The 70,478-nt window shown below is 47.4% G+C and overlaps 1 protein-coding gene and 1 pseudogene across 2 annotated transcripts; one reads left to right on the top strand and one right to left on the bottom strand.

Annotated features, from left to right (window-relative positions):
• Positions 1 to 17,290: 17,290 nt before the first annotated feature.
• On the bottom strand, positions 17,291 to 26,226 carry LOC136304227 (tissue-type plasminogen activator-like). 2 transcript variants are annotated; one of them, XM_066207846.1, is made up of 7 exons: positions 26,132 to 26,226; positions 24,290 to 24,503; positions 20,045 to 20,146; positions 18,976 to 19,015; positions 18,442 to 18,573; positions 17,947 to 18,060; positions 17,291 to 17,575 (listed from the first exon to the last, which is right to left on the bottom strand). In XM_066207846.1, the coding sequence occupies exons 3-7, from the start codon at positions 20,105 to 20,107 to the stop codon at positions 17,412 to 17,414; spliced, it is 513 nt and encodes a 170-aa protein (XP_066063943.1). In that variant the 5' UTR covers positions 20,108 to 20,146; positions 24,290 to 24,503; positions 26,132 to 26,226; the 3' UTR covers positions 17,291 to 17,411. The 2 variants fall into 2 exon arrangements, with proteins under 2 accessions (XP_066063943.1, XP_066063944.1); XM_066207847.1 differs by lacking the exon at positions 24,290 to 24,503.
• LOC136304221 (inhibitor of nuclear factor kappa-B kinase subunit beta-like) lies at positions 26,013 to 35,046 on the top strand (annotated as a pseudogene).
• The last annotated feature ends 35,432 nt before the right edge of the window (positions 35,047 to 70,478 follow it).

Raw genomic sequence — 70,478 nt, 5'->3', positions numbered from 1 at the left:
GACAGTTTAAGCATACTATATCATCTAGTACCTCTATGCCTAATTTTCTTTACTAATAGCAGAACTAAAAAAAACTTATATCATTACACAGTATTCTTAACCATATAGAACACATCTTGCAAAAAGCCAAGTTTATAATATGCATTTATAACACCGGTCAGTCCCAGTATGAGCCCAGTGACTCCCAGTACCCGTAAGTGGGGAGACAGAAGAGGGGGGAGCTTTTTGGGTTCTTGGGACTCCCAGCAGCCCGGGGAGGGTGGGGACTGAATAGATGAGGGACCCCAATAAAAGTGTGACCCCCCCAACAGCTGGGACAGGGGGGAACCAATTTGGGCCTTGGAGCTGCAGGTGGACACAGGCAGCTGCTTCTGCTCCCTCTGTGTCCCCGTGTTCAGCAGTGCTGCTCCATCAGTCTGTGCCCAGCAACGGGGAAAAGCCTCAGCCCTGCAGGGCCAGCGGGAAGGGAGCTGCTCCATACAGGAACAGGGAACAAAGGAAACACATTCTTTAGGATGTGTTTTCTGTTAAAAAAAAAAAAAAAAAAGAAAGAAAAAAAAAAAAGAAAAGAGAAAACCGGAAAAATTACAAAAGATAAAAACTGCCCAAAAACCGTGTAGTTAAAAGTCTTCCATAAGTGTGGATTAAAAAGGTGTAAGTGATGTTTTGAAATGAGAACTCAGTTGCTTTGTAAATGTGCTCGTGGCAAGGATTCATCAGCTGCATTCTTTTGCAGATTTTGGAATTATTTTCTAATATGAAGTAAATTTAAACTTAAAGCAATAGGAAATTGAAAGATGGATTGTGTACGACTGCATCTTGAGTGTAAAAATTTGGCAGTTTGAAACTTGGAGCAAAAGTGTTGCAAATGAAAGTTTTAAATCCCATTGGATTGTGTGACAGCAGTTTTTCCTATACTATGTGTAGCAGCCCAAGGATTTCATCAGTGGGGTGGTGGGTGCTTTTAGCTTTGTCCTGTGCCACTCTGGGATGTCATGAAACAGGACTTCACCTGCCACCAGCCCGCGTTTCCCTCTGCCACCCCAGCTCCGTGGACCTTGTGTCCCCCAAAGCAGACACAAAGTTTTCCTGCTGCTCTCCCTTTGCACAAATCCACAGAGAGCTGGGATTGTTCCAAGTCTTGTCTCTCCATTGTGCCATATTCCTAAAGAACCAGCAGCCCATCCCGATGAATACAGCGAGTTACACTGATGGTTGTCAGCTCCATTTCCTGCCTAGAAATCCTGAAACTGCTTCTAAATGCTGCTCTCCTCAGCTCTTAGACACCTACTCACACAAAGCTGGGAAAAAATCCCCTGGCTTCCGGCTTACAGGTGAGCCAAAGTTAGAGCTCTGTGGAAAATCTCTATCCATCCCTATCCTTTTAATACATCTGTATGTGAGGTGTGCATGGATGTGTCTTGTATAGAAAGGAAGGAGTGCACAAGCACCGTGCCTGACACTTTCCCTCTCTGTGTTCATTCCATACCCATGGGTACAAAGACATTATGGAAACCCTGGCGCAGACAGAGCCTTCTGTGCATGGATACAGAGACATCCAAGAGCCCCTTGGTCATCCTGCTGGAAGGACGACAAAAAGGGAGTGGGAACTCAGCAGTGAGGAGAGCTGAGGGCTGGAGAGCAGCTCTGAATGACACTAAAATGTCTCTGGGCCTCTGAGACATTGCTACTCTTCAGCCAGCGACAGTCCCTAAGCCTGGGACTCAGTCTTCCTCATGCTGAGGGGCACCAAGGAAGGCAACAGTGTGATGGAGACTGGCATGGGCTGGGAACTCACTGGGGAAAAATAGAGAGCATTGTGAAGGAAAAGGCAGGTGGAGGACAGAACTGTTCAGAGAAGAGCTGAGCTACAGCTTGAGCAAGCTTAAAAATGTCATTTGGGGCCATCCCAGATTGATTTCATTTCAGAAGGTATTGAAGAAGTTTATTTTTTGGGCGGTATCATGTTTTCTCTTGGAGATGTACACTCTGCAAACTTGAGCCGCATTGCCAAAATGCTCAAGGCAAGTCTCTGCTGCAGGGCACACCGTTTCTTCTTTGGCTGATTCCGGCCCGGTGCTGAGCCCAGCAGAGCCCTGGCAGAGCCCAGAGCAGCCTCAGCACCCGCAGAGCCCGGCTGCAAGGACAGAAACCAGAAACCGCCCGTCAGCTGAAGGCTCCTGTGCCCTTGTCCCAGCCGCCCGCGGTGCCCAGGCCACGCTGGCCGTGCTCAGGGCTGGGCCCAAAGCTGCCCATCATTGCTGGCAGGACGTGTGCCCAGCCTGCAGCCAGCCACGGCGCATCCAGCCCTCAGCAGCTGCCCAGAGCAAGATGCTCCTGTGCTGGCTGCCATCTCCCAAAAGCTCTTACCCCACCCGTGCCAAGAAGACGGGGACCCACCTCACGCCATCCGCCGCGGGAAGAAAAGCTGCTCCCAAACCACGTCCTCAGCCTTCTCCAAGGGCGCGGCCCATCCACGCCACAGCTGGTCCCAAGCACTTCCCAATCCAAACTGGACACCACCTAGAACACTTCCTTTAGAAAAACAAACAACCAATTAACAGACAATAAGGGGAAACAAGGGAAAAGGTAAAAGATGTGATCTCTGTCAGGGGCTTGAGGAAGGGCCAATTCTGACATGCTTGGGAAAAACCCACCCACCAGTGAGGGAAGCCCATGCTTTCACTCTTCCCCCCTGCACTGCCCCCCAAAATAATGGTGATCCCAAAGCAAACAAGGGCAGTGGAGCAGCCCAAGCCCTTCCTTGCCTGCCAAGCAAAGCAGCCCATGGACAGGCTCTGGAGTCCCACCTCTGCTCCCACCTTGGGGGTTTGTTTGTGTCGGGCTGGCTGCCCCAGCCCCAGCCCAGGGCACGGTGGGTGGTGGGGGCTGTTGGCAGGGCCAGGAGCCAACTCCCATTTTGTAACCACCCCAGCCTGTGCCCCCAGCCCTGCCAAAAAGCAGCTTGGCAGCCCACTGAACAATCAGTTGGACCTGCCCCAGCAAAGGGAGGAACCTGTGGTTCCTGGACAGGCCGTGCAATGCCCAAATCTGGGAGCATCCCCCTGTTCGTGGACTCATCTGCAAATTGGCTGTGGAGCCTGGCTTTGAAGAAGGTGCCAGAATCGAAGTCAATCATCTTCACCTTTGTGGTGGCAAGGTCCCAGAAGAGGTTTTCATCCTTGATGTTGTCCTCGCTGTCTCCAGCAGCAGCAGCCGCACCTTGTCCAGCTTCTCCAGGGGCTCCTTCTCGTTCCCTGGGAGTGAGACCAGGCTCTCAGGGCTCTGCCCAGGGCCCCAGCTGTCAGTGAACCAGGACAAGCAAAACCAGCCTGGATGGCAGCCACCAGTGCTGGGCAGAGCAGCTCGGCTCCAGCACGAGGGCTGCCTGTGCCCATCCCATGAGCCCTGCGCAGTGACACAGGCAGGACAAAAAGTCTGGCTTGCTCTGCTTCTGATCACCAAGGCATGTGTGCAGCTGGAACTTACCAGGGCCCTGCATCAAAGTGTGCCTGTGGCTCTCTCCCTTCTTCTATGGCAGATGAGTATCCTGCATCCAAGGATCACAGAACAGGTCTTCTAATGAGGGCCTGTCCAAGGAGTGCACTGATAAACACCACCTGATGAGATCTTGGCAATCTGGGGAGAGAAACCAGAAGCCGCCAGTCAGTTGGAGAAAGCTCCTGTCCCACTATTCCCATGCCCAGGCCATGCTGCATGTGCTCAGAGCTGGGCCTAAACTTTCCCACCAATTCCCTGTTTTGGAGGAGATCAGGAGAGCAGGACATGTGCCACCTCCTCAGCAGCTGCCAAAGCAGGATGCTCACAAGCCAACTGCTGTTTCCCAGCACCGGTATTCCCCCCGTGCCCAGAGATGAGCATCCACCTTGAGAGAGCCGTTGTGGCAGGGAGAGCTGATGGTCCCAGCTGATCTTCTGACCCCTCCTGAAAGGGTGTCCTCCACAGACCATCTGGTGCAGCAGGATGCCCAGGGACCAGATGGTAGCTGGCTCGCCATAGTACCAGCCACAGTGGGTCCATTCCGGGGGGCTGTAGGATGGTGTTCCTATGGAATACAGATGGAGTTCATCAGGGCGATGCTGCTGCTCCCAGAGCCTGGCCCCAGCATCCCTGGGCATGCGGGGGCTGCACCAGTGGCACGTGGGGTGACCTGCTGCTCTCTCACCAGCACCAGTGACTTGTTTACAAACTCAGGGTTGGAAAAAAAGCTACTAGTGTCAGAAGGGGGCAGCGGAAGCCGTGGCAAGGCCTGGCCATGACATCCAAAGGAAAAACCCACTCGGCGCCAGGGAAAAACCATGCCCTCATCCTCCCTGCCTGCATTGCCCCAAAAAACATTATGAAGCCAGGGCAAATAAGGCAGGCAGAGCAGCCCAAGCCCATTCTTGCCTGCACACCAAACTGGCTGCTGCACTGCTTCTAGCCCCCGCTTCTCTGCTACTCTCACCCACAGGTGTTTTTGTCGAGCTGCCTGCCCCAACCCCAGCGCCAGTCCTGGGCAGAGTGGCTGGCAAAGGCTGCCAGCAGGGCTGGAAGCTGGCCCCCCACGCACCCTTGCTCAAAAGCCACTTGGCTGAAGACTCAGTGCGGTGTCTGGCAGCAAAAGGGAGAGTCCCTGCTGCCACACCCAGGCTGGGCCATGAGATGCTGGGACCGGGAGCACACCCCTGCGTGGGCTCACCTGCAAATTGAGTGTATGCTCTCTCTTGCAGGTAGGTGCCACAGCCAAAGTCAATCAATTTGGCCTGCCCAGTAGCCAGGTCAACCAAGATGTTCTGGGGTTTGATGTCCCTGTGCAGGACCCCGCAGCTGGTGCAGTGCCGCACGGCTTCCAGGACCTGGCGGAACAGCTCCCGCGCCACCTCCTCGGACAGGAACCTCCGTGCCCGAATGAAATGCTGGAGGTCCTGACACCACTCCGGGCGCTCCAGCACCATCACGATGTTGTTGGAGAGCTCCACCCACTCCAGCAGCTGGACCACACCAGGGAAGCCAGTGGAGACCCTGTCCAGCAGCACGATCTCCAGCGGTGCGCTGGTGCCGTTGGGCTGTGGGAGGACCACGATGCCGTCAGTGGGGCTGAGGCCCTGCCAGGGGTGGGGAAGCGCTCACCCTGCCCGGGATGTTCTGCACCCTCCAGTGGCCGCACGCCCGCTCTCCCTCGAGGCGTCCTGGCGGATTCCACCCTGCCGGGCCTCGGCTCGTCCCCGCCCGGCACGCCCCGGCTTCTCCCGCTGGCCCCCGCTCACTCACCAGCTCTCCCCAGTGCCGGACGCGGTTCCGTGGCACCCTTTTGATGGCCACCTGCAAGGCAAGGGGAGCAGCGGGCTGAGCTCACCGCCCGCCCTGCCCAGCCCCATCCTCTTCCTCCTCCTCCTGCACCCCCTCCTCCTGCGCCCGCCGCTCACCGGGGCGCCATCCGAAAGCCGCGTCGCCGCGAAGACAGTTCCGAAGCCGCCGCGCCCCAGCAGCGAACCCAGCCGGTAGTGCTCCTGGAGGCCCCGCTGCGTCTTCCCTGCCGGAGAGACGCGGCTGTCAGCGCTCGGCCTGGGGCCAGGAACGGCCCCTGAGCGCCCCTCAACCACCCCAGGCCGGGCATCCCCAGGCGTTCGCTCCTGGGAAGGCGACACTGGCGGCTCGGGGCCGGCGGCCGCGCTGGCCAGCGGCGGAGCTCGGGCCGGGGAAGGCGCAGCGCAGGCGGCGGGAGCGGCCGCGCCGCGTGTGTCCGCGGGGCCCGGGAGGGGCCGGGGCCGGGCTCGGAACAGGCGGAGGCAAAGCGCGGCGATACTGTCCCTGGCCCAGGCACCGATCCCCGCCCAGCACCGCCATCGCCAGGACAGCCAGAGGCGGGCGGAGGCGAGAGCGCGGTGGGAGGCCCGGGGGCGGGGACGGGGCAGCCCCGCCCGGGGCCGGGGGCGGGCCGGGGGCATGGCCCGGCCCTGCAGGGGAGAGGGACACTGGGAGAGGAGGGGGACACCGGGACAGGGAGACTGGGAGCGGGTGTGGGACTGCAGGAGAGGGAGAGGAGAAGCAGGAGGGAGTCGCAAGAGGAGCTTTTTTTTTTGCTGCTGCTACTGCTGCTGCTGCTGCTGCTGCTGCTGCTGCTGCTGCTGCTGCTGCTGCTGCCACTGCTGCCGCTGCTGCCGCTGCTGCCGCTGCTGCCGCTGCTGCCGCTGCTGCCGCTGCAACTGAAGCCCCGGGGCCGTTTTTCCCCGGGGCCGTTTGTCCGTCGCCCGCTCAGCCCCACGCCGAGCCCCGTGCGCCCCGGGGGCAGCCCCTGAGCCTTCCAAACACGGGAACTTTGCCCCGTTGAGCCAAGACCCAGAGCCTTGACTCCTGCACTGTGGCAGAGCAATCCCCTTGGCTGCTGCTGTGTATTGTCCCTGCTGAGGGTCACACACTGTCAGAGAACATTCCTTGAATGCAGAATTCGTACCTGGCCCAAGCACTGCACTTGCGTCTCCAGCATTGCTTTCCAAGAAAAACGGGGGTAGGCAAATTGTGTGTAGCTCATGGTGTTTTACAGCGTCTAAAACTTGCCAAGTCATGGATCTTAGAGGTGAGATCCATTTGTAGTTAATGGGATGGAGAAGTAGTGCAAAATGGAAAAGGGGAGCATAGAAATAAATAGAGAAAACCATCTTGGATTGGTTCTTTCCATTTTTGTTTCATTTTTTAAAAGCTGTTTCAGCTGTCCCAGAATCTTCTCCACAGTCCTGTCTGCTCTTTCCAAGAACCCTTCCTGGAGAATGAGCTGCAGCTTCTGTCACTAAATGTCCTACCAACGGCAGCAAGTTCGTGAAGGAAAATAAAAAATGGTTTTACAAATATATTAATGGCAAAAGGAAGGCTAAAAACCGACCTTTGTTCTCTGCTGGATGTGGGAGGGAACTTAGGAACTGCAGATGAGGAGATGGCAGAAGTGCTTAACGCCTTCTTTGCCTCAGTCTTTAGTGGGAATATGGCTTGTCCTCAGGACAGCTGCCCTCCTGGGCTGGTAGATGGTGTCAGGGAATAGAATGGTGCCCCTGTTATCCAGGAGGAGGCAGCCAGAGAACTGCTGAGCCAAATGGATGTTCACAGATCTGTGGGCCCAAGTGGGATCCACCACAGGGTGATGAGGGAGCTGGCAGATGAGCTTGTGAAGCCGCTCTCCATCATTTACCAACAGTCCTGGCTCACTGGTGAGGTTCCGGAGGACCGGAAACTGGCCAATGTGACAGCCATTCACACAAAGGGTGGGAAGGAGGAACTGGTAATTAGAGGCCAGTTAGCCTGACCTCAGTACCCGGTAAGGTCACGGAGCAGTTTATATTGAGTGTCATCATGCAGCACCTACAGGACGGCCCGGGGATCAGAGCCAGCCAGCACGGGTTTAGGAGGGGCAGGTGTTGTTTGACCAACCTGCCTCTTCTATGAACAGGTGACCTGCGTGGTGGATGTGGGAGAGGCTTTGGATGTTGTCTGTTTGGACTTCAGCAAGGCCTTTGACACTGTCTCCCACAGCACACTCCTGGGAAAGCTGGCGGCCCACGGCTTGGACAGGAGCACTCTTTGCTGGGGAGGCAAAGGCAGAGGGTGGTGGGGAATGGCGCTGCATCCAGCTGGCAGCCGGTCACCAGTGGTGTTCCTCAGGGGTCTGTTCCTCGGGGCTCCTGGACTCAGCCCCAAATCCACCTGATAAAAAACCACCGAAATCCCTGCGGAGATCTTGGTCTTCCTTCAGTTGTCTTCAAGTCTCCATGGCTTGTGCAGCTGCTTGGAATCAGTTCGGAATTCTCTTAAGGAGGAAGATATCAAAGCGCACCTCGTGATTTTTGGTTTTTTAATTGCAGGAGTATTTTTTTTATTTTTCATTTCATTGAAGAGTTGACTGAAGCGTTCTTTAGGTGATCTTGGTGCTGAATGTCTCCTTAGGAGTTCTGAGCACAGCGAAGAATGAGCCCCTTGCAGGCTGACCCTGTTTGGACAACCTGCTTCTCACCCAACCTCACCACGTGTGACATCACCCACCTTGGACTGCGCTCCCAAAACATCAAAGAAAATTCAGCATTTTTTTATAAAAACAAACTTATGTAAATAATAAAATTAGAAATTTATTTTTCAGTTTTATAATAACATTTTTCTATATTTTATTAGCTAATTTTTATATTGACATTAAAAAATCAATATATTTTTAGCAACGAAGAAAGTTATTGGTCATTGGTTCTAAGTAACACACTTCCCTTCATGAATTGCTTGACCACTACTGGCTATTGAATTCTTCTTCTTCATGCTGATTTGCTCTATTTTTAGTCCTTTTGTCATCTTCTTTAGCATTTTCTCAGACAGGGTAAAAGGGGCAACTTTGGGGTTCATGGAGCCATTTCTGGGGCACATTTGGGGCAGGGAATTTGGAGAGAACTTGAGGGTCTGGAGGACACATTTGGGAAGCGGGTGGACACTTGGAGGGGCACTTAGGGATTCTGTCGGACAATTCGGGGTCCAGGGGGGCACTTGGAGGTCAGGGAGGGGAATCCGGGGCCCTTCGGGGTCCGGGCGGGCACCTGGGGGGCTCTGAGGGGACTCTCTGGGGCGCGGGGGATGATGGGAGTTGTAGGCGCGGGGAGAACAGGGTTGAACGGCGCCGCGGAGCATCACGGGAGGTGGAGGCGCAGCTCCAACGGCTGTCGGCGGGGCGCGGGGCATGATGGGAGATGGAGTCACGGCTGGAGTAGCGCTCCAAGTGCGCCGCGGAGCATGCTGGGAGCTGTAGTCCCGGAAGTGGCTCGAACGGGGCGTCTGGGGCTCCGGGAAGGCGCTTTGGGGACACTTTTGTGTCCGAGCCGCGATTTGAGGTCCTCGGGGGGAACGTGTACGGCTCGGGAGCACTTGCGGGGAGCTTGGGGAGCTGTAACCGAGCTCTCTAGGGCGCGGGGCGGGGCAGGAGTTTTTAGGCGCAGAACCGTGTTCCGAGGGGCTCCGAGGCCAGGGGGGATGATTGGAGATGAATTCCCTGAAGTCGCTCTAAGGGGAATCTGTGGGGTCGGAGCGTTCAAGGGATCCGGGGACGCTTTGGGGGCGGGCGAATGGGCGCTGAGGGAACAGTTGGGGATCCTGGAGGGGCTGGGGGACACTTGTTCACTTCAACGTGTTTATTTACTCATGAAACATACGTATTGTATTTAAAACTTAATATTCCATAGGTATGGGCTCTATAGGCGTAGATATCAATTAGCCTAAGTGCAAAACCTAATATTCCATGTAAGAATGATGTTCTCTACTGTTAAAAGCAAAATGAACCAAAGCAAACAAAAAGGAGAGGGTTAACCATTAATGAGAAAGGAACAGAAAAGGTTGTTATGCCACTGTAAACTTTCACTCTGAGTCTACATTTCAAATAATACAGGTGACCCATCTGAAGGAGGATTTCTCCTCAGGGGAAATGTCTTTCTAAAAGTTTCCTTTGTTGCCAGGAGCTGCCTCTGTGCCAGGAGCCCGGCCCAGCTCAGCAGCACAGAAACAGCACAAGGACTTGAATGACCCTCCCGTGGATTTGGTGTTTCCATTCAACTCTGTCCCTGAAAGAGTGTTCCAAAAACTTCTCAAGAACTCAAAGGTAAATTAAAACACTGAAGTTTTTTGCAGTTTTAATGGGACACACAGAGAGACCCAATGGAGAAAGTGTCCCCAGGTTCCATCACTGCAGGCACTGATGACAGGTGGGGACAGACAAGGCAAAGGTGTCTCTGGTGCTGAGCAAACCTGGATGTGTTCCATGAATCCAAAAGGGCAAGGCCTGAGCCCCGGCCCCTAGCAAGGCAGGGATCTCTGGGGCAGAGATCTGTGGGGCAGGGCTCAGCCGTGGGTCATGGATCTGTGGATCAGAGCTCTGTGGGTCAGGGCTCTGTGGGTCACAGATCTATGGGTCAGGGCTCTGTGGGGCAGGGATCTGTGGGACAGGGATCTGTGGGTCCGGGATCTGTGGGGTAGGGATCTGTGGGACAGGGATCTGTGGGGCAGGGATCTGTGGGGTAGGGGTCTGTGGGGCAGGGATCTGTGGGTCACAGATCCGTGGGTCAGGGCTCGGTGGGTCAGGGCTCTGTGGGTCAGGGCGCAGCGGTGGGTCAGGGCTCTGTGGGTCAGGGCTCAGCCGTGGGTCAGAGATCCGTGGGTCAGGTCTCTGTGGGTCCGGGCTCAGCCGTGGGTCAGAGATCTGTGGGTCAGGGCTCTGTGGGTCCGGGCTCTGTGGGTCAGGGCTCAGCCGTGAGTCACAGATCCGTGGGTCAGGGCTCAGCCGTGGGGCTCACCGTGGCAGGGGTTGCTCAGGAGGTCACTCGGGGGGCGCCGGATCCTGTGGGGCGGCTCCAGCGGCTCCTGTGGGGCAGAGACGGGGGCGGGACAATCTGTGGGGCAGGAGCCATCTGGGGGGCGGGGATGGGATCTGTGGGGCGGGGTTTGGGATTCGGGATCTATGGGGCAGAGGGGGGATCCCTCAAAATTCCCACAAAAATCCCCAAATTTCCCAAAAACTCCAAATTTCCCCCCCAAAAAATTCCAATTTTTTTCCTCGAAAAAATTCCCAAAATTTTCCCCCAGAATTCCCAAAATTTCCCAATTTTTCCCAATTTTTCCCCATTTTCCCCAATTTTTCCCCATTTTTCCCAATTTTTTCCCAGTTTTTCCCCATTTTTCCCCATTTTTCCCAATTTTTTTTAATATTCCGAAAGTTTCCCACAGAATCCTCAAAAAATTCCCCCAAAATTCCCCAAAATTTTCCACAAAAATTCCCAAATCTTTCAAATCCCCCCAAATGTTCCCAATTTTTTTCCCACTTTTCCCAAATTTTGGGGCTTTTCCCCCAAATTTTCCCCAAAAATCCCCCTAAAAACGACCCCAAACCATCAAAAAATCCCAAAATTTTCCCGATTTTCCCGCAAAATCCCCTAAAAATTCCCCCCAAAATCCCCAAATTCCCAATTTTCACCCCAAATCTCCCAAAATTTCCCCAAAATTTTCTCCCAGATTTCCCAAATCCTCCATTTCCCCCCCAGAATTCCCCTAAAAACGACCCCAAAAATCCCAATTTTCCCCCAAATTCTCAAATTTTCACCCCAAATTTCCCCAAATTTCGGGGTTTTTCCCCCAAAACTTTCCGACCTCAAGGGCCACCAATGGGCGCTCTGCAGGGAGAGAATTTGGCAGATTTTGGGAAAATTTGGGGGCATTTTGGGGAGTTTTGAAGGAATTTTGGGAGAATTTTGAGGATTTGGGGTCATTTCGGGGCAAATTTGGGGGAATTTTTGGGGCAATTTGGGAGAGTTTGGGGGAAATTTCGGGTAATTTGGAAAAAATTGGGGGAATTTTGGGGATTTTGGGAAAATTCAGGGGATTTGGGGGGAAATTTTGGGGGATTTTGGGAGGAATTTGGGAAAAAAATTGGGACTTTTTGGGGGAAATTTGGCGGTATTTTTCCGGAAATTTCGGGGTTATTTGGGGGAATTTTGGGAAAATTTGGGAATTTCAGGGGGAAATTCGGGGGATTCGGAGGAATTTGGAGAAGGAATGGTGAAATCCTGGGAATTTTTGGACCATTTTGGGTCATATCGGGAGAAATTTTGGGTGATTTCAGAGGGAAATTTTGGGTGATTTGGGAGGGAAATTTTGAGAAATTTGGGAGGGCAATTTTGAGAAATTTGGGGGGATTTTTGCAATTTTTGTAGAAATTTTGGGATTTTTTTTAGATTTTGGTGAAATTTTGGAGAATTTGGAAGATTTCTGAAAAAATTTTGAAAATTTTGGGGAATTTGGGGGGATTTTTGACAAAATTTTGGGAATTTTTTTTGGATTTTGGTAAAATTTGGGGAATTTTTGAGGAAATTTTGGGAATTTTTGTGGGCTGTTTTTGGGAGAATTTTGGTCGATTTTGGGGGGATTTGGGGACAATTTTGGGAGAGATATTTGAGGAATTTTGAAGAATTTTGGGGGATTTTTGAAGAAATTTTGGGAATTTTGGGGGGGATTTTGGTAAAATTTGGTAATTTTTTGGGACTTTTGAGGAAATTTTGGGAATTTTTTTAGATTTTTTTGGGAAATTTGAGGGGAATTTTGGGGATTTTTGGGGAAATTTGGGGCAGATTTTTTTGGGGGGAAATTCGGGACCATTTTGGGGTCATTTGGGGCCTCGGTGTATCCCGTCATTCCCCGCGGCGCCGCTTTGCGCCTCGGTGTATCCCATCGGGCCCCGCGCTTCTTTGCGCCTCGGTGTATCCCGTCATGCCCTGAGGCGCTTTGCGCCTTGGTGTATCCCGTCATGCCCTGCGGTGCCGCTCTGCGCCTCGGTGTATCCCGTCATTCCCCCGGCGCCGCTTTGCGCCTCGGTGTATCCCATCATGCTCCGCGCCGCTTTGCGCCTCGGTGTATCCCGTCATGCCCCACGGCGCCGCTTTGCGCCTCGGTGTATCCCGTCATGCCCCGTGGTGCCGCTCTGCGCCTCGGTGTATCCCGTCATGGGTTATACTGGTTTGTACTGGTTTGGGGGTTTTCCTTACTGGTTTGTACTGGGACAGGGTTTAGGGGTCACTGGGATGAAGTGGGATGAACTGGGAAGGGATTTGGGGTGACTGGTTTGTACTGGTTTATACTGGTTTGGGGTTTTTCTTTACTGGTTTGTACTGGTTTGTACTGGGAGGGGGTTTGGGGGTTTTTTGGGATTTTTGGGGAGAATTTTGGGGATTTTGGGGCATCAAGAATCCCAATTTTCAGTCGGAATTTTGGGTGAATTTGGGGGATTTTGGGGCTTTAAAAATCCAAATTTTTAGTGGGAATTTTGGGGTGAATTTGGGGGGTTTTGGGACTTCAAAAATTCCAATTTTTGGGTGAATTTTGGGGATTTTGGGGCTCCTAAAAATTCCAATTTTTAGTGGGAATTTTGGGGTCATTTTTGGGGATTTGGGGCCTCCAAAAATCTCAATTTTAGTGAGAATTTTGGGGGATTTTGGGTGGGAATTTTGGGGTGAATTTGGGTAATTTTGGGGCTTCAAAAATCCCATTTTTCAATCAGAATTTTGGGGTCATTTTTTGGGATTTTGGGGCTCTGAAATCCTGATTTTTGGGGCGAAAATTTGGGTCATTTTTTGGGATTTTGGGGCTCTGAAATCCCGATTTTTAATGGGAATTTTTGGGGTCATTTTTGGGGCATTTTGGGTGAATTTTGGGGGATTTTGGGGCTCTAAAAGTTCCAATTTTTAGTGGGAATTTTGGGGTGAATTTAGGGGATTTTGGGTGGAAGTTTTGGGGTGAATTTAGGGGATTTTGGGACTTTAAAAATTCCAAATTCTGGGTGAATTTTTGGGATTTTTGGGGCTCTAAAAATTGCAATTTTTGGTGGGAATTTTGGGGTTTTTTTGAGGGATTGTAGGTGGGAATTTTGGGGGGAATTTTGGGGATTTTGGGGCTTTAAAAATTCCCACTTTCAGCAGGAAATTTTGGGGTGAATTTTGGGGATTTTTGGGGCTCTAAAAAATCTCAATTTTAGTGGGAAATCTGAGTGGGATTTTTGGGGTGAATTTAAGGGATTTTGGGGATTAAAAAATCTTAGTTTTCAGTCGGGATTTTGGGGTCATTTTTTGGGATTTTGGGGCTCTGAAATCTCGATTTTTAGTGGGAATTTTTGGGGTCATTTTTGGGGCATTTTGGGTGAATTTTTGGGGATTTTGGGGCTCTGAAAATCCCAATTTTTAGTGGGAATTTTGGGTTTTAATGGGGGGATTTTGGGTGGGAATTTTGGGGTGAACTTGGGGGATTTTGGGGCTTCTAAAAATCCCATTTTTCAGTCGGAATTTTGGGGTCATTTTTTGGGATTTGGGGGCTCTGAAATCCTGATTTTTAATGGGAATTTTTGGGGTCATTTTGGGGTCATTTTGGGTGACTTTTGGGGGATTTTGGGGCTCTAAATGTTCCAATTTTTAGTGGGGATTTTGGGGTTTTTTGGAGGGATTTGGGGGCTCTGAAAATCCCAATTTTTGAGGGAAATTTTGGGGTGAATGTTGGGTATTTGGGTGCTTTAAAAATCCAAATTTTTAGTGGGAATTTTTGGAGTAAATTTTTGGGATTTTGGGTGGAAATTTTGGGGTGAATTTTGGGGATTTTGAGGCTTCAAAAATTCGAATTTTTGGGTGAATTTTTGGGATTCTTGGGGCTCTAAAAATCCCAATTTTGGGGGTGAATTTTGGGGTAAATTTGAGGGATTTTGAGGCTTAAAAAATTTCAGTTTTCAGTGGAAATTTTGGGGTCATTTTTTGGGATATTGGGTGGAAATTCTGGGGTGAATTTTTGGGATTTTTGGGGCTCTAAAAATTCCAAATTTGGAGGGGGAATTTTGGGGTGATTTTTGGCATTTTGGGTGGAAATTTTGGGGTGAATTTGGGGGATTTTGAGGCTTCTAAAAATCCCATTTTTCAGTCGGGATTTTCGGGTCATTTTCTGGGATTTTGGGGCTCTGAAATCCCGATTTTTAATGGGAATTTTTGGGGTCGTTTTTGGGGCATTATGGGTGAGTTTTGGGGGATTTTGGGGCTCTAAAAGTTCCAATTTTTAGAGGGGATTTTGGGGTTTTTTGGGGGGATTTGGGGTGGGAATTTTGGGGTGAATTTTTAGGGATTTTGGGGCTCTGAAAATCCCAATTTTTGAGGGAATTTTGGGGTAAATTTTGGGGGATTTAGGGGCTTTAAAAATCCAAATTTTTAGTGGGAATTTTGGAGTAAATTTTTGGAATTTTGGGTGGAAATTTTGGGGTGAATTTTGGGGATTTTGGGGCTTTAAAAATTCCAATTTTTGGGTGAATTTTTGGGACTTTTGGGGCTCTAAAAATCCCAATTTTTGGGGGGAATTTTGGGGTAAATTTGAGGGATTTTGAGGCTTAAAAAATTTCAGTTTTCAGTGGAAATTTTGGGGTCATTTTTAGGGATTTTGGGTGGAAATTTTGGGGTGAATTTAGGGGATTTTTGGGCTTTAAAAATCTCAGTTTTGGGGGGGAATTTTGGAGTAAATTTTTGGGATTTTGGGTGGAAATTTTGGGCTGAATTTAGGGGATTTTTGGGCTTTAAAAATCTCAATTTTTGGTGGAGAAATTTTAGAGTAAATTTTTGGGATTTTGGGTGGAAATTTTGGGGTGAATTTAGGGGATTTTGGGGCTTTAAAAATTCCAAATTTTTGGTGACTTTAGGCGATTTGGGGGCTTTAAAAATTCCAATTTTTAGTGGGAATTTTGGGGTTTTTTGAGGGATTTTAGGTGGGAATTTTGGGGTGAATTTGGGGGATTTTGGGGCTTTAAAAATCTCAGTTGTGGGGGGTGAATTTTTGGGATTTTGGGGCTTTAAAAATTCCCACTTTAAGCAGGAAATTTTGGAGTGAATTCTGGGGATTTTTGGGCTCTAAAAATTTCAATTTTAATGGGAATTTTGGGGGATTTTGGGTGGGAATTTTGGGGTGAATTTGGGGGATTTGGGGGCTTAAAAACATCTCAGTTTTCAGTCGGGATTTTGGGGTCATGTTCTGGGATTTTGGGGCTCTGAAATCCCGATTTTTAGTGGGAATCTTTGGGGTCATTTTTGGGGCATTTTGGGTGAATTTTGGGGGATTTTGGGGCTCTAAAAGTTCCTATTTTTAGTGGGAATTTTGGGGTGATTTTTGGCATTTTGGGGGGAAATTTTGGGGTGAATTTTTAGGGATTTTGGGGCTCTAAAAATCCCAATTTTTAGTGGGAATTTTGGGGTGAATTTTTGGGATTTTGGGTGGAAATTTTGGGGTGAATTTAGGGGATTTTGGGGCTTTAAAATTTTGTCCTGGGTTGAAGTATATTCTATCACCATCTTCATGAACTGTTGAAACCAGGTGAGGCAGTGCTCCCTGCCTCCTCCACTCTGGCTTATCTTCTGTTAATGGCCCATCAGCACCTTTGCTACACAGCTCACAGATAACCCCCTCCTGGACTACCTCCTGTTAATGGGCCCATCAGGCCTTATCACATGACTCACCATCCCATTGTGAGATGCTCCGCCCAGAGGGAGGAACCAAGCATTCCAGCCTGGATATAAGCTGAGACTCTGAACACCAGAGGGGCGCTTACCCACTGGATTCCCAGAGGACCCGAGCTACCAGACCTTTCTACAGGATCACTGCTTCAGGAAGACCACCTCATCTGGACTGCTTCCATCACTCCGCTCAGGTTGTATTCTGACTCTGTCAGTGGTCTTTTGTATTATTGCATCTATTTTAGTTTACTTTCTTTCCTTTTTTTTTTCCTATTAAATTGTATCTCTGACTTGGAGCCTCTCATTTGTTTTGCTTCCAAACCACTACACATGGAGAAGAAAAAGCCCATTTTAGTTATTAATACAGTTGTTCACGTTCCATCACAATCAGAAGACAGCATAATTAACTATTAGCATATTATTTGAGAATCAAAGCTTCCAGCCAGAAAAACTGTCTGTCAAGAGATGTCAGTAAGAAGAGGCAGCCATAGTACGGAGACCACACAGTTCCTCGTGCCCACACGTTCCCAGTGCACGATGCAAGTAATCATCAAAAGCACAACTGAGACAGAATACAGTAATAGAAGGTTAACGACTTACACCATTTGCACCATAAGAATGCAGTAAGAGGAGGGAGCTCAGGCAAATACAGTTACAAAGTAGGTTGAAAAGCAGCTCGTCTTACTAATCAGAACAGCATTGAGCGGTACGATGTGCAGAATTCAGAGACAACGTAAGAAAAATATTATCTAGCAAATAATATATGCCTGTGGTTAAAGATCGAAATTATGACACCCATTCCTGGTTTTGCCAGCTCTCCTGTGAAATTGTGAGGAGGCTCCACTTCTCCGTCATTAAAATGGGGATCACAGGAAGTTCTTGTTACTTGGAATGCTAAAGTTTACTTAAACTTTCAAATTCTACGTATAGGATACTGCAGAAGGAGTGTTTTCAGTTTTATTTAAGTCTTGAATTTTAAGCACAGTGGAAATGAAGGAAAACACAGTTAAGTTAAACTCTGGTGCTTATTTGTCCCTGGACCTTTTGGATAAAAGTCCCTCTGGACTAAAAATCTGAGGAAAACTAGTAACAGCAGGGAAAGTCAATTGCATTCATAAGTAGAAATGAAAGCTATGTAAGGTGAAGAAACTCGTGTGGCATGCGTCAATGGAACTAGTCCTAGTTATTAGTTACTAGTCGCGGCGAACAGGCGCTTTCTCGCTTCCCAGGCTAGGAGACGCACTTTCCGTGCTGCAGAAGCTTCTCTGCTTGTGGAGAGCTCAGAAACGGCGCCCAGCCGCTGTTCCCAGCCTGCTTGCAGCGTTGAACCACTGACTGCACTAGGCGCAGAGAACAGGCGCTTTCTCGCTTCCCAGGCTAAGAGAAGCACTTTTCGTGCTGCAGAAGCTTCTCTGTTTGTGGAGAGAACCAGTCCACCAGGCCATTGCTATTCCAATTTAAACATTCAGTTCCACTCTCTGCCGTGCTCCAGATACCCCTATATGTTACTCCAGTGTCTTTGTAGCATTTAACTTCAGTATCTGAAAACAAGGTAAGATCTGAAAATCTAAGGACAGCATACCAATTCTTTTCCCTGACAGTTTCCCCAGTCTCTGCCCTGTTTAAACTTGGCTCTCAAATGTCTTGTCTAGTAAGTCAGTGAAAATGCCCTGTCAGGCAGTCTGTAAGTGTATATGAAGGTCTTCAGTTACAAAATTTAGAGTTTTATTAAGAGACACCTAGAACAACCAAGATGTGCTTAAAAGTTCTTTGTAGTATTAGCTTTAGAATAAAAAAAGACAACTTACTAGAGAGCCTAGCCTACAGCAGGAGCTTCTGGGTATCTCATCCTTGTGTACTGCATAGCTAACCCCAACAGCATTGTTCACAGCAGTTGATGCGGTATACTCACCTATTTCACACTGCTTCCCTGAGAAACCTTGGTGGCACTGGCAGATGAAGAGCTGTGGGGAATAATATGCCTGTGAACACTGGCCCCCATTGTGGCATTTATTTCTGGTGCAGGCTGTGGAATAAGCAAAAGCCAGGAAATACTGTTAGATTTCACAGAAGCAAGAAGCTGGAAATGTATATACACCTTTCATTTTCCTGTCAGTCTCTTTCAGCCTGTTCTGTTTTTCCCTACCCACCTGTTATTGCCATGTGCTTACAGCCTTTTTGTGTAGCGCTTCAATTTTTTCTCTTTCATTCTCTCCACATATTCTGTCAGACTTTCTCAGCTCCATGCCCACTCCCACTTAGTCCCGCCCATGACAGTGTATACTGGTATTTTCTTTTCTATCATCTTCTATTCCCAGACAAATTTTCTGTGCAGTAACTCTGGCCCTGACAGTGGATGATTAGATGGACAAGCTCTCACCATTTCCTTTTTCTTTGTCATACTTACCTCTGACAGGCACAGTGTGGCAGTGACTCCAACCACTGCCACACCTACAGTATTCGATTCTGCTCCCTGAAAGCCTCAGCCAGGTCCCCCTGTATTGGTAAATTTCTGCAGATGAATTATCTGTGCAAATGGCTGTAATCGGAGAAAGGAAATGCTCTTTTAGTTCAGGGAAAAGACCTGGCTGAGCAAAAGGACTCCCTTCTATTTCCAGGAGAAAAGCATCTGTGATGGGAGCATCTGTCTAATGGGTTGCCCTTTTTCCTTCTCAGACCACAACTGTCCCATCTCTCTCGCTGCTGTGCTGCCAAATGTACTGTTCCACTATTGACTCGTCTCTCTTTCTTTCAAGAAGAGCAGAGGGAGGGGAAAACTTTGTTGTGGATGGTATTAACGCTCTGGTATTTTGCCTTCTGAATCTCTCATCCACATAACCATGACAAAAAGCTCTCAGGCTCTGTTTCCTCAGCATGATTTGCTTTCCCCTCCCATGTTCATAATGCTCCAGCTAACATGGTTTTAGTTAGCCTGGCTTACCTCTAGATCTGGCTCCTCGTTTGAAACGCATGTGTAAGCCCTGCAAGCAAAGAAGGTTAATTCTGTGAGTAACTGCTCTCTTAAAAAAGATGAGAGAACAAGTACCTTCAAAGAGTCAGTCCTTTTCTTAAGGGCATGTAAATCAGGAAGCTCTGAGGAATTGTCTGCCCTCTTGTCAGACAGTACAGTGAAAAGTGCCTCTAGTACCTCGGTATGGGTTCCTAAGAATTGTAAATCATTTTGTTCCACAGATTACCAGGTGATTGCTTGTCATCTGAGTGAGGTGAATTTGGGATATGCTGTACTCACATTGTGTGTGAAGTCATTATGTGTTCTTGGGGTGTTGCAAATGTTAACTAAAGCTTGCCAGCTTTCTGCTATTTGAAGGAGGTTCAAGCAAATAATTTCCAAGGTAGGTACAGTCAACAAGCAGTTACTTTTGCTCACTGACATGCAGTTTCCCCAGGAGACTTTGTAGCTTGATTATCTTTAAGAGATATGTCTCTTGCAGCCAGTTAAATGAAATATTTTGGATAAAGTTTAATGGAGGAAACCAATTTAGAAAGCTTCTTTGATTAGGCCACAAGAGAAAGAAGATAAGAAGGAGGAAAGGTGGGATAGCAGTTTTTTGAGAAAGGGAGTAAACATTCTGGAATTGTGTAGCATTTACTCAAGCTGTGTGTGATGTGAGGCTTAAAGTGAGGGGACAAGGGAACCACTGACATGCAGTTTTAAGTGAGAATAGTGATGAAGATGATGACCATAGAAAACGGAAGGCTGGTTACAATGGAGTTCTTATTAACAGTGAAAGGTGACAGTGAACAGATACACCAAGAATACCCGGAGAAGACTTGTTTACTTGCAAGTCTTGAAATGAAAACGAGCCAGGATAACACATAACACATCCACAATGATAGACTACTTTGTAACATTTTTCTTCCTCTGGTTTGTAGTGAGCTAAGCAGATTCTCATTCTGCCTGATGCAGACAGCTGCAGCCAATGGCAAAGAAATGCTGCTGAAAATACAGGAAGATGGCAAGAGAATTATTTGATGCATTAGCCTCTTACCTGGCACTGGGCAGTCATGATTGCTCCTACCAGCACAAGGAGACATGGGAGCTTGCCTTCCATTCTGAGTGTTTTTCACATCAGCTCTAAATATCAAATTATCTATAGAGACAAAAAATAGGATGCTGAACAAAGGAAGTTTACAGTGTGAATGCAGTTCAAGGTGTAACTTTAAATAAAAGTTTTAAATGATGAGAATTCTTTTTATACATTTTTTCAACCCATCACTTCTCAGCTGTCTGGTCTAACTGTCCTGGTCTTCCTAGGGAGACTGCCAGGCTGGATCCAGATGTGCTTTTACTCGATAAACTTAGAAACTTGATAAGCTAAAGCGCACTCATTTACATCTGGAGGAAACTGAGAGAGTGCTTCCTGGGGAATAATACAGAAGTAAATTCCAAGTACTTTTTCCCTAAATTGTAGGATGCCAACAGTAGTACCATGTGCACTATTACAGAGATGGGCTTATCTGATGATGCAGTGTAATGGTGATTTAAACGCGTTAATTGAGATTCTGATTACTGACACCTACGTAAGAGATCTCTTGCAGAGGGTCTGCTGAAGGGTCAGTTTGTGTTAACAGTGGTTTAAGAGGATCTGCATTTCTTGTAGACTGCTACTTTGGGTGAGAGTGAAGATTCTCTCTTGTGTAGAGAATGTGTAGGCAAAATGATTTTGCTTGATGATAGGTGAGGACTTATTTTCAATATTTCTACTGATCCTTCCCAACTAAGCCTTTAGTTTTTACTAGTATCATACGCCTTTGCTAAAAAGGCAGAGTTATGGCAATGGTCTGGCAGGCTAGCTTTTTTCTGATAGCCTCATTTATTTGTTGCAGCATCTTTCTGTATGTCACTTCTATGCAGTCACAACTATACATTATTCCCTCTAATCTCTTCTGCAGCTTTACACTTCAAAGCCCTCTTCAATCCACCAAGAAGAGTTTCTGCTTTCTCCAAATCGATTTACATAGTCTGACTCGTCTATCAGTACTCTTGGGAGAGAACCTTCATTGATCCCTAGTGGAAGATTGTAAGGTGTCATGTAGATGTGGTGGACCCTGCCTGCTTTGAACAAGTCCTGCACCACAAGTCCATTTTCTCTCTTCCTTTTAAAATATAACACCTCCTATACAAACCAAGAGCTGGGAGCAAGATAAAGTAGCAGGCACAAGATACAGGCAAGAAGATAGATTTTAATGTCCAGTCTCTAGGATTGCCCTGAAGTTCCAAATACTTGAAATAATATTCAGGCACCGTTGCCCACACTATCACCTTTTTATCATCTATGTTATATGCAGAAAGCTAACTCAATTATTTGAAAAAACTACTACTTCCAGAAATCATGAGCTCAGACTCTGTTTATATAAAGCCAAAGAAGGCAGCTGAATAACAGCTGGTGAAACTGGAGTATGATAGATGAGTCATAAATTTGGATTCAGGGCTAATATGGAGAAAGACTCTGGGTTTTTAGTAGTCTTGTCATTGGGGCTTTTTTGTTTGTCTGTTTGTTTGTTTGTTTGTTTTAAAATTTGTTCAAAGGAAAGGTATAAATAATCCAGTTTCTGAAGCAGAACCAGAAGTACAGCAGGATAATTTAGGATGTGATTTCTCATCATTAGGCTGCAAAAAGAAGGGACTTAAGTTGCAAGTCAGACTGAAAAGATTCACAAGAACATCTTCCGAGAACCTTAATTACTCCATGCTTTATCTTTAGGTCACATCTTGACGATAAAATCCTTAAAATTCGGAGCATCTCTCAGTGACTTGTATTGGTCCATAGATTTCACAAGACACTTTTTATATACTTTCAAGTCATTTTTCACCTCTTAGGAAACACTGCATAGTGAGCCTTTTTAAAAAAAAGTGGTACAAGCGATTCCCAAATGGACATTAACTTCAATTGCATCTGAACTAAACCAGCAGCGTTCCCAAAGCCGAAGTGAATGATCTGAACCGCTGTCCAGTCGGTTGGTTTCTGCTGTAACCCTGTGTTATAGTATCCTTACTCCCCGCAGCTGTGGCTCATTATTACAGCTATGCAGGCTTGTGTTCTGAATCCCACAGTGGCAATGTTTTAACTTGCTAATTGTTGGTATCACTGGTGATCTTTGTTGTTATCTGTAGAGAAGGCTTGAAGTTCTTAAAACTGTTAGAAACAAGATTCCGGTAGCTAAGACGCTTTCAAAGAAAGCTTTGTTCAGTGAAACTACTTAGATCTGAGTTGAGCTGCCTGGTTAGAATTTCTGCCTGGGAAGCTCGGTAAAGAACTTTTGAGATCTTATTTCTGAGGTATCTGCTAAGATGCCCCCAAAACAAGGCAACACCAGTGATTTTTTTTTTCCCCCCTGGCCTAACTGATATCTTGGAAGAAATCTTAGCTACCTGAAACCAGCAGGAAACTGCAGACCATTTTCAGGGGGTAGTTGAATGTCTTTTTATTTTTTCTTTGCCTGGAAGACTGATATGAGGAGTCTCTATTTTAAAAGCACCTGCATGGCTTAATCAAGTTTATCTCATATATTCATCTGTACAAGTAGATTCTAGCCTTACACAGCATGTGTTTATACTGCAAATGCTGTAGATAGTCTCTCTAAAGTTTTTTTGCATCAGATGCCACACCCTGCCTTCCATGGATTTCTGTTGCCCCTCTTCAGGCTATCTTAGCTTATAATGCTGCAGCCTTTCCCCCACCTCTCCCCAGCTCCCCGTGGGATACCTGTCCATCCACTGATGGCTGCTGTCCCACTATGCATGGAAAACTGGTAACAGATGTTACCCTATGTTTATTTTCAGTTTTGGGAAGGTACAACTTAAGCCAGCCAATTGGAATGTCTTGAATGATAAGCCTCGTCAAATTGGAATTTTATGTCTGTTTGAAAAGTGTATTTACAAAGCTCCAAGTAGAAACCTGCAAGCAATGCGCATCTGGCAGGGCTCTCATAAACACGTGCGCCTTCTGATCTCAGGCTGTACTTCCTTTACATCAAAAATACTAGACAATAAGTCAAAGACCTAGATGCAATGTTCTGCCATTTTGATTCTACACTTTCAAGTACATTAGGACATAACAATGTGCGATTCCCTACATTTGTCTCTTTTTGCTGAAGCATCATCAACGGGAATGCTTAAAATCCCACGTATTAACCTTATTATTACTAACAGCCTTTCTAAGCAGTAATGATGTGTGCATTATCTTACTAATGTGGAGTAAGACCTAAAAAAAGAGCTGTAACTTATCAAGTGTGAACAAAAAGTTCTTAATCATAAAATCATTTAGGTTGGAAAAGACCTTTATGAGCATTGAGTCCAACTTAAAACTAACATTGCCAAATCCACCAGACCATGTCCCTAAGTGTGACATCTATAGATGTAGATATTAAAAGTAGCTCTCCTTCCTCCCAATGACACAATGCATCCATTCCAACATACATTGTTTCTGAATCTATAGCACTAATAGCTTTCTTGGTGATGATCAGCTATCTTGACTTAGTTGAAGCAACTGACTGCCTTCTGGATAAAGTGTTTCTGCATCCCCTTTCTGAACTGAGCAGATGAATAGCACAATTGAACTATTTCTCCTTAAAAATATAACAAACAGACCTCTGTTTTGGGGGGAAAGAGCTAAAAACCCAAAAGGAAACAAAAGCAAGATGCTGTAGTCTTTTAGGACATTGGATGAAATGAGTATTTCAAAGTCTTTGTTTTTGGAGTCATTCTCGGTATTTCCTGTGGGTTTGGCCACATTTAAGGAGAAGCATATTTAGGGAGAACTGAAGATGACCCATCCTCCTCCTCCTCCCTGTCCCTCCATTATCATGCTTTGGAACCTGGAGTGAAAGGCATAGTCTGATCTCCTGGGAAGATCAGATAAATTCTCCTTTTGCAGCTAGTTCTCTGTGTCTCCTTACCTTACCATCAAGATATTGGTCAACAACTCTCCCTTTAAGTTCTTCTGCTAATGTCCTTTGTGCGGGGGACTCCTCCTTGCTTAACTGGTCAGAGCCCAAGGCTGTCAGCCCTCTCCCTGGAAAGCTTCAGCTTTCCTGAAACTACTGAAAGTTAGCAGCTTTACCCACACTATGAATCTCTTCAAAAACTGGAAGGCAATAGCTCAGTTAGTTAACTATCATGGTGCTTCAGTGGGATTTATTAAATAATAATATTTAATAGTACTTAATGACAATGCCAGTCATGTTGAAAACAGGAAATGCCAGTTTTGAAACAGGTGCAGAATAGTGCCTACCTTTTTGCTTCTTCTCTTCTGTATTCTCTTGATGATTTGCTTTCCAGACCAGGCTGGGTTTGTGTTTCCTGCGTCTCTGCTCTGATCTCTGTCCTACTTGTAGCGCCACTCGAGGGGGTGGAGACTCCCTGGGCCGTGGGGCGTGCTGTCCACATCCCACCCCTTCCCGAGCATCTAGGGGATGGTCCAGGCAGGCGGCTGGCTGGGGGGGAGCCTGTGAGGGACGGGAGGAAAGCTCCTTGCTGGCATGCTGCTGGATTTTACGGCCAGTTTGTTTTGTTCTCTCTCTTTTCCAGTCAGAGAGCAGATTCAGCCTTCGTAACAATTTTTTTTCCCCACTGAATACCTTACTGTTCAATGACAGAATAGTACTTGTCTCTTACAGTGAACTGTCCTGTCCCATTATGCTTCTGGGTGTGTGAGTGAATGAATGCACAGCTGTATTATTTTCTAATATAATCAGAAGTCTGCAGTATGTCGACTTAGTAGTAATAACGAGAAACTCCTGTTTCATGCACGAGTGTAGTGTGCTGTACTCCTAATTAAGATGTTTGGCAGAGAGGCCCTGACCCGCATGTAGAGCAAAGCATGCCCTGAACAGAGCCATGGGAGAAGAAACAGTCAGGGGAGCTTGCAAGTTAAATGAACAAAACTTCTAATGAACTTTAGATATAAATAAGGAACAGCATGTTGAGGACCAGAGCTAAATGTTCACTGATGCTACTCATCCTAGAAAACTGAGATCTACTCACTGGGGTGTGGTCACGAGGTATTCAGTTATCAAAGTGTGGCAGACAAATGCGATGATTAGTTTTAGAGCTGATCTTTGGGCACTGTTATGAAAACAGTCAGTGGTGCAATTGTTACAGCGATGAATGTGTCCTACCTACTTGGGACTGAGTCACTAGCAGTCAGGCTCCTGACAGAATTTAGTGTAAGGCATAAGAACTAGTATGTGAGTGACTTCATTTTCAGGAAGCAGCTGTATGGAGTCCTCCTTTGGAAAGCACGGCACTGGTTATTTTGCATAATGGTAAAGATGAAACACTGCGTACTCTATATGTTTAGCTCTTCTCTGCACGGAGATCTATGTCAAGATTATCAAATGTATTTCCCCAAGAGTCATGGTGCTGGTGATAACATTACTGCCATAAATCTGATTTAAGTGTAGCTGCATTTGACCCTATCCAGAAAGGACTTCCAGTTGCTGAGATTAAACACTGCTGAGTGAACAGGGGCTAATTTATTTTATTTTTAAAGATAACAGCCTAGATTAAAGATGTTAACAAACTAATGGCCGTGGGGGAAGATTTCAAAAATTATTTTTCTGACTTTTCACAGCTTAAGGACAACCATAATTGTCTACGGAGTGTGGTGCCATTTGTAGGGCTTAACATATTTTAGGAAAACCAGCAATAAAAGTGTCTGCTCTCTCAAGCACCACCTACTGGCTTTTCTCTAAGCTGATCCTCGGGATAATTTCAGCAAGACTGTTTAATGTCAGTGACGAAGTGTGACATCATGACATCCCACAGCCGCCCCATGTCACCCAGACGGGACCCTCTGTGCTCGGTGGCTTTGGCAGGTCCAGTGCAGGCGACTGGAGTTGCGGTAGGTCTTGGAGTGTATTTTCCATCCCTGTACCGTTGCGTGTCTTTGCAGTGGCATTAAAGCGCCTCACGCCAAGCCAGGCCAGGAGGAAGAACTATCCAAACCCGGTGTAATGCCCAGAAGAGCGCTTTGGTTCGGGCGGTGCGGCGGGAAACGCAAATGGCGCATCCCGGATTGGCAAGTTTGGGAGATGCTGTGGGAAGAAGACGGCAACTCTGCAATTTTACTTACGCAGCCCACGAGCTGTACTCTCCTGTCATTCCGAGCCCATGACTTCACGCGGTATGGCGGCCACGAAGATGGCGGCTCCTGCGCTCCTCGCCGGGGCGGCCGTGACCGGGCCCAGCGCCGGCCCCGCGCGGCCCCTTTAAGGGCGGGCGGGCGGGCAGTCGCGCCGGAGCCGGAAGCGCAGGTCCCGCGGAGCGGAGCCGGGCCCGCCGTGAGTCGCCCGCCCGCGCTGCAGGCGCTGACCTGCGGGCCCTGGGAGATGCGGGAGCGCCTCGGCACCGGCAGCTTCGGCAACGTCATCCGTTGGCACAACAAGGCAGGAGGCGGCCGGGCCCGCGGCGCCCCGACTCGGGACCCGCACTTAGCCCAGCCCTTGCCGCGTCCGCAGGAAACCGGCGAGCAGGCGGCCATCGAGCAGTGCCGGCAGGAGCTGAGCCCGCGCAGCCGCGAGCGCTGGGCGCTGGAAATACAGATCATGAAGAGGTGAGGCGGGGAGGCGGCGGCGCCGGGCCGAGCCCGGTGCCCGCTTGCGGCCGGGCCGGGCGGAGGGCTCGCTGCGCGGTGTGGCGGCAGTGCCCCGGGACGCTTGGCCAAGACGGCCCTGGAGCGCGGATCTGACGGGTGCGCTGAGGGAAATGGGGGGGAGAGGCTTTCGGCCGCCGGCCGCCAAGGATTTCTCTTCCGGGAGGTGCCCAGTCGGCTGCGGCGGCAAGTGCGTGGCAGTTCACGCCTAAGAAAGCTTCGCCTTGTGCTGTGTGAGACTCTTGGGTCTCACACTGCCGTCTTCGGCTCGTCTGCTGTGCCCTCAGCGCTACAACAACGCTGCTACCGAGAGCCGCCGCTTTGCCTGACTTAACGTCTGTGCTGCGGCAGTCCCTTGGGGTGTTGGATTAACATTTTCGGCTGCAGCAGTCTCATTGCAGTTTGGGTCTTTTCTGGACGGTAGCAACAGACTCCCTTGCACTCCTGTGCAGGGCTCATTGCTGTACCTTCTAGACAGATCTGTAATGCGTACATGTTGAAGAAACACACTGTCTTCCGTATGAAGTGCCAGGAGTTGAAATGAGTCTAGATCCGTGAAAGATGGAAACCTTTAGAATTCACTGACTCAATTTCTCAAAGCATTTGTGACCATGTTGGGCTTTGCGTGGTGACCACGAGCACATGAAAGCGTATAGCAGTTTCAGAACATCATGTATACTTGCCTAATTTTTGTTCTACAGACTGAACCAGCCCAATGTGGTGGCTGCCCGCGATGTCCCTGAAGGGATGCAGAAGCTCGCACCAAATGACTTGCCATTGTTGGCCATGGAGTACTGCCAAGGTGGAGACCTCCGCAAGGTGGGGCCCCTAGGATGGTAACCTAGGAATGGATCACCTTCTGATCTGATCCTAGGTTTTCTACTGAAGTTTTCCCTTCAAACCTTTGCTTTCATACCCTGATGTTTCCTATTTTTAGTCATGGCGTCAACAAGTGTTGGTGACTTGGTCCTTGGTATTATGTTCAGCTTTTGAAGACTTAAGTGCTTTGTATTTTTTTAGGTGCAAGTGACACTGTGAGGAGTTTGCACACAGAGAATGAGGGCAAGTGTAGGGGACGTGCAAGAGTATTTGAGTATGGCCAAGACCATTGTGGGGTAGGTGCATCTGTAGGCTGTACCCTTCCTGAAAGTGATTAACTCTTGTCTGTCATAGGAAGAGATAACACATGGTAGTTCTAATCCTAAGGCTTTTCTGACCTTTGCTATAATCTGCCCGTAGCTAAAACACAGACCTTAGGCCTCAGATTGGAGTTGATACTGTCAGGCAAAGAGGGATGGAACAAATAGAAGGATGAAAACGGGATGACAGTGACTTCTTTCATCTTCTTTCCCATGCAATTAAACCAAGGCACAAAGCTGTAATTGCTGCTACCGCAGGTCACAGTCCATAGAGTTTTGTGCTTCTGGAGAATTTAATTGCTGTTGCTGAAACTTTTTGCATCCCTGAGAATTTGTGGAACTCTGGAGTTCACTCGGGATAGAGAAGGGAAAGACTACATTCTGTGTTCCTTACTTGCAGTACCTGGACCAGCTGGAGAATTGCTGTGGCTTGCGGGAAGAAGTTATTCTTATCTTGTTATCTGACTTTGGTAAGTGGTGGCAGTACCTTCAGTTGTCTGAACTATGGAAACCCTTTTAGTCCTGAGTCCACTCTCCAAATATACAGTAGTGACCTTAGTGACTCCATTTCAGACTGACCTTTTATGATCTTGATCATCTCCCAAAAGTGTTGGGAGTCTGGGGAGGTTCTTGCCTACTGGAAGCTAGCCAGCATTACTACAGTTTACAGGAAGGATGTGAGGGAACATCCAGAGAGAGAACTCAATTTGTGTCCAGAGTTCTATGATGCTGACTTTACCCCTTACACTCAGTGTTTCATTGTATGTTTGATTGTACAAGGTCTGATGTGAAAGCCATGCTTATTACTAGATAGAATAGATGAATCCTTACTGAGCTCATGCTCGGTACTGTTACTTAACTCTAACAACTGGCTTTTTCTGTCTCAGCTTCTGCTCTCAGATACCTTCATGAGAACAGGATCACCCATAGAGACTTGAAGCCAGAGAACATTGTGCTGCAGCAAGGAGAGCAAAGGGTAAGCAGGAAGCAGTCGTCTCTACCTGCACAGACAAGTAAACTTACAAGGAACCTGCATGTGCTTCATGTAGTTACATGGTCCCTCTGCAAGAGCACTCAGCCCAGGATAACACCTGTCTCAGGTCACTGTCACATAGTATTCTGTGTGCAGCTGAGGTGAGACGTTGTATTAGACGTCTGTTAACACCTGACATTTTGACTTTCAACTATTAAGGAAAGAAGCAGACTGTACTGATTGACCAAAGATCGGAAGGAGCTAGAGGCGTAACTGCTAAGTGTGCTACAACACCTTCAAATTCATTGTGGTTTTAGAAATCTACAGTAGCCTCCCATTTCTGCTTCTATCTCTTCACTGGCACCTTTCCTGCATAGCTTTGAAGAGCCAGACCTTTTCTTTCTGCTGTATGATGTGCTTTTAACAGGACTTCAGTCTGGCATTCTTATTCTCTGTTGTGTGTTTCAGTTAATACACAAAATCATTGACCTTGGTTATGCTAAGGAGTTGGATCAGGGGAGCCTGTGCACATCCTTTGTTGGGACTCTGCAGTACTTGGTAAGAAAGGAATTCAGCTAGAAGAGCAGCTACTGCTTTCTAGTGGGATAGAATTAACTGTTACCAAGCTTTGGGCTGGGATTAGGTACTTGCACGGTATGGGGTGCGTTTGTGGTGCTGAAGCTAGCAAAGGTGACTGCTTTTTTGCTGACGCTGGGTTTTGCTGAGACTGGGTTTTGTGCTACCTGCATCTGTTATAAATAAGCAGGAGTGCCAGTAACCTATGCTACTCACTCCAGGAAGGTCTTAAAGCACGTGAGAGGCAGCGTTCAGTAATGTCTTTAATTATTTGTACAAATGTTAATGAGATGTTAAGGGATAGAGAAAGCTAAGAGCTTTCTGGCCAAAGCCATCTGGCTTTGTCTCACGCGTGTAAACTGTATCAGGCTCCAGAGCTGCTGGAACAGCAGAAGTATACGGTGACAGTGGATTCCTGGAGCTTTGGCACGCTTGCCTTTGAGTGCATTGCAGGCTTCCGACCATTCCTACCCAACTGGCAGCCAGTGCAATGGTGAGTGAACCGTGGCTGGGTGGTAAGTGGGCATGATGTGACTTTCTTGTTTTTAGGAAGCAGAAGTGTGGTCCCTTGATTCTGAGGATAATATCCCTATGTTTCTTGCCCTTTTGGAAAGTGACCCCTTTCACAGGGGCTTGACTCACCTGAGCAAGTTCAGCATTCCTGATACTTGCTCTATGGGATAAGGGCTGACTCCTGCAGGGCAGGTAACAGAAACCAAAGTGGCATCTGTATTATATGTCAAGAGTAGCTTTTAAGAGCCTACTAGCATGCAGGCTGGGAAAGGCGGGCAATTTTTTCACCATTGTACTCGCTTACATTAGGCATACAAAAGTGCGTCAGAAGAGTGAGCTGGATATTGTTGTTTCAGAAGACTTATCCGGAGAAGTCAAGTTTTCTAGCAGTTTGCCCTGCCCCAACAGTCTAAACAGGTGAGTACTAGAAATTGCTGTGCTGAGATAAACTGATTCTTCTGCAAAAGGACCAAGTTTGTGTTATATGCCTTACTGTGTTAATCTGTGAATACATTGAGTGCGTGACACAGGCAGTACTACTGTCGCTTGTCAGACTTGTGTAGTCTTGGTTTCTGCCTTCTAAACGCTGCGTTTGTGATGGGGAGAGGTGGAGCGCTGGAGGGAGAAGGAGGGGGGCAGTTTTGTCAGTCCTCCCACACAGAACAGGCCATATTGTTACTGCAAATGCCCTTTCACCTTTTCTGATCTCCTGGTTTTTGTTGCTCAGTGTTTTGTCTGGGAGGCTGGAGAAATGGCCGCAACTCATGTTAATGTGGCACCCACGTCAGAGAGGTACAGATCCTACCTATGGACCCAATGGGTGTTTCAAAGCATTGGATGACATTTTGAACTTGAAGGTAAGCAATATGTCTGTATTAGCCTAAAAAGTTTTCCAGAGAGCAGTTTCCTGAGCCTCTGAATCCTAGACTTAGGAGGAAGAGTGAGGCAGAAACTCATAGAACTGTCTCCTGACCGTTAGTGGCAGGTGCTTTCCTCTTGCTTCTTTGAGGACAAATACTCCCTGAGCTTGTTGGGAGTAGTGGAGAGCTTCTGTGCATGCTTGGTTCCATATTCTGAGAGAGGATTCTACAGGTATTTAACTGCCATGTGGCCTCTCTTCCACTTGATGGAGGACAAGAACTTTGCCATAATGTTAGGAAGTAGCTGTAAAGTGACTTCTTGATTCTGCCAAGTGCTTTGAACAGTTTCTTGGTGGTCATTTTTTAGGTCCCTCAATCTCTGCTCTAAGATGACCAATGTATCTTCAGCCTTTCTCATGCCACGCTACTCTTCTGGTAGTTGCTTCACGTTTTGAACATGGTTACGGGAACTGTGCACACCTACCCTGTGACAGAGGAAGAGACTCTGCAGAGTGTGAAGGCCAGGATTCAGTCAGATACAGGAATTCCAGAACAGGACCAGGAACTACTGCAGGAAGCAGGACTTGAATTGTTTTCTCAGAAGTTGGTCACTAAACATACAGCTGATGGCAAGGTGAGTCTCAGTATTCCCTTTCTTAAGTTTGAGTGAATCAGAAGTCACTGCACTCGCTTTGGGATCAGAGCACTCCCTGCTGTTGTGGCATGCTTTTGTCATGGTAACCTCACAGACCTAACAGCCACTGTAGCGTAGGCAGCCTGTTGCCTTTGGTGCTCTGTGTTTGGTTGAGGAGGACTCTTCTGTTTGTGGTGTTAGCAAGGCTTGCTCTTCCCAAGAAAACCTGGTTGGGTCTTTTGTCTTCTGCAGGTGAATGATACTGCAGCAGCAGACACAGACCTTCTCTTCCTCTTTGATAACAAGCAAGTTTCCTGAGGCTCAGGTGGCCTTGCGTCCTCATCCAGAAAGTGTTGGCTGCATCCGTAAGGACTCCTCTGGCATGAATATGAAGGGCGGGGCGGGGTCAGTGTTGAGAGGGGCGTCTGTGTTTTGTGGTCTGTATCGTGCACAAAGAGTAGAGGGAGCTTTTGCGTATTGGGACTGAAGAAGCAGGAAAATGGACTGTCATTCATTCAGTTTATCAGAATAACTAAAAAAGGGAGGTGTTTGATTTTGACATGCTAGGGGAGCTGCCCAGGGGTTATCCAGCTCTAGGCTTTGCAGGCAGTAGCATGCCCCTCAAAGGAGCAATGTTTTGGTCTGTTTTGTGATAACACACTATTCCTGCTTCACGCTGATATGTCCATTTCCCTTTCTCCCACCTCCTCTGTTTTCAGTTCAGGATCCAAAGAAGGATCTCCACTTTTTCCAGTTGCGGAAAGTGTGGGGTCAGATCTGGCACACGATGCGGATGCTGAAAGAGGACTGTAATCGGCTTCAGCAGGGGCAGCGAGCAGCCATGTACGGTGGCCGTTTCTCCACAATACTTATCTCTGTCTTTGTGCGCTGGTGGAAGGGAAGACAGAAATGGGACCCTGTTGGAATGGGAAAGCCCGTGATTGGAGCTGTATGCAATTCATGAAAAGTGGAGAGTTAGCCCTTTGGCACAACTGCATTTGTCCTCACCGCTGTCTCAAGTATCTGTTTTGGATGTAAATGAAAGCCTGGTGGATTTCTACTTTCAGAGGCTAATAGGACCTTCTTGTCCTTGCAGGATGAATCTGTTGCGTTACAATAGTACCCTCTGGAAGATGAAGGATTCTATGGCCTCCCTTTCTCAGCAGCTGGAAGCAAAGCTGGACTTCTTTAAAACAAGCATCCAAATTGACCTGGAAAAGTATAAAGAGCAGATTGAGTTTGGAATTAGTGAGTATAGCATCTGGCAAACGGGTCTTTTCATGACTCTTATCCTCACAAAAACACCTGCCTCCTTCTCTGTGAACCTGAGAAAGCCAGTCACTCTTCTTTGATTCCTCTAGCTTCTGAGAAGCTGCTGTTTGCCTGGAAAGAGATGGAGCAAGCTGTGGAACTTTGTGGGCGGGTATGTTTCTAAATCTAACTGCTAGTCATAAAGAGGTTTGTTTTTGTTATCTCTCCCCTCCTCCCCCTTTAGCTTCATTGTCCCTGCCTTAAATAGAAGCCCCTTGTATCTGCACTGATGTCAGATTTCACATTGCCTTGGTTTGTGTGGCACAATTTTTGTGCATTATTAGTACTACATGAAGCTCGTTCTGTTGTAAGGCTTAGGGGGAAACGGGAGATCTTGGCGAAGCCCCAGAAACGTCTTGGAATTTCCTTGAATTGAAACGACTTGTTTGTCTTTGGCCAAGGCTGCTGTTTGCATCTTGTTGGTTTGTTTAGAAATAAGAATGAGAAAGGAAGAACCAGTTTGAGTGTGAGTGGTAGTGTCTCTAGGTATGAGACTGTTGTGTTGCTTATGTTCTACCCTGCTTTCAGGAAGATGATGTGGAGCAGGTGGTGAAGAGGATGATGGCCCTGCAGACAGACACCGTGGACCTGCAGAGAAGCCCGCTAGGTCGTAAACAAGGAGGAACACTGGAGGATTTGTGAGTTGAACTACCTTGAGCTTCAGATGCAGGAGTGTTTCTGGCTAAGCTTACTCGCTAGAGGACAGTGAAAGGGCTGTTTCTTCCACCCAAATTGTGGGGGACTGGGAGCACTTTAACACTAAAGATGTTTTTTGACTCATCTGTCATTGTTCTGAAATGGCAGACAGGTATAGAAAAGATTTGAGTTCTCAAACTATTTGTTGCATGTTTTGGTTCTTTGGAAATCCTTTTCTTTCCTGCTTTTTTTCTTCTAGAGAAGAACAAGCCAGAGAGCTGTACCAAAGACTCAGAGAGAAGCCAAGAGGTAAAAGACGCTTTAGCTCAAGGTCAGCTTGCTTTGTGCGTAACTTTGGAGGTGTAGTAAGGATCATTGAGAAAACTATCTGACTTCTAGGCCTGCCCAGACACTAGCAGCACATGGGCTCTCCTGGATTGCCTTTTTTCGAGAGGGAAGTCAGGGAGTCAGTTTCACACTAGGCCAGCCTTCCTTTCTTGGTGCTTTGTGAGCTGTTCTCGAAACTCCTCTGGAGCTCTTCTCAGAGCAGGCTGTTGCCACAAGCAACAAACAACCTTTCTGGGTAGAAAGGATGAAAGACACGACTGTTCCTTTGATACAGTCCCAACTCTCCTTTTCAAGTTCTTTAAATTTTGAAGAAGGTGGCTAAAATTCAGTGTAATTCATCCCACTCAAACTCGCATATCCTGAACTTTGGCTGTTTCAGGATTAAAGCAGTAGTGGAAATGAGCGGCTAAGAATCTTCTCACTCTGTCCTATAAACCGACCTTTCTGTGTAATATTGGCTCTCATTCCAGATCAGAGGACAGGCGGTGACAGCCAGGAAATAGTACGACTGCTTCTACAGGCAATCCAGACCTTTGAAAAAAAAGTTTGAGTCATTTATGCTCAGCTCAGGTGAGCTTTGTACATTTTATTCAGAGTTGAGAGAAGGTATTTTCTCTTCCAGCAAGAGAAGGTTTAAAACTCATTGCATATGGCTATTGAGATCTTGCAGTGTTAACAGAAAATAATTAACTTCAGAACTGTTCTCCTACTGCAGTGGCCCATGTGTGATCTGATTAGTTTTTATTTTTTTAATAGTAAAACTGTAGTTTGCAAACAGAAGGCATTGGAATTGTTCCCCAGAGTGGAGAAAGTGATGAATCTGATGAGTGAAGATGAAGAAACAGTTGTTAGGCTTCAGGAGAAACGACAGAAAGAACTGTGGAACTTGCTGAAAATTGCTTGTGTAAGTAAAATAAGAACTCCCCTTTAACCTGAGAATATGGTTTGTAGCACAGGCTACTGAAACAATAGTAAATTGAGTGTATCCTATGGTTCTTTTCTTTATTTTGAATCAGTATGAAAGCCAAGTTCCAGGTTGCCTCATATTCCCGGCTGCTGAAAACTAGCGGGAACAATTGCACTCTGAATATTTTGTGTTTTCATCAGAGTAAAGTGCGTGGTCCTGTTACTGGCAGTCCAGAGAGCGTGAACACATCCCGTCTTGGTAGCTCAGGTCAACTGCTGCTGCAAGTCCCTTCTGGAACATTCAATTTATCAGAATCTGTAAGAAAAAGCTGAGGCAAAGTCTGGAGTTCTTCGGCTGCTAATGCCACCACTACAAAGCTAGGTTTCCTGCTTTGTGCAATAATGGCACACAGGGTTTCTCATATTTTACACTTTGTGTTCAGCTTGCATTGTCAGCAACCTTAGTTTACTTGGTAGTTAAGACTTCCTGGGGCTTTCAGATCTTCCATATGAAAATTTGGTATCATGTATGGCTTCACTTCCCCCAGCCTCAGTAACAAAAGTGGTTTTTGGTTTTCTTCCTTTAATCTGAGATGGTTGGGCTCGCTTGGAAGTACACTGCCAGCAAGAACTGTTGAAGTATTGTCATGTAAGGTCACAGTAGCTGAGCTGTGTCATTGAGACTGCTGCATGCGTAGTTCCGGCTTGCTTAAATGAACTGGGTTACCACTTGGAATGAAAGACCTTGGTTTTGTTTTTGCCTGTTGCCCCATCCTTAAGTTTATAGGCTTCTCAGCTTTTCCTCTAGCAACAGTGGTTCCACCTAATAAGAACCCAGTTCCATCTTGGAATACATTTCCTTTCCCCCATTTGGTAAATCAGGGGCTGCCACCAACTTTTCAAGTTGCAGTATGAATTACAAGCCTATGACCTGACTAACTTCAGTGTTCTGCAGCGTATCTGCCAGAAGTATTTCTTAATGATAGAGGCAGCATCTCTTTAAACTGCCACAGAAATTAATAGTGTAATAATTGCCCCTTTCAGTGAGGAGCTGCTGCTGGAATCTGGGAAACTTTGTAGCCAACTAGAAAATGTGATGCATGACACAATGAAGGATCAAGAGCAGAGTTTCTTGGTAATGTATTCACTCTTCTGTAAATGGACTAAGGAAGTGCCTGGCTTCGAAGTTCTGAATGTGCAACTTTGCCACCACTAACACAGCTGAATGAAATCTGCATTTTACTCATGGCCAAGGGGGAGAGTAGGAGATGCACAGAGATAGGAAGCACCGGTTCCCTCATAATCTGCCGCCTGACTTACTCTGCTTGCCAAAACTGGGAGCCACATGCTGGGAACTTGCTGCGCTAAACAGTAAAGGATGGGGCAAAGCACTTGGCTGTTGTACAAAACTACTGCAAAACTGCACACAAATTTGGGATGAGCGGGTGTCAGGGATCCTTAATTTAACAATGCAGAATATTGAAGAGAGAGTAAAATACTGGAGAGTGCAAGTAGGTTGTTTCCTTGACAGCAGTCACGTGGCTCATCATGAAATTGACCAACTTGTTCCCAGTAAATTTTTTATACCTCTTAACACACTTTGCCTTTATTTTAGAAAAAGCTCAACTGTAGCCTGGTGTTGAATTTCATTTATTCTTTCGCCTCTAGACTGGAGCTGGCTGCAGCTTCAGGTAGAAGAAACAAACAATCCAGAACAAACCCAGATGTAGAATCACTCTGGTTGCCTCTGAAGCCATGCTGCTTTGGGAAGCCAACTGTGAAAAGCTGCTGCCTCTGAGAAGGGAATATCAACTGCCTTCTACTGTCACCAACTGCTTATGTGATACATATGGCTTAGCTTTTAGTATCCACTTCTCAGACACTTTTTCACAAAGATACATTAGGGAATGCCTGTTCTAACTGCTTGGAGAATGTTCTTAATTGTGCCTTAGGACAGCAGATCTCTGTCCTGATACGTCTTCCCTTGGGCATTGCCTGTGGCTGATTTGCTGCATTTTAGGCTTTCTAATGAACAATGGACAAGGTATACCCAGTCACTGGTAGATGTCACCTTCCTAATGAACTGTGAACTTAATTGCTTAACTTTGCTGATTTGCACTTTTTTTCTTTAAGTGTAATGGTTGTACTTACCTAATACTTGTTTCCTGTATGGGAACAAAATTATCTAAAACATGTAAACTTTTGGTTTGCTCTTGTTGATGCGCTCAATAACACTATAATGGAAAAAGCTGCTTTCACTGTGCAGGTCTCTAAAACATGAGAGGTGTAAGAATGTTAGCCTAGAAACCAAAGAAGGAAATCTTCAGTGTACAGGTATCGTGTAACAAAGCATTTTCAGATTATCTATTAACCATGCTTAAAGTTGCATGAAAAGATGAAAAAAAGACCAAAACCCCAGCTGGATGGAACCTTGGTGAGAGTCAACACACACCAACCTTGTGTTCTGACTGTGACCAATTTATTTCATTCTGTTCTAACCCCAAATTTCCACTACAACACAGAGACCTCCTTTTATAAAAGGCTGTGAAGTATAGGACATGCAAAATGCAATACAATAATGGGGAGAGGTTGGATTTTCTTTTGGGTTTTTTGGAACAGATTTAAAATACAGGAAACTGAAATGTGGCACAAACATCACAACTTCCATGCATGCCTTCAAGTGTCTTCCTTTGTTGTGCTGGCACACTCTGGACTTCAGCATTGGGTTAAAGTCATTCTTGGGCAGAGTAAAAAGTTCACACTTCTTCAAATTTCCGAGTAATATTAAGGCTGAAATGCACCGGGTACACTTTTCCTTCATCTTCCAGAGCACCACCAGTTGTTTTACTTAAAGCTGTGTTAGGCTTCCAGCTCAAATCCCAGCCCAATTTTGTGACCTCCAGCACTGAAATTCTTGCCATCAGTCAAGCCTGAGAGGGTCAGCTTTACACCTACAAAAGCAAGTCACGAGAACCATCATACACTGACATCCCAGTACAGTGCTCTTCCTCAGGTCCTTGACCTCACTAATGTGGCTTAGTTGCCACAGAAACTTGCATCCATAGACATCCTTTAGTTCTCTGAGTCTACGTAGACTTCTAGCTCCTTTGTTCATCTAGTCTGTTCTTAAGATGACAGTGAATTAAACCATAGTGTAGTACTTAACACCATTTGCTGCTACCAGTGAGAACTGCGTACCAGGTCGAAGGGCATGAGTGTAACCAATTCCAGTGAGGCTGGCATTGTTCACTTTAGCCTATAGGAAAAAAAAATCACAGTATTTATAAACTGTGTAAGTATTCATACAGAAGTATCCCAGTCCCCTGAGAAGGTGGCCTGTGCATTAACACTCTTGAGCTACTTGGAGACCAACCTCTCTTAGAAGCATGTTCCAATCTTTTCCTTTTCTCAGGAGTGTTCAGCTTAAGCGAATGGTGCAAATTCTGCCTTCACAGAATGCCATGCTGTTTTTCACTGCCTCCTCTATTATGTCTTTATATCTTTTAAAGAGCTACTTACTGCACTCCCTCAGAGCCTGTCTTGTTCACATCACTCAGGAGTGATTTTCTTTTTTCTTCTAATGAGCAAGAAATACATGAATATGCAATCCCCTTTTTGCATTACTAAGTTTTGAGCTCTTAACAACAGTATTTCTCATTTTCAATTTTGGTTCAGTGGTCCTGGAACTAATTGTTGTTTTGAAACATAAATCCTTGCTACTTCAGTTCTTGGTCTTAAAACACACACGTCAGCTAACTTTCAACGGTTAACTTACTGTTAGGAGAAGGCTGTAAGCTCAGGTAAACTTCCACCATTGTAATTATAATATGGTTTTACATTATGGATTTAAGAATTAAAAGGACACTTTCATTGTCTTTTGAAAGACATTTTTCAGCACAGTAGCATGCTATTCCAAGCACACTAGTCAGACTATTTCACTATGGACAAAATTATATTTAAGATTTCTTTTCCTCCATAAGTTCACAAGTACGATGTGTGAGGTCCCAATTTAAATTTGAACCACAACAGAAGCCACAGTTCGCAATCTACCATACTTCCTCAGTAACTAGTTCAAGCAACTGCTTCATTACAAATTTTCAGTATTTAGGGGAGCTTGAAATACTCATTTCTGTAACAAAATTCTTACCACAACGGAAGTCCTCTCATCCATTTGGTACTTTCCAGCAATACCAAAACGTGTGTTGTTACTGCCAGCAGTCCATGCAAGATTGACTGATGTCTCAACCTTATTAGTAACCTTCTGATAAACAGACCCACCAAACTCAGTGCCGTCATTCCTGTTTGTAATAGATGCAAGTGTGTCAGGCCTTGCTTTGTTTAGTAACTCTTTAGATTAACCCTTCCCCACAATGATTTGACATTATCTCCTAAAATGAACCAAGAGATCCAATACTTCCCTGAACCCAGGCTCACTACTTCCTAGCTGGAGCTGGCAGACTCCTGCTCCTATTTTTTTTTGCACAAAACATGTTTTGCTTGCAGAACGGAACAAGACTTGCCAGAGACCTACAGTTTAAGGTTCTGACAAAAGAAACCAAACCAAACAAACCAAAACCAAAACCAACCCACCCAGGTAACCTGGTTGCTTGTCTCAAGTAAGCCAGTGTGCAGTAACACATAAAGGAGACTTCAGTTATGAGAATAAGACTGAAAACAATGTTGTTGCATTATAATCGTTTAAATACACCATCTTCAGAGCGTCTCAGGCCACCTGAATGCCAAGATTAGGGCTACGCAGCGATGACAGCTGGAAACAAACACAATGCCACGCATGCCTTTCTCCTTCATCGTGGGCATTTCTGAGGGAGAAAGTTTCTGTGTGGAGAGTGTGATTGATAACTGGCTAGCTGCAAAAGGTCACGTAGACATGAGGGAGCTTTGCTGAGCACACAGGCACTCTCATGAGAACCAGCAAGGCAGCAAGCTTCGCATGTCCTTGAGCACAGCTGGGATACGATAACAAGACCTTGTAGCTGAAAGATATGAGGGAGAAGCACGGTAAAACAAAAACTTACTCAAACTGTGTAACCACAAAGAAATGTAGAAAGAGGCGTAGCTGACTTTTAGTCTGAGCACCAATCCTGAGCTTAACTTTTGAAATATGCATGAGCTTATTAGTGTTATTATAAAAGCATTGTATGAATTATCAATAAACGAGATTTGCCGATCACTCATATTGAGTGCACATTTCTCCCGCTGCGGATTTCCCACAAGAACAGACCTTCCAGTTCTTAAAATCTTCTTAGTAGGAGGTGTGATGGTGCACTTTGAGTAAATTGTGGTCAATTCTGTCTCCTAATAGCTGGCATCTTCAGATTCTACTGGCGGTGTTGTGAATGTCTTTTCAAGAGTTGAGAAGGAAAGTGTCTTTTAAGGATTCTGATCTTCCAGTGTGATGCGTAGATACCAGTCAACGTGTAGACTGATGACAGGCACAGACAATATGATTGGCAATTGCTTAGAAAATAAACAAAACATCAGGCAGTAGAATAATCCTGTCAACAAGGAGGATAACAGTAACTTTTCCAAGGGACAAATGTCAATGTCACTTTCAGTTACATTGCAGGAAAAAAATGGTAAAAGAAATGGGTGTGACCCAGAATTCCCACAGCCAAGAGGATATGTGAGTACCAGTTTGGCTGAAATGACTGTTGCTTGTCATTCCCCAGTGACAGTTTGGAGAAGTCATCACAGGCTCTTTTAATTGATGAATACTGACGTGTATAAGTCAGGTGTCGGTATATGTATTTTCACATCCTTTTTTTTGCTTTTTCCATTGTGCAGCAGGTAATCTCAGAACAGCAGTGGCTGTGCTGAAGCAATATAAATAGTAATCTCTGATTTTTTCCAATGATGTTTGATTGCCAAGTGATATCCTCAGCAAAGTTGGTCAGACCCTCTCAGTCCTACTCCTTGTAGCTTCTGAGTACTGAGATTGTAGAAGGCCTTACTGAAGCTGACAGAAGAAATTTTCATTGCCTTCAGTGACTTTTCAATTGGGCTGAAAGTGCTGGTTGGTCTCAAAAATACTTTGTGAGCTTTGATCTAATGAGTGGAGACCAGTGGTAAATCAAAATGGAAGGAAGAGCTTTGTGGGCAAAATGCAGTACAGGTTAATTTGCTTTTCCAAATTCTAACTTATTTAAATTTCACATCAGAAGTTGTGGAGGTCTAAATCCCTACTACCACCTTAAGGTATCTCTGCCTCATCATTGCTTAAGACACTGACTGAATGCACATAGTTTAATTTAAAGTTGATTGCATTTAACAACAGAGTTTTTTAAAGCCTTTAGTCATGTAATAATGGTAGATAGCGCTTCATTTAGTCAAGAATGACCCGATACAGTTATCTATCATTTACATTAGCAATGTTGAACCGACAGTAAATTCAATTAATTCTTCAATTTTATGCTCTTAATATTTAAAAACCTAAATCCACTTTAAAATCAATTTGCATTATTTTGAGGATGGGATTCTTAATGTTAAGCTCCTATTAAATCTGCATTTTCTCTACTCTAAGGTTGCTTTGAATTTTTTTGTCATGTTTTTGTGGAATGTTGGTCTTAAGCAGTTTTTGTGGGTTTGTCTGTGACTTAAGGAGCTCTCTATTGGATACTGATCTATGTAGTTGAAATAGAACACTGGAAAAACATGGTTTACAACAAGTGTTCTCATAGCAGACCAGGAGGTTGGGTTGATATTTCTTCTTCTTCCATCAAGGAACACCCATGGCTGTGGGCTATAATTTATAACAACAGTGCTGCTTTGACCGGTTTTGGTTACTGTGGGCTTGTTTTCAGGAATGATGAGTATGTAGTTATCCCATCTTGAAAGAAATACATAGCACATGTGCTTATTTGGATTAATTAGTATGATTTTATATCACAGTTGATAGAAAGCTGGAAGAAAAGCCCAAGAATAAAGGAATAAAGGAGGCCAACCAAATAACTGAGGGTTGTGACTGTGGTTAAAGTCCCTTATGAATTCTGAGTGCTCCAGCACCGGTTTTCTGTGAGTCACTCTTTGAAGCTGCCTTATCATTTTGTTATATATATTCCAATATATGTAAGTCCTGTCAGACCCTAGAGAGAACACTTGCAGTGAGTAATTTCAGGTCTGAGTGCCACAACCAGGCTGCTGAGAAAGCTGGCCCAGCCTTTTTTTTTCTTGGTGTTTCTGATGGTTTGAGCTGCAAGTTCACTCAGTTGAGCTGCTCTGTGCTCCAGCTCTGTTTCTTTAGTGATGCTGCAATACTTGCTGCACGGCAACTCAATTGGAAAACAAAGAAATTAATGATACAGACAGAAGATCTGTTCCCAAAGCAGGGTGAAATTCTGGTGGAAGGGCTTCTGCTGCTTGAATTTTAAACACTGTGCTGTGAAACCTCTCACGTCATCTGTGGGTTAGTGGTTGTGTCAACTGGGATAGTCGATCCAGGCCCTGTTGATGCAAACGTGCTTTTCACTGGTGCTGCTCCCTATTTTGGAGAATATCTGAAAATAAGGTGTGAGCAAGTACTGAAAATTTCAATTTTTGCTCCTATTTACCCACTTGCCTGCTGTTTTAATTTTGAAGTAGGGTGTCAGATAGAATCTGTCTAATGGCAGCGGTGTAAAAAGCATGCCTTCAGTTCCAAACTGAAACCCCTTGCAATCAGCAGATGTCCCACCTCAAGGAAAATGGGTTGCAAGCCCAAAACATTCACTTTCCCTGCCTCACTTCTTATGGTCTTACCAAGGAAACAGCAAGACTTGGATTGTGCTTACTCTTTGCAATGAAGAAGTTGTTAATGCTGCGTTTTCATGCTCCCATCGTCGCTGTACTCCAAATGTCTGTTCTGTGGAATGGGCAGGATTAGGCTGTTTAAGACAAAGCCACTCCACGTTTACAGTGCCTGTAAGGTCCATAGTAAGAGCCCTAAATAGAAGTATCATTTTCAAGATGCCTTGTATTTTACAAGCAGCCAAACAGAAAATGAAACCCTGGGTTGAATTGTAGTCTTCCTGAAGGAAGTGTCAAAGCCTAACAAGGGAGCTTGACCCAGCTTTGTACTTGTTGTTCAGTGAAATAAACTTTAATTGCTAATGAATCCAAACACTGTTAATGAATCCAATACTACTACTTTACTGAAAAAAGCTGTAATTACTGGACAATCCCCTGATTTTCAGCTGCTGTAAATCACTCTATCTTCACAGAATGGAGAGGGGCACTTCATTTAACAACACTGAAGAATTAAGACAGGGAAATGGCATAAAAATCAGAAAGGATCTTAGAATTATAATCAGGGGAAACAGAGTAAAGAAAAACATGTAAAGTTGGGCGTTGCTTCTGTGAAAAAAGAAGTTGTACATCCATGTACATGTAGTTGCATTAAGGAAAAGCATTAGTATTCAAGCCGAATGATGTCATGGAAAAACCAGACTGTTTTTTTTAAGCATGCAAAACTTCTGTCAGTTGAAAGGGGATAAGAACAGCATATTAATCAATTTGCCTCCTTACCTATTGTTTTGTGAAGTAGTTAGGATTGCTGGCATTTTCCATCTGGAATTTTATGCCAGTGGCAGATCCCTGACTGTGATGGTAGAAGGGTAAGGACCTCATCCAAATGCATCAACAGGAATAGTGTTTCACTGTGAAACTGCCAAGTATTTCAGACCGGTGCCTAATAAGGCAAAACCTTGTTGCAATTATGTGTGAAGTGTAATTTATCTAATGTAATTATGAGATGTTTAGAGCCAGTCATTTGAAATAGACTCCACTCCTCTGTTAACTTTTGACATTGAAGAGACTGTAATCTTGTTGCAGACCATCAACCCTTGGATTAAAATTTCAACCTACAGTGAGCTTCAAACTGCTTTGCATTTACCCTTAGAAGAAAAGGGAGGTTGAATAATTTTTGTTACGTTGATTTATCTTAGGAAAATGGGTGTCAAGGTTCTGAATTACAGTAATTATTGTAAGCATGTAAAATATTATCAACTACAAGATACATCTGATGTGGTGTGGATGGATTAATGCACATGCTAAGACCAATTTGAGAACATTTCAATTTTTGCTGCGTTTGCTAGGGCTAATTACATCCACTTAAAATACAGATTGGCTCTAAAATGGCAGTGGTTTGCAGGTCCTAAGTGTTAGGACTTTGGTTAAAGCAAAAGGAAGAAAATAATTCTTTTTCTTTTAGCTTGTCATGCAGTTTGTGCTGAGGCTTTCAGTAGTACTTTATTGTGACAGCTCATTTTCCTTTTCATTTGATGCCCTCATATACACCTTGTCACTCTATTAAACCAGAAAGATTTAGTTTCTTAAAGAGCCTTCAATGAAGCTGTTATAAAGCCTTTTCTCAAAACAACAAATATGGAGCCTGAACACATGAGATTACATTGTTTTAGTTTATGTTGCTTTTTTGAGGAAATAAAAACAGGAGAGAGCAAGAGTTTATTGCTTAAGAAGTATCAGCTATTATCATCAAAAGGGTTCATAATTTTGAGTTTCATTTTTATTTTGACCAGAACACTTTTAGGTAATAAATGTTGCAATTGAATCTTGTTTTTTTTAGGAAGTTGTTAAAACAAGCTAAATGCTTTCCATTTATGGATAACAAACTGATGCTCTAAGTTTAGGATTTACTGTGCCAAAATTTGAGTATTTCTTTGATTTCCTTGTAACCTGTAAAACTGACTGTTTCTGGTTATTCTGGGACCTTTGAACTAGGGGTCTTACCTCAGGTGGGATGTCAAAAGAATATATAGATTGTGATGCTGTTTTCTCTCCATTACTAGGAGCAGTTTTTTATCTGGGCAAGTTGTGATTCAGACAATGCCACTAGATTTCTACTTGAGAATCTGCCTTTTGTGGCCTGTTTTATGGATATTTTCACTTTTTTCATTGCAAGTTTTTAGGATTTTCTAAGTGTGTGTTTCTAAAAAAGCAGCACCCAAATTAATTGCATCTTATCAGTATGTAAGAACTACTTTATGGCATTTTAACCTGCAAATGCTATGATAGCGTGTGTGGAAATGGAATTTAACTCACTTGGCGGACTTGAAATATATCCCTAAGCAGTAATTGCAACATCTTACCAAATTCTCGAGCAGGAAACCAACCTTTTTCTAAATGGCATTTTTATGAACTGTTTTAAGGACTGTTTACTGGAAAGCTGCCTAATCACTGCATTCCGTGGGTAATGGCTGAGATATGTGTCCTGAATTAGTAGCAGGAAGATGCTCAGCTACTCTGGCAGGGAACAGTTGATACTGCTTTTGCTAATGCATGTAAACCACAGAGAAAATTCTGAATATGGAGAAAATTTTTATCAATAGCCCCATTTAATTGTATCCTTCATTTGAACGGTGCCTTGCTTCAGCGATTTTTAAGGAAATTATTGAGACTATTTTTTTAAGTGGTAGAAGTAATAATTAAAACCCGTCCATGAAAAGATTTGGGAATACATTTAATTGATAGAAAGATTAGGTATATCAGGGGAAAAATCCACGTTGCTGGCATTCTTCTGTTTTTGGGTCTTGGCAAAGGAACTAAAATGGGTTAAGAGGAAATTGCTTGTTCCACAGTGTGCTGTGTGTGGCTTCCTGGGGATTTTACCTTTACGGTGAGTGTTCCTCTGAACACAATGAAGCTGCAGGCGTGTGCTAAATCCAGTTAAGGAGATTTCCAGTCTAGTCTTTTGGCTCTGGAAGAGTCCCTAACTGTGCACCTGGGACATAGGATTGTCCAAAAGTGTCCCCATTGCACATTGCGAGGAATCCTGGTCTTCATTCTGCTGGTTTAGTTTGATGTTTCCATATTCTTCTAAAAAAGAATCATTGCTTTCTGTCCAGTGCCTGCATTCACAGCTGTCTGGTTTTTACCTTTTCTTCAGCTGCCTCTTCTCCACACAAGTGCCCTTGTCTACTTAACTCTTTCTTTTATGGCAGCTGTTCAATAGCTGGAGTTAAACTTCTTGCCCTACTCTGAATTTCCAATTTCCCATTTGAGGATGAGGCAATCACCGCTGACTTCCCAGAGGGCACTCCTTCGCTTAGTTATCCAGCTCTTAGCAGTTTGAAAGGGACAGAGAAATGGAAGGGAATAGCTTTGGTTCATAAATATTTTTGCATTAATAATAATTAAAGTTAAGATCAATGACTGTAGTACAGATGACTACCAATAGTGCTTTATAGCCCCTTTGGGAACTGAAATTATGTGAAATAATTCCAAATAGCCTCCCTCGAATGGTTATTCTGTGAGCAGCAGTAGCTCTGTTTTAAGGCTGACGTGGTGTCAGGAGGTCTCTGGGCATGCCAGGAGTTTCAGGTTGCTCACTTTTCTGTTATTTTTGCCCATCTCCAAGTGTTTCCATTCTACATTTGGTCTTCCTGAAAATATCTGTGTGTCTTCCTTCATTTGGACATTGCAAAGCATGACTGCTTTTGTGGAGGACTTTTCACCCTTTCCCAGTCTTGTGCCTTTTGTTTCTTTTGGATGTAAATCCAAGCAAGCTGCAAATCTTTTATTTCTTCTTGGGATTTAGCAGTGGTGTCAGCGAGTACAAAAAAGAGTTCAACATGTTTTATTGTTACCAAAAGCATTTCCAGGAGTGGGAATGAGGGATAGGAATCCAGGGCACAGGGATGGTGGATCCCTGCTTATCTCTGTAGTATTTTAGAGTGTGTTTCAGTGTATCCCTGAACCTCTTTTGCAAATATTGTTAAAAAGGCAGTGCTTCCCAAAGCAAGAAATGAACCCAGGAAAAAAAAATCTCACAGTCTTATCACAGCATGCTTTTTCTTTCTTATAAAACCAACATAATCAAAACAAAAACCAACTAAACCAAAACCAAACCAAACAAAAAACCTCAGAAACTAACCAAGCAAAAAAAAAAACCCCAAAGCCCCCAAAAAACTAAAACAAAAACAAAAATGTGTTGTATGAACTTTCTGATCACTCCATGTCAATTCATACCCAAATAGCTAAGTTGCAAGAACTCACTAGTGATTTGCAGCAAGACACAGGCTTGGCTTTAACAGATTGGCTAAGATCTTTCGGGCGAGGACCTTGGATAACCTCCCTACTGCAACATGTAATCAATATTGTGATTGTTATTTTACTGCTTGTCCTTTTTGTATCTTGCTTTATTCGCTGCTGGCAACAGATGATGTATCGCGTAGCAGAAACAGTAACTACTCAACCCGCTGCGTTTGTTGCACAAAATAAAAAAGAGGGAATTGTTGAAGAATGGTTAGCAGTGCAAGGCCACGGATCATTAGAGGCCTCATGGCCCGATACCAAGTGCTAGCAGCCTACGCGCTGCTGAGACAAGCTGTCCTTGGGACAGCAGTAAGCACGGACACAGGCCAAAGATAAAAGAACTTGTGGTGAATAGAGCATAGCAGTAAGCACGTATACAAAGTTTTCTGCATGCCAAGAGGAGGAACATTCTCACGCTTGATATAACCAATCAAGTATAGATGAGTAGTGTATGCTAACCAACTATAATTTGACAAGTATGCTGAACGCTTCGGGCAAAAGTATAAGAACGGATGTTATGAGCAATAAAGTTGAACAATGCTTTACCAATCATATTGATTGATTGCATTCTTCCCTCGCCGAAATCCTCCGCAGTGCAGCACATCCTGCGTAGGAGACGGTCCTGGTGTCCCAGAGGGAATTGTGCGTGGCTTTGCGGACAGTGGTGCAGATGGAGCCCAGGTCGCTGAGGGCCAGGTTGAGCAGGAGGAAGAACATGGGGCTGTGCAGGTGGTGGCCGCAGGCTACGGCGCTGGTGACCAGGCCGTGGCCCAGGAGGGCAGCCAGGGAGATGCCCAGGAAGAGGCAGAAGTGCAGGAGCTGCAGCTGCCGCGTGTCTGCCAGCGCCAGCGGGAGGAAGTGGCTGATGGAGCTGCTGTTGGACATTTGCTGTGGCTGCATATGGGGACGTGTTCATGGATAAAGGACAGTGACAAGTCAGGACTGGCTGCTTTGAGCCAAACCCGTGCCATTCCCTGTAGCCTGTCCTGCTGGTGTTGGTGTCTTTGGGGCGGACCCTGACTGCCGACACAACAGCAACACATTCGCTTAAGAGCTGGACTAGGTCAGTGCAAAAGATGGCGGCCAGGGCTGAGGGAGCCACACACAAGATGGCGGCCAGGGCTGGAGAACCACACACAAGATGGCGGCTGGGGCCGGGCTGCCAGGGCGGCTGATCTCACTAGGAGGCGCAGCCTCAGCCCTCTGGCTGCCATCCTGCGTGGGGCAGGCTGAGCCCCCCTGCAGTGTCTGTTGGAATGGACATTAACGGACACCCGGGAAAAGGACACGGTCTGGCACCTTTGCTCTGTGCACACAAACACAGACCAGCCAGTTTGGAACGCCAACTGGCAGTACTTTGATGTCAAGGCAATTCAAATAGGGGAAAATAGAACGAAACTCCAGGCATTGAACGTTTTAAAATAAAAACTTCTTTTTTTTTTTTTTTTTTTTTTTTTTTGAAAGAGGGCTAAAAGCACTTCTTGTGCACATGGACTCCAATTAGCATCAAGCAGCATCACAAGTGGTTTCGTCCAGGCAGGAGTCACAGTGAGTGTGAGGTGATGAAAACGGAGATGGGATCTGCTTGAGGCGGATGGTGCAGCGGCTGCTCACCTGCGACGTGTATCCCTCAGGGTACCCATTTCTTTAGAACACTATGAAGACTAGAGGGAATTGAAAGTCCACTGCAGTTTAGGTTGTTCTTCACGAGATTGTTCAAGTCGAGCACAGCCATTCTGTTCAGCAGACACACGGGCAGGGGCTTCTTGGAGCGCTGCTCTGGCACCCATTCTTTGGAGGAGGGGATTGCAGGAAAGAAGAAAAGAAGCTCATCAACTACTGAAGAGGAAGAGTCACTGACAGGACTCAGTGGGTTAAGAAATGTGAGGGGAAAAAAGGCAGAAAACATGAGGTGACAAGTGTGAGAAATGGGAGTGGAAAAAGGAGGGAAGTGTGAGGGAGGAAAAGGGAAGGAAACCTGAGTGGGAAAGGCTGAGAAAACTGAGGGGAAAATGGTGAAGACGTGAGTGAAAATAGGAGAGGAAGGTGAGAGGAGGAAAAGGCAGGACATATGACGGGAAAATTCTAAGAAACATGATCAAGGAAGGCTGAAAAACATAGAGGAAAAAATGGAGGGAAATGTGAGGGGAAAAGAGTGAGAAAATTACTGGCAGAGAGAGAGAAACAGGCAGCAAATGTGAGGGGAACATTGTGAGAATCCTGAGGGGAAAAGAGGGAGAAACCAGAGGGCAGAAAAAGGCAGAAAACATTAGGGGGAAAAAAAGCGTGGGAAGTTGGATGGGAAAAGTGACAGAAAACAGGAGTGAAAAAAGGGCAGAAAATGCTAGAGGAAAAGTATTAGGAACATGAGGGGGAAAGAATGATAAACATGAGGGGAAAAGTGGGAGAAATGGGAGAGGGAAAGCCTGGGAAACACGAGGGCAAAAGTGAGAAACATGAGGAGACAACTTGGAGAAAAATGACTGAGGAAAGGAGAAAAGCATGAGGGGAGAAAAGGGCAGGATAAGTGAGGGGGAAATTGTGAGAATCGTGAGAGAACAAAAAAGCAGGAAAAAGCGGGAAGCTGGGGAAGTGTGAGAGGCAAAGTGTGAGGAAAGGGAGCTGAAAAGGGTGGGGAAAAGAAGTAAAACTTGGGTGGCAAACATGACAGGAAAACTGTGAGACTCGAGAGGGGGAAGGAATGGAAATGTGAGAGGGAAAAGAACAGGAAACGTGAAGGGAGAAAAGGAGCGAAGGCAGTATTGGCATGACAGCTGAAATGATTCCTAACACATTCCCCCATGCATTTGCCCATTTATTGCACTAGCCCAGGGCTTCTCTGTATGTCCGTCTCCCCCTGTGCCTTGATTCCTGTTCGGAAGCAGTAGAAGTGCAGGATGTGCCCACCAGCAGGAGCTGCTCCAGGCTTGGAAGGGGCCAGGTGGTGCTGATTTCCAGAGGCTTCTGTGTCCCAGGTGAGGCCAGGGCAGGAGTGGGTTGAAAGGTGCTGCTGCTGCTCCTCTGTGCCAGAGAGCCCTGGCTGGGCAGGGCACGGCGCCCACTGCACTGCGGGCTCTTTCTCCTGCCACAGCTGGGCACACCTGGCAACAAATCCTGATGACTTGTGGGGAAACCAAGGGCTTTGTGGAGGCTGCATTGCTCTGCACACACCCGGGCCACCTGCAGCACAGAGCTTTGGCCCCCAGAAATGTAAACCCGAGGGGAACAGCTGGAAAAGGTTTCATTTTCACCTTTCAATAGAAGCGACTAAAATCAAAGTTACCAAGAAGGGCTCCGATCCCTGGTGCCAGCTCGGTGTGAGAAAGGAGGCATGACTTTATTTCAGTGCTGGGTGCGTGGGGAATCACTTTCCTAACACGTGCTCAGCCAGAAATCTCACCTACTCATTTGTAACCATGGAAACAAGACCTACTCATTACTGTGCTGAAACTCACAGGCTAAACATTCCCTCAAATTAGTTGACATATTTAAATCGCTTCTCAGAAGTTACTGACAGGAGAGTAGGGCTCTCTTGAGAGTCTCTGGTGGTCATTTGGGGAACATCCCATTCCTGCAATTCTCCTCTGATGCCCAAGAGCCTCCTACAACCACTCTTTTCCCCTTGAATTCATTCCAGCTACATTCTTAGGAAGACTACTCTATTCTCAAGGCTAAGGTAGCCACTTGCACACATCAATCACTGCTCCGGAGGAATAGAGGGCTCAACACTCTGTTAATGCAAAGGGAATTCACAATTTGTTACAGTTCAACATTTTCTCAAAACCTGCCTTCTCTGGGAATTGCTCACAAGCATGTCCTCAATGCACCTTGAAAATGTTTTTGCTGACTGAAGCCAGAGTGTGTCTTTCCTTCAGCAATTCAGAAGAAAAACACAAACTGCCTACTGAAACCCTTCTGCTCCCTTCCAAATCAGTTCACTGCTCAAGCACGAGCCACAGGCTCATGCCCGATTCCCTCAGTGAGATAGGAGGTAATATTTTGCTGCAGCTGCAGGGTTATTGGAAGAAAGAACGAAAGCTGTTGGTTCTTGGGGTTGTTATTTAGGGTTTGGATTGGTTCTAGTTGATTTGTTGGGTGTTGCTGTGAGCTGGGAGAGGGTCCAGCATGAAGACCAAAACAAAAGGGAAGTAGGAGAAGAGGGGAGGGGACAGAAAAGGAGACGGTGGGGACAGAATACAAGTTTCCTATTTCCCGGCCAAAGGGAAAGGGGACACGGTTCGCCCTGGGCTGGGAAAGGCAGTAAAAAGCAGCATTTTCTGTGTGTGTGTTGTGTGTGTGTTTGGCTCTTGGGAGAGGGAGATACACACCCAGCTCAGGTGAATCCTTCCCAAGAAACAGTTCTCTTTGGCTTTGATGACTTTGTCTCCCCATTTAATTTCATCTAAGAGTTGGCTCCTTTCTAACACCCCTCTCCCAGCAGCTCAGGGCTGCATTGCACAGTGCTTGCTGTGTGCCAGAGAGCTCAAAGCAGGCTGGCCTGGCGCCCCGGAATATTTCTGCAGAACACTCCGCATTTCACCCCTTTGCTCTGGCTCAGTGCACAACTCCAGCACTGCAGGCGCTTCCTCCCAGAGCCGTGTGAGGCCCCGGCTCCTGCAGATGTGACCTGACAAGCTGTCCCTGCCTGCCGCTGGCCTCGGTTCCCCCGGCAGAAGCGCCGTGCCTGAAGGAGGCTGCCCTGTGCCGGAGCCTGCGGAGCAGCCCAGCTCCCTCCCCTGTGCCCAGAGCGCTGCACACACTGCTCGCCTTGGCCAGGAGTTAGAGGGCAGCCGGCACAAGGGTGGCAATCCTCAGCCAGGCCTGCAGCCCTCGGCTGTGGTTTGCCTTTCTCTGCTCCTGTGCACGCTCCGGACGGCCGATGCCACCGGTCTGTGCCGTGCCCAGCACGGCCACGCTTCCCCTCGGGAGCAGCCGGCTGCCAGCTGGGCTCTGAGAGCGCAGGATTCGCCCGGGGCCCCCAAGAGGCACCCAGGGCCGGGCTGCTGCCTCTTGCAGCTCCAAGGGCCTCCTTGCAGCTGCCTCTGCCCCGGCTCAGGCTGCTCCGGGCTCTGCCAGGGCTCTGCTGGGGCTCCAGCCTGGGCAAGGCGGGGCCTGGGCTCACCCTGCAGCCGCTGACAGCTCTGCACCAGCTCTGCGCCTTTCCCAGCAGCCTCCCTGATCTTTCTGCTGTCTCACTTGGGCAAAACTCTCCCCCAGACAAAGAGATTGCACTTAGGGATACAAATGCAAGTGGCAGCAACCCAAATGCTCTCGAGTCAGAGCTCAAGGCCTGCATCTGCACAGGGTATTTGGGCTGCCCCACTCGTCCTTTGGTTCTGCCTGCAAATGCCACTGCCCTTTCTGCCTCAAACACAAGTGCCACAGCTGGGTAAAACCCAGCCCCTGGGCCATATTCCAAAGGCACTGCGGTCCGGAGAGCATGACGAAAGAAGAGCCTACTCCCCCTTCAAACCGTACCAAAGAAGGCATCAATGTCACTTTCCACCTCTAAGCAAAAATGGACAGTTCAGAAGGAAATGTTGAGCATTCTCACAGGCTCAGAAGGAGGACAATCTTCAAAATGACTTGAGGTTTCAGAAACTTTATTTACAATCCTAGGCCAAAATACTACCCTACAATCCTAGGCTAAAATCCTACTCTACAATCTACTACAATGCTGGTGATGGAAGAAAAAGTTTTTAAGTGACTGGTCCATTCCTGTCAACTCCTTCCACCTCTTAAAGGTAAGGATGAGTGGCACCAGGCTGGATGTAGGCTTGGCCGATGTTACAAATGGATGCTGCACAAAGGAAAACAAAAAAGCCAAGAATGAACCATTACTTTCCAAGCTAAGAGCCCCAAAGGCAGGGTAATCTTTTTTTCAATGAAAAGGGGATTGAGTCAGAGTAGGTCTAAGGAGCAACAGTGGGACAACAGTGGCACAGCTTACTGCAAGAGCTGCTAAATGCCCCAGGCCTGGAAATATTTCAGGTCTGAGCATCCTGATCTCTTGAAAGACGCCCCTGCTCATTGCAGGGCACTTGGACCAGATGACCCTTACAGGTCCCTGCCAGCCCAGCCCAGTCTAGGATTCCTGGCTGTTCTCATTTGAACAGCACCAAGAGTGGAGGCGAGGAGGACGAGGCTCATCTGATGCCTGGCACTTCAGTGCAGGAGGAGCCCGTCCCTGGGACACTGTTTCCCCTGCAGCCCCTTGGCATTTTACCTGCAGCAGCTCCTTGGCAGACCAGCGCCGCTCCTCGTCTCTCTGCAGGCAGCAGCTCAGGAAGTCACGCAGCAAAGGGGAGAGAAGCTTGGGCTGCTGCAGCTTTGGGATCCCTTTGGTGGCTATCAGGAATCGAGCCTGGAGAAAAAGGAAAGACGAGTCTCTCAGCTGCTTCTTTCACATCTGGAACTGCTCTCCCAGATCCCATTGTTTCAGCTGCACTCTGCAGTGGCAGTTTCTGCCGTGGCACAGAGGCAGAGATGACTTTCCTGGACCAACAAAAAACCCAAAGCCTGATGCAGTCACAGCTTTTCCAGCATCCAGCAGATCTTGCCCTGGCAGCTGATTTCATTGACTGACCTCCTTAGTGGAAACTACATCAGCAAAAGCACCTTTGCTTCTCTGAGGATTCACCTGACCAGCTTGACAGGCTAGTTGGAAGAGGGACTTTGCTCTACTAACTCACTCTAGTATTTCCAAGGAGTATGACATGAAAAGCATCTCTGCAGCACTTGTTGGTCCCTTAAGCACAGCTGCTATAAAAGTCATCAAGCTTTTTCCTTGGTTCTTGAAAACAATGGTAATTAAAAGTAAAGAAAGGAAATCCCTCAGTTAAGGCAAGTTTCCCTGTGAGAAGAATGGGGGTACACTTCTCTCCAAACCACTGCTTTAGAAACTTGGTTGGGTTTGGGTTACTTTCCTTCATTTCAGGAAAGATAACAGCAGCTCTAAGACGCTTGTTTCCTGTTAGTAGGGCCATCTACACGGCCAAAAGAGCTGGAACGACTTCTAAGCCAAAGCCCAGTGTTGCCTGAGAAGGGAGATTGTCTGCCTGGGCTAAGGCTTGAGTTCCCCCATGGATGCAACCAAAACCCCAGCAGATGCTGATGTGCTGCAGGGACATTTTCAGAAAGGGACCGTGGTGGAAGTAGTTCCAGCAGATGGCAATGGCATTTTGTCCAATGGCACACAGAACGTGGGATGGGGGAGAAAGACAGCGGGAACAGAGAGTATTTACACCTTACCGAGAGAGGACCTTTATTCCCGTAAGGAGGTTCTCCTTCCACCATTTCAATGCCCACAATTCCAAAAGACCAGATGTCTGCTTTGGGGCCATAGGACTCAGCTTTTGCAATTTCAGGCGCCATCCACCAAGCAGTCCCGGTCACCGAGCTCCGTCTACTCTGCTCAGGGGTGAGTTGAGCAGAGAGGCCAAAATCAGCTGGGGAGAGAGCAAAAGAAGGTTTTGATTTGAATCCTGTGCAATTAGGAAAGCAAGGAAAAGAATTGCCCAGTTGAAGTTGGAGAATGTGCTGCTGAATCTCCTGTCCCTGCTCTGTTTCCTCAGGACTTTAGCCAAGGAAATATGGCATTGGCTGCTTCAAAAATCCCCACATTTTTTACACGGCCTCCAGCAGTGTCTTTTGTTCCCCTGAAGCTTTAGACTTGTAGCCCCCTCCCTCTGGAAGGGACACACACAGAGCAATGCCACTGTGGACGGCTCGATCCTTGCCATAGGTCTGTGCACGTTGCCACCGCGTGGTCAGCTCACAACAGGCTCCCTGCACTGCCACCAGCACCGTTTTGGGGGGGCTGGCTCTCACTCAAAAGCAGCCCCACAGCCCACATATCCCTGGAATGCTGCACCTGACCAAGAAAATACTGACCCAGCTTGACAGAGCCATCCGTTTTGAGGAGGATGTTGAGGCTCTTCACATCTCGGTGTATCACGTGGTTGGAATGGAGAAAATGCAGTCCTTGCAGGCACTGAGAGAGAAACCAGAAACAGGAGGGCAAAAATCAGTGATGTGATTTCATCACACAAGAAAGGAAAGAGCTCTCCAAGATTCCCTCTGCAGGGGAATGGGGAGTAATGGCAGAAGACAGTGCCATTGAGGGCAAGAGCACGCTGCTACAACACAGGCAGGGCAGCACCTTTCTAAAGAAAGGCATGTCAGCTTGCCAAAGAGCAACAGCAACTGCTGGTGTAGACTCTGCCCTGCAAACCAGCCAGGATGACTGCTGCTGCACTGGATGTGCTCAGAAGTACAGAGCATTCTGGCTGCACTGCTAACCTTTCCAGCTGAGGACTCAGAGAAATGAGTCTCTCTTCTTTGCTGCTCCTTTCAAACAGTGCCACCCCCACCTTTGCTTTTACAGGCAAGGAATGCAGCGCAGACAGGCCAAAGTTTAGAGAGGCAAGATGGAGAAGAGCAAATACAAGAGCCAGAGTGAAAGTGCAACAGCAGGAGAGAAGAGGACAAGAACAGAGTCCAGTGAGTGCAGGGGCACTGGCAGGCAGTTCACTTGAGATGCTCTTGCTTGCCCAGAGCATATCAGCCACACAGAAACAAAGCCTGGCTCACGGAATCGCTCCTGTCCTGAGCCCCTTTCCCAGACAATCCTGCCCAAGCCCTGGGACGCACAGATGGGATCCCTCACCTCTCGACTGATGGTTGCAACGTGGTGTTCACATATGCGAACCTCAGCGATGACATCATCCAGAGAGCCTCCATCCATGTACTCCATCACCAGCCAGAGTTCGTCGAGCACAAGGTAGCTGAAAGAAGGGAACAAGGCCATGCAGATGAACATGCATACATTGGTTTCTTTGCTTGATTCTTGTTTCCGGGTCCCTTTGTGACAAGGACAGAATTCAAGGAATAGACATGCCCTCCAGGCTGTGCATTGTTTGCAGTCTGTGCAGTCTCAAGGAGAACAGCACATCTGTGAGAAAGGAGATATTTTAGATGGCCAGCAAGCCAAAAGTACAGTTTAGTATCAGCCAAGATGAAAAACCTGTCCCGCATGGTATTTCTGGAAAGGAGCACCTAGTGTTCCTGGCATGGCCAGCCCTGGAAAAGAGGGGCAACAATCCAAGGGAAATCCTCTCTAGCATGCTTCATCAGCATTGAAGAAACTTGAAAAAATCAATCCTGAGACAACATGGAGGCAGTGAGCTTACAAGGTATTGACTTAGTATGGGAGGGTTGATTCAGGTTTTTAGCCAGTGTTCCAACTCAGTGTTTGAAAGCCAGGGAAGACACATGCAGGCAAAATACACTCTCTTCCCATCCATTGGAGATGAGTAGAGAAATAATAATTAACTGATTATTAACAGCTCTATTTTCTGCCAGTGTCCAAAGTGGGGTTTTAACCTCGCATGCTTTTACTATGTAAACAAACCTTCATGGGAAGAGACCATGACCACTCACCTGTCTAAATAATCCACAACGTGGGGACTCTTATTCTTCTTCATGACCATGATTTCATTAAGCGCTTGTTGATTCCTGTTCGGTCCTTGAAGATTGATTTTCTTGATGGCCACCTAGAATGACACAGAAAATCAGTAACTTTAGAAGCTGGTGGAATGAGACCACAACACACATGGAGCGAGTGATTTTGCAATGACACAGGTGAGCTCTGCCAAAGTGCCTTGTGATTAGACAAAGGAGTAATTAGGAACTGACATTCCTACAGCTCATTTCTCTGCTCCTTTGGGGGCCAGTTCCAGGACACGTGGCCACTGACCACATTTTGCCTTGTCCACTTGTTAAAAATGGTGTGTCAACTCTCACCCCCCAAAGCTCTGAGCACACTCTCTGTTTCTCTGTCCGTACTTCAGAGGAAGAAATGCGTGCCTTGGTACTCTGTGGATACATCTCGGGACCTAGGCAGGGCTTGGGGCTTTTAGGGATGCCTTGCAGATCTCTCCCCTACATGCAGTTCCCAAGTGCAGCACTGCAGGTGGCTAAGGAACTGCCAGGAACATTCCGATGAATTTGCTGGCAGCCAGAAATGAGAATTCAGGACTCTGAAGCCGTAGCCCCAGAGAGCAGTGAGATGCCCCTTTGTTGGAGCAATTGAGAGCCAGGGAGAGCGTCCTTCTCTGAAAGGAACCGCTGCCCCCCTTGCCTTCCTTCTGGCAGCTGAGCAGGACAAAGACTGTCCCAAATGCAGCTGGCAGGCTGGCACCAGTCTGTGCTTCTTGTGCCTTTGCAGCACAGCTCTAGCCACAGCTGCAGCCACAGCTGACACGAGAGAGGAAAGCCCTGGAGAGCAGCAGAATCTGCAGGGGCTCTTGACATTTACCTGTCCTCCTGTAGCAGTGTCGATCGCTCTGCAAACCTCTCCAAAAGCCCTAGAAACAAAACAGCAGCAAAGCAAGGAGAAGCCATTTAGACCTTGGAGTGAAAGCCAGCCCAGACAGGAGATGTCTGCTGGAAATGCCTCCAACCTGCAGCATGCAGGAGGGCTCTGCCAGAAGGCAGATGATGCATTTTTCTCTCCAGTGCATGGGCACTGGGCCTGTTTCTGAAGCACTGGGCTTTAGTGCCTCAGCTCAAAAGGCCAGGTGATTCTTTCGTCTTGGATTTCAGTTTCTAAACTGGGCAGTTTTTATCCTGATCACACTATTTCCTTCAGCAAACTCTTGGGAAGAAATGTTCCTTCAAACAGTTATCTGCCTGCTACGAAAAGGGGTGGTTGCTGTTTCTGGCAATGAAATCCAAGTGTCTGACAATTCCTTCTGACCACACTTCCAAATTCTGGCTGGTACTGAGAGATGGGGCAGACTAACCCCAGTGTCTGAATATGTTTGCAGCTTGCCTGACTTCACCCTTGACAGATATTCCAGCAGCAGATCGTTGCCCCATGATTGCGTACAAGTAACTGTGGTTGGACTCACCCTCTGCCAACAATTTCCTCTTCAATGTATTTCCTTCGGGGATTTTCCATGCTCGCCATTTGCCCTGAGGGAAACAAAATGCAAGATGCTCACTTGAAAGCAGAGATCCCACTATCCAGGAGATACAAAAGCCAGCCCTGCTGGGGCTGTACAGTCTGGCCTTCTGAGTCCTTTGTGGCCAGCTGCGTAACAACAAAAACTGCAAGAATTGCAACAAGACAGGCAGCTCTGCAGTACAAGCAGGCCAGCACTGATTTCTACAGTCCTTTGAAGAGATCTCTTGACAGCAAACAAAGCACAGGGAGATGCATTCCCAGGAGAGGAGGGCATCTTCCCCACCTTGCAGCAGTTTCCCAAAGGAATGCCTTTCCCTTTGTAAACCCAAGCAGCTCATGCTCTAACCAATCCCAAGGGGCCTTCAGCAGCAGGACCCTCACCCTTGAGGAGCAGGCTGAGCTGGAAGACGCCCTTGCCCGTGGCCCACGTGAAGAACCACACTGCTTCTCCTCCCCCTGACAGCAGGGATCAGTCCCTGCCATTGCACTCGCCCTCTCAGCCCCGCACACGTGCCCACCTTCCCGCAGCGGGCAAGGGCAGCAGGGACAGCAGTGCTCCTCAGGTGCCGGCGGGACACGGACAGCTGCCCAGAGGAGATGCTGACCCTCTGTGAGCCCAGCCCAGGCCGTGCAGGAGCCGGCCCAGAGCAGGGGCTGCTGCCTCGGGGCAGCTCCGCGCTGCAGCGGCCGGCCGGCAGCGGGACTCTCCCAGCTAAGGAAGGCTCCAGCCTCGGCACTCACACCAGCCCTCAGGGCCAGGGCAGCCACCGCCACAAAGCTGCCAAAGCCCAGGCACCAGCACTGACAAGCAATGGCAAGAAGGCACGGCCACACCCAGCCCCTTCCAAGCTGCTGCCCCCACTGAGGACACGGCAGGATTGGCTTGGAGAGCAGACACACCCAGGTGCACGTCAGTGCCCTTTTGTGCCAACAGGTGACGGGAGACAGAGAGTCAGCTGGGCTCTGTTCTCAGCCCCACCAGCTCTCATCTGAGGGCACAGGACCGGCAGCTGCTCTGGGCAAGAAGCAGCTTCAATGACTTGTGCTGTAGAATCACAAAGGGCTTGATTTGTTTTCCTAGAGACTGATCTGAGCAGGGCTTGGGCCAGTGGGTAGCATTCTAACAGTCATGGGAATGACTGGGAATCAGGTAGGAAAAAGTGTCATGGATCTGAGGAATATACAGCAGAGGGGCTGGAGGCTCACTCCTGAGAAATGCCTACAGTGCACTTTTATCTGATCATGCCCCAGGCCTGTGTCTCTTGGACTTATCTTTCTAGGAACAAAACTAGGATATTAAATACAGATTGTAATAAAAGGATCTGTTTTTTTCATTGGGGGCCCAAAAAAACCAGCTCTTGCTCTCTGTTTCTGCTGTCACCTGATGTTCTTTCCAAAGAGTCCTCACTGACAAATATATAATCTTCTCATTAAAAAACCTGCAGATGTAGTAGTGGTAAATAGGAACAGTCATCAAAATTACGCCACTGAGACTCATGGGGCAGAAGAGCTCCTTCAAGATGGAGAAAAAACCTCTACCCAAAAAAATCTGGGAAAAAACCCAAACTAAAACCACAACCAAAAGACAAAATGCCAAAACCAATCAATTTCCGTGAAGGTTTTTTTTGCTCGGATGGCGGATGAGAAGTCAGGAGTCTAAGGAGAATTTAGGAAGCTGACTATTCTATCCAGTTTGGCCACTAGCACACAGGACTTGCCCAGATCATTTGCTAGCTCACAGCCTTCTGCTGATGCAAGGACAACCCTTGCTTCTGCCTTTAGCAGCTGGGGAAGCTCAGGCAAACCCCAGGCACGTCCAAGCTGCCCTCAGAGGCAGCGGGAACACCCAGAGCACTCTCTTGCTGCCTTGGAGCACAGCCTCTCCTGTGGGGAGCCCTAAATGCTCCTGGGACACCAAAGGGAGGAGAATCATTGGGTCCAGCTGTGCTGACACGTGCACACAATACACTGTCCCTCAGAGAAGAAAGACACAAGACATACTCAGGAGCTCCAGGGACTCATCCTGATCATCCTCCATCTCCTGTTGCTGAGCAGAAGCCCTGTCAGTGCTGGAGATGAACGAACTGCCCGGCTTCCACTGCACAGCTTGGCCAGCACAGGTGCCTTCAGGTAACACTGCTGCTGCTGCAGGTTCAACAGAAGAGCCTGTGGAGATCTGAGACAACAAAGGAGTTTGTGTCAGAAAGAAAAGTGGCTGGCAGAGATTAGCCCCAGATCCCATTTCAAGTGCAAGCCCTTAGCAAGATGCTGTCAGCCACATGCAGGGCTCTGCCATGGGTTTGTTCTGATGTCCACTCCTCAAACTGGATGGCTCAAAGCCAAAGGCTGGTTTGACTGGAGTGCAAGGCCAGATTCATTGTCCATTTTCTCCAAAATGCATTTGCATGGATTTTCTGAAGGGTGACTGCCAAAATGACCATTCCGCTTTCTCCCAAGGACGCTTTTCCCCTTCCAAGGGCTGCAGACACACTTGCAGCTCTTTGTTCAAATGTTCTACCTTCTCCCATGGAGTCCTCTTTTCCTCCGGCATCTTCTGAACGTGTCCAACCGGCAGCGCTGCTGCTTGGGACAGTTTCTGTGCCTCACAGGAATCTTGGGGCTCCTTGCTGCCAGTCACTTGATGGAAATCTTTGCAGGCTGCCAGGCGAGATGTCAACACTTCCACCTTAAGTCAAAGAGAACAAAGCAGTCAGAGAGTCCAGCTTGTCCCTGTCAGCCAAGAGTCATCGACTGTGAGGAAAGGGAGAGGACCAGATTCACAAGGGATACAGACAGCTTCTTTCCAGATCCATCTGGGTCACCGTGTTCCCCTGCAAGAACACCTCAAGAAACAAGGAGAGCAGGAAGAGGCCAGCAGGAATGCATTCAGATGACTGCTGGCCAAAAGGCCAAAGCACTAGTGCCACTGTGCAGGGCAGCAGCTGAGATTCAGCAGAGCAGGGAGTGTCCTTCAGAGTGCCTGTGGCACACACTGGAGCAGGATGGCACTCAGAGGCATCACCCCACCCCCCTGCTGCTCTGCAGGGGAAAGGCACGAAGGGCAGAAAGCACCAGGTTGGTGACTGCAGTGGCTATTGCTCATTCACTCACTTGTTTCTGTAGAGCCTCTCGCTTCTCAAGGAGGAGACAAATTTTCGCTCGGTCTTCTGCTAGAATCTCCATTTCTTCCTCCAGCCTCTTCTCCCATGCCTTGATCCTAGCCCGAGTTTTCTGCAGCTCTGCCTCCAACTTGTCTCCAAAGTTCCGTAAAGAACAGGAGACAGAACCTTCCATCAGGGGAGTGGCTACTACTCCTCCGCTTACATGGTTTTGTTGATTGCCCCTCTCCTGATGGAGTTTCCATTGATCCTCAGTTCTTCTGATGTCTTCCCTGCTCTTCCTCCTTGCTGCCATGGTGTCACTCGGAGGTTTGGGCGGCTCTGCTTGTGCCTCTGCCTCCACGTTCTGTACACACAAATGCAGAGCAAGTGACTGGGAGATGCCATCAGGCTCAGCTTTTTCCTTTTTCAGCGTACAAATCATATTCATTCAGCCACTTCTTTCTGCTTCCCTGCCCACCTCTGCTTCCATTGTAACCCTCCTGTCCCAGTGCTGATCTCTGCAGATGACAAGGCTCTGTGCTTTCAGTGCCTGGGGGACTCCTGGCCTCCTCAGTCCCAAGAGCTCCATTGAATTCCCCTCTCCCTGCCCTTCACTCTGTCCCACTGTGACACTAGCAGTACAATCAGCCTCCATCTGGGTCTGAAGCTCCAACAGCCTCTTCGGAAGCTGACAGGGAACGTGTCTTTTGCCACACAAGAGAAGAGTGGCCCCCCAAAGATTCATGGACAACACATCATCTCTTAGCAGCTCTTTACAAGCCAAAAGACAGGTGGACTCCGAGTGCCTGTCAGCTCTGCTACTGCCTGCTCTGCCTGAAGAGGCAAAAGAACAACCTGGCAACAAAGGCACCAAAATCCCTGTCTTCAAACAGCAACTCCACATCCCCAGTGTGTCTCTGAAATGCTCCCGGGTAAGCACAGCCAAGAAGCTCCCGGGGACAAACCACCCCAAAGAGCTTGTGTTCTCAGATCAAGACTTTTGGTGCCTGTGGGTACTTGGCACGTCTGTGGAGAGGGACAGGTGTCCCCAGGCCACAGCGTCCCCTACGTATCCACCAAGGCTGAGCACAGTGCCTTTGACATGCTCCCTCCTCTGCAGACAGGGAACCTTCCTGCTCCAGGCTGGCCCCTATCAGAATCCCAGCAAGCTGGGGCCTAAACACGGCAGCTCAAAGCCCATTTTCCAGCTGTCACTGGCTGAGGGGAATGGCTAGGTCTGGCAGGACTGCAGCACTTATCATCCTCAGCCACCAACAGCAAGAGCTGGCTGCTCAGAAACTTGCAGCTCTGCCTCGCACTAAAGACAGCACCCTCCAGAAGTGGCACTTACTGTCTGGGAAAGTTCCGGCTGTGGGGTGACAACAGCTGGAGCCTTGTGGTCATTTGGCTCCTCTTCGGCTTCTTGTCCAGGAGCAGAGGAAGCCGGAGGGGAGTCTGTTCTTCCTTCAGTGATCTGTGGACAGACAGGAGCGTGAGACACAGGCTCATTTAGAACCTTCTTTCTCTTCAGCTCTAGAACCAGCTCTACTAAGCACAAATCATCAACTTGGAGAGCAAGGGGATTCTAAGTCACTCTGCCTAAATTCTAATGGGCTGATTCAACTGGACACTGCAAATTGCTCCAAATTACATATTCCCCCTGACTACTATCAGGAAGCACCATTCTCTCTGCAAAACTTCTCTTTTAGTTCTTTTAAAGCTCTGGAATGGAAAATTAGGAAATAGGCAGTGATGCCTCTGCTCTTGCTGCTGTAGACATGGAAATGGATTTTCTTGCAGCCTACTCAGCTGGCCCTCTACACTCTACTGCCACAGGCCAAGCTCACAGCTTGCTGCACGATTCTTAAACACCAGGAACATCAAATGTTCTTTCCTTACTCACCTTGGGATCAGCACCTCTGAATACCCGGCTCAGGTGACCTGCAGTAGGCAAGGGAAAATGAAGCAGATGCTTTGAGAAAACTGGAGACAACCACAGCATTTTTAGAAGACCTTCCAAGAAGGCCTCCCAGTCTACATTTTCAAAGTTGTCCTGCTTGACCCAGCAATGGAGGAATTGGCAAACTCTGCTGCCACAGACTCTCCCACGGAGGGAACGCAACCCCTGCAGGTTCCCTTGCAAATGCTGCCCACACGGCCGTGGCTACACACGCCCCCTTTTGAGCTGAACATGTTGACAGGAGCTTTACCCAAGCGGCATCCCAATGGCCTTTCTGTTTCCAAATCAACCCAGTCACTAAGAAAGAGCAGGAAGACACAAAAACCAGGTTAGGTGACACTCAGGGAAAACCTCTACTTACCTGCCAGGTGAGTCAGGAAATAGCAGGAATAAGTAACTCCGTAAACAGTGAAAACTGCAGCGGCGAGTTGCCGAATCATTGTGGCAACTGCTGTGCAAGTTTGCAGAGTGCGCTCTAACGCTAGCTAAAAGGAGTCTCCTGTCAGTCAGCAGCTGCCCACTGACAAAAGCCTCAAGCACAGGACCAAGTTCCTGCACCGAGCAAGCCCAAGAGCTGCTCTGACACCCCTGAGGCCTTCCGGGCACCAAGGCAACCTTGCGATGTCACCATGACCACGTGGCAACCGTGCCCTGACATCACAAAGCAAACGCTCTGCCTTGATCTGGATGGATGGAGGAGGGCACGTGGACGCGACTACTGAGGACACATTGCAGACGCTAGAATTAAGGGCTGTCCTTTGGATCATTATGAATTGGCCTGGTCAGGGTGTAAATATTGTCACAGACTCATGATGCGTAGTAGGGGTGGTGCTGCGGATTGAGGATGCATTGATAAAGGATATAAAGAATGACAGGTTATGGGAACTTTTGAGACAGCTGAGGCAAGCTGTTTGGCTGCGCTCAGCTCCTTTTGCAATTTTGCATATTCGAAGCCACAAATGGTCAGAAGGTTTGGGTCAGGGTAATGCCATAACTGATCAGTTGGTTTCTGTTGCAGTACCACAAGACAGATTTCAGCAGGCACGTATTGCTCATGAGACTTTTCACCAGAATGCGCGAGGCCTAAAGAAACAGTTTCGCATATCTCTGAATGATGCCCGTGGTATTGTCAGATCCTGTCCTCTCTGTAGTCAGCATGGGCCTGGACTAGGGATGGGAGTAAACCCACAGGGCCTTGGAGCCAATCAGATCTGGCAAATGGATGTAACTCACGTATCCTCCTTTGGTAGATTGAAATATGTGCATGTTACAATTGATCCTTTCAGTAAATTTATTTGGGCTTCAGCGCAGCCAAGAGAGAAAGCTCTCCACGTGGTACGACACCTAACTACTTGCTTTGCGGTGATGGGGGTGCCAGAACAGATTAAGACAGACAATGGCCCTGCATATGTGAGCAGCAGGATCCAAAGGTTCTTACAGAAGTGGGGTGTGACACACATCACAGGTATCCCACATTCACCAACAGGTCAGGCGATTGTGGAGCGAGCCCACCAAACACTCAAGGATTATCTGTTAAAATAGAAGGAGGAGGTGGATGTGCAGACCATGCTATCAAAAACACTATTTGTATTAAACTATCTGTGTGTAATGGGGGACCACTCGGAGCCCCCTGTGGTCATCCACTCAGGGGGAGTAAAGGAGGAAGCAACTAAGCCATTGTTTAAAGTCATGTACCGAGATCCCAAAACTGGAGTATGGGAAGGTCCCGCAGAGGTTCAGTACATGGGTAGAGGTTATGTTTGTGTTCTTACCCCCACAGGGCCCCAGTGGATACCTAGTAAATGGATCCGTCCTGCTAATGACCCTGCAAGAGTGACATCGATACTGGACAGCCAGGGTTAGAGGCGGTACACTTAATTGAAGACTTAAGGGCAAGAGAAAACCTACAACTGCTCTGGCAGTTTGACAAGGCAGTACAGAGATATCACTCCATGTCAATTCATACCCAAATAGCTAAGTTGCAAGAACTCACTAGTGATTTGCAGCAAGACACAGGCTTGGCTTTAACAGATTGGCTAAGATCTTTCGGGCGAGGGCCTTGGATAACCTCCCTACTGCAACATGTAATCAATATTGTGATTGTTATTTTACTGCTTGTCCTTTTTGTACCTTGCTTTTTTTGCTGCTTGCAACAGATGATGTATCGCGTAGCAGAAACAGTAACTACTCAACCCGCTGCGTTTGTTGCACAAAATAAAAAAGAGGGAATTGTTGAAGAATGGTTAGCAGAGCAAGGCCACGGATCATTAGAGGCCTTATGGCCCGATACCAAGTGCTAGCAGCCTACGCGCTGCTGAGACAAGCTGTCCTTGGGACAGCAGTAAGCACGGACACAGGCCAAAGATAAAAGAACTTGTGGTGAATAGAGCATAGCAGTAAGCACGTATACAAAGTTTTCAGCATGCCAAGAGGAGGAACATTCTCACGCTTGATATAGCCAATCAAGTATAGATGAGTAGTGTATGCTAACCAACTATAATTTGACAAGTATGCTGAACGCTTCGGGCAAAAGTATAAGAACGGATGTTATGAGCAATAAAGTTGAACAATGCTTTACCAATCATATTGATTGATTGCATTCTTCCCTCGCCGAAATCCTCCGCAGTGCAGCACATCCTGCGCAGGAGACGGTCCTGGTGTCCCAGAGGGAATTGTGCGTGGCTTTGCGGACAGTGGTGCAGATGGAGCCCAGGTCGCTGAGGGCCAGGTTGAGCAGGAGGAAGAACATGGGGCTGTGCAGGTGGTGGCCGCAGGCTACAGCGCTGGTGACCAGGCCGTGGCCCAGGAGGGCAGCCAGGGAGATGCCCAGGAAGAGGCAGAAGTGCAGGAGCTGCAGCTGCCGCGTGTCTGCCAGCGCCAGCGGGAGGAAGTGGCTGATGGAGCTGCTGTTGGACATTTGCTGTGGCTGCATATGGGGACGTGTTCATGGATAAAGGACAGTGACAAGTCAGGACTGGCTGCTTTGAGCCAAACCCGTGCCATTCCCTGTAGCCTGTCCTGCTGGTGTTGGTGTCTTTGGGGCGGACCCTGACTGCCGACACAACAGCAACACATTCGCTTAAGAGCTGGACTAGGTCAGGGCAAAAGATGGCGGCCAGGGCTGAGGGAGCCACACACAAGATGGCGGCCAGGGCTGGAGAACCACACACAAGATGGCGGCTGGGGCCGGGCTGCCAGGGCGGCTGATCTCACTAGGAGGCGCAGCCTCAGCCCTCTGGCTGCCATCCTGCGTGGGGCAGGCTGAGCCCCCCTGCAGTGTCTGTTGGAATGGACATTAACGGACACCCGGGAAAAGGACACGGTCTGGCACCTTTGCTCTGTGCACACAAACACAGACCAGCCAGTTTGGAACGCCAACTGGCAGTACTTTGATGTCAAGGCAATTCAAATAGGGGAAAATAGAACGAAACTCCAGGCATTGAACGTTTTAAAATAAAAACTTCTTTTTTTTTTTTTTTTTTTTTTTTTTGAAAGAGGGCTAAAAGCACTTCTTGTGCACATGGACTCCAATTAGCATCAAGCAGCATCACAAGTGGTTTCGTCCAGGCAGGAGTCACAGTGAGTGTGAGGTGATGAAAACGGAGATGGGATCTGCTTGAGGCGGATGGTGCAGCGGCTGCTCACCTGCGACGTGTATCCCTCAGGGTACCCATTTCTTTAGAACACTATGAAGACTAGAGGGAATTGAAAGTCCACTGCAGTTTAGGTTGTTCTTCACGAGATTGTTCAAGTCGAGCACAGCCATTCTGTTCAGCAGACACACGGGCAGGGGCTTCTTGGAGCGCTGCTCTGGCACCCATTCTTTGGAGGAGGGGATTGCAGGAAAGAAGAAAAGAAGCTCATCAACTACTGAAGAGGAAGAGTCACTGACAGGACTCAGTGGGTTAAGAAATGTGAGGGGAAAAAAGGCAGAAAACATGAGGTGACAAGTGTGAGAAATGGGAGTGGAAAAAGGAGGGAAGTGTGAGGGAGGAAAAGGGAAGGAAACCTGAGTGGGAAAGGCTGAGAAAACTGAGGGGAAAATGGTGAAGACGTGAGTGAAAATAGGAGAGGAAGGTGAGAGGAGGAAAAGGCAGGACATATGACGGGAAAATTCTAAGAAACATGATCAAGGAAGGCTGAAAAACATAGAGGAAAAAATGGAGGGAAATGTGAGGGGAAAAGAGTGAGAAAATTACTGGCAGAGAGAGAGAAACAGGCAGCAAATGTGAGGGGAACATTGTGAGAATCCTGAGGGGAAAAGAGGGAGAAACCAGAGGGCAGAAAAAGGCAGAAAACATTAGGGGGAAAAAAAGCGTGGGAAGTTGGATGGGAAAAGTGACAGAAAACAGGAGTGAAAAAAGGGCAGAAAATGCTAGAGGAAAAGTATTAGGAACATGAGGGGGAAAGAATGATAAACATGAGGGGAAAAGTGGGAGAAATGGGAGAGGGAAAGCCTGGGAAACACGAGGGCAAAAGTGAGAAACATGAGGAGACAACTTGGAGAAAAATGACTGAGGAAAGGAGAAAAGCATGAGGGGAGAAAAGGGCAGGGTAAGTGAGGGGGAAATTGTGAGAATCGTGAGAGAACAAAAAAGCAGGAAAAAGCGGGAAGCTGGGGAAGTGCGAGAGGCAAAGTGTGAGGAAAGGGAGCTGAAAAGGGTGGGGAAAAGAAGTAAAACTTGGGCGGCAAACATGACAGGAAAACTGTGAGACTCGAGAGGGGGAAGGAGTGGAAATGTGAGAGGGAAAAGAACAGGAAACGTGAAGGGAGAAAAGGAGCGAAGGCAGTATTGGCATGACAGCTGAAATGATTCCTAACACATTCCCCCATGCATTTGCCCATTTATTGCACTAGCCCAGGGCTTCTCTGTATGTCCGTCTCCCCCTGTGCCTTGATTCCTGTTCGGAAGCAGTAGAAGTGCAGGATGTGCCCACCAGCAGGAGCTGCTCCAGGCTGGGAAGGGGCCAGGTGGTGCTGATTTCCAGAGGCTTCTGTGTCCCAGGTGAGGCCAGGGCAGGAGTGGGTTGAAAGGTGCTGCTGCTGCTCCTCTGTGCCAGAGAGCCCTGGCTGGGCAGGGCACGGCGCCCATTGCACTGCGGGCTCTTTCTCCTGCCACAGCTGGGCACACCTGGCAACAAATCATGACGACTTGTGGGGAAACCAAGGGCTTTGTGGAGGCTGCATTGCTCTGCACACACCCGGGCCACCTGCAGCACAGAGCTTTGGCCCCCGGAAATGTAAACCCGAGGGGAACAGCTGGAAAAGGTTTCATTTTCACCTTTCAATAGAAGCAACTAAAATCAAAGTTACCAAGAAGGGCTCCGATCCCTGGTGCCAGCTCGGTGTGAGAAAGGAGACATGACTTTATTTCAGTGCTGGGTGCGTGGGGAATCACTTTCCTAACACGTGCTCAGCCAGAAATCTCACCTACTCATTTGTAACCATGGAAACAAGACCTACTCATTACTGTGCTGAAACTCACAGGTTAAACATTCCCTCAAATTAGTTGACATATTTAAACCGCTTCTCAGAAGTTACTGACAGGAGAGTAGGGCTCTCTTGAGAGTCTCTGGTGGTCATTTGGGGAACATCCCATTCCTGCAATTCTCCTCTGATGCCCAAGAGCCTCCTACAACCACTCTTTTCCCCTTGAATTCATTCCAGCTACATTCTTAGGAAGACTACTCTATTCTCAAGGCTAAGGTAGCCACTTCCACACATCAATCACTGCACTGGGGGAATAGAGGGTGCAACACTGTTAATGGGAAGGGAATCCACGATTTGTTGCAGTTCAACATTTTCTCAACACTTTCTTTCTCTGGGAATTGCTCACAAGCATGTCCTCAATGCACCTTGAAATAGTTTTTGCTGACTGAAGCCACATTGTATCTTTCCTTCAGCAATTCAGAAAGAAAAACACAAATTGCTGACTGAAACCTTTCTACTCCCAAATCTGTTCACTGCTCAAGCACAAGCCTCAGGCTCATACCCGATTCCCTCAGTGAGATAGGAGGTAATATTTTGCTTCAGCTGAAGGGTTATTAGAAGAAAGAAGGAAAGTTGTTGGTTCTAGGTGTTGTTATTTAGGGTTTGGATTTGTTCTAGTTGATTTGTTGGGTGTTGCTGTGAGCTGGGAGAGGGGCCAGCGTGAAGACCAGACCAAAAGGGAAGTAGGGTAAGAGGGGAGGGGACAGAAAAGGAGGCGGTGGGGACAGAATACAAGTTTCCTATTTCCCGGCCAAAGGGAAAGGGGACACGGTTCGCCCTGGGCTGGGAAAGGCAGTAAAAAGCAGCATTTTCTGTGTGTGTGTTGTGTGTGTGTTTGGCTCTTGGGAGAGGGAGATACACACCCAGCTCAGGTGAATCCTTCCTCAGAAACAGTTCTCTTTGGCTTTGAGGACTTTTTCCCCATTTAATTTCATCTAAGAGTTGGCTCCTTTCTAACACCCCTCTCCCAGCAGCTCAGGGCTGCATTGCACAGTGCTTGCTGTGTGCCAGAGAGCTCAAAGCAGGCTGGCCTGGCGCCCCGGAATATTTCTGCAGAACACTCTGCATTTCACCCCTTTGCTCTGGCTCAGTGCACAACTCCAGCACTGCAGGCGCTTCCTCCCAGAGCCGTGTGAGGCCCCGGCTCCTGCAGATGTGACCTGACAAGCTGTCCCTGCCTGCCGCTGGCCTCGGTTCCCCCGGCAGAAGCGCCGTGCCTGAAGGAGGCTGCCCTGTGCCGGAGCCTGCGGAGCAGCCCGGCTCCCTCCCCTGTGCCCAGAGCGCTGCACACACTGCTCGCCTTGGCCAGGAGTTAGAGGGCAGCCGGCACAAGGGTGGCAATCCTCAGCCAGGCCTGCAGCCCTCGGCTGTGGTTTGCCTTTCTCTGCTCCTGTGCACGCTCCGGACGGCCGATGCCACCGGTCTGTGCTATGCCCAGCACAGCCACGCTTCCCCTCGGGAGCAGCCGGCTGCCAGCTGGGCTCTGAGAGCGCAGGATTCGCCCGGGGCCCCCAAGAGGCACCCAGGGCCGGGCTGCTGCCTCTTGCAGCTCCAAGGGCCTCCTTGCAGCTGCCTCTGCCCCGGCTCAGGCTGCTCCGGGCTCTGCCAGGGCTCTGCTGGGGCTCCAGCCTGGGCAAGGCGGGGCCTGGGCTCACCCTGCAGCCGCTGACAGCTCTGCACCAGCTCTGCGCCTTTCCCAGGAGCCTCCCTGATCTTTCTGCTGTCTCACTCGGGCAAAACTCTCCCCCAGACAAAGAGATTGCACTTGGGGATACAAATGCAAGTGGCAGCAACCCAAATGCTCTCGAGTCAGAGCTCAAGGCCTGCATCTGCACAGGGTATTTGGGCTGCCCCACTCGTCCTTTGGTTCTGCCTGCAAATGCCACTGCCCTTTCTGCCTCAAACACAAGTGCCACAGCTGGGTAAAACCCAGCCCCTGGGCCATATTCCAAAGGCACTGCGGTCCGGAGAGCATGACGAAAGAAGAGCCTACTCCCCCTTCAAACCGTACCAAAGAAGGCATCAATGTCACTTTCCACCTCTAAGCAAAAATGGACAGTTCAGAAGGAAATGTTGAGCATTCTCACAGGCTCAGAAGGAGGACAATCTTCAAAATGACTTGAGGTTTCAGAAACTTTATTTACAATCCTAGGCCAAAATACTACCCTACAATCCTAGGCTAAAATCCTACTCTACAATCTACTACAATGCTGGTGATGGAAGAAAAAGTTTTTAAGTGACTGGTCCATTCCTGTCAACTCCTTCCACCTCTTAAAGGTAAGGATGAGTGGCACCAGGCTGGATGTAGGCTTGGCCGATGTTACAAATGGATGCTGCACAAAGGAAAACAAAAAAGCCAAGAA

The sequence above is a fragment of the Chamaea fasciata genome, unplaced genomic scaffold, assembly GCF_029207755.1.
Source record: "Chamaea fasciata isolate MVZ Bird 193981 ecotype frontalis unplaced genomic scaffold, bChaFas1.0.hap1 SCAF_58, whole genome shotgun sequence".
NCBI classification, from domain to species: Eukaryota; Metazoa; Chordata; class Aves; order Passeriformes; family Sylviidae; genus Chamaea; species Chamaea fasciata.
This window is presented reverse-complemented; position numbering and strand designations above follow the sequence as displayed.

Bases quoted from the DNA above. Each gene is read 5' to 3' on its own strand.
- LOC136304227 (XM_066207846.1), bottom strand. From the start codon at position 20,107: ATGGAAGGCAAGCTCCCATGTCTCCTTGTGCTGGTAGGAGCAATCATG. The intron at 18,574-18,975 runs GTAAGCCAGGCT...CTCCGATTACAG, and splicing joins ACGAGGAGCCAGATCTAGAG to CCATTTGCACAGATAATTCA. The intron at 18,061-18,441 runs GTAAGTATGACA...CTTATTCCACAG, and splicing joins CCACACTGTGCCTGTCAGAG to CCTGCACCAGAAATAAATGC.